The sequence below is a fragment of the Pempheris klunzingeri genome, chromosome 15 (genome assembly GCF_042242105.1).
Source record: "Pempheris klunzingeri isolate RE-2024b chromosome 15, fPemKlu1.hap1, whole genome shotgun sequence".
Lineage (NCBI taxonomy): Eukaryota > Metazoa > Chordata > Actinopteri > Acropomatiformes > Pempheridae > Pempheris > Pempheris klunzingeri.
The window spans coordinates 23,789,731-23,861,819 of record NC_092026.1 but is presented as its reverse complement, the minus strand read 5'-3'; the positions used below and the strand labels follow the sequence as shown (position 1 = coordinate 23,861,819).

At 42.4% G+C, this 72,089-nt stretch overlaps 3 protein-coding genes across 6 annotated transcripts in view; 1 reads left to right on the top strand and 2 right to left on the bottom strand.

Moving 5' to 3' along the window:
- The window catches only part of atg10 (ATG10 autophagy related 10 homolog (S. cerevisiae)), a 4,270-nt gene extending 1,109 nt beyond the window's left edge, over positions 1 to 3,161 (bottom strand). For 3 of the 4 annotated variants that reach the window (XR_011585465.1, XR_011585466.1, XR_011585464.1), the window contains exons 1-6: positions 2,838 to 3,160; positions 2,615 to 2,749; positions 2,302 to 2,479; positions 1,557 to 1,654; positions 1,364 to 1,461; positions 855 to 1,070 (exon numbers count right to left, since the gene is read on the bottom strand). Coding sequence is in view for 1 of the 4 variants with exons in the window: in XM_070845444.1 (XP_070701545.1) it covers positions 947 to 1,070; positions 1,364 to 1,461; positions 1,557 to 1,654; positions 2,302 to 2,479; positions 2,615 to 2,749; positions 2,838 to 2,942 (738 nt within the window). In the remaining 3 variants the exon portion in view is untranslated. Of the gene's footprint in view, positions 1 to 175; positions 1,071 to 1,363; positions 1,462 to 1,556; positions 1,655 to 2,301; positions 2,480 to 2,614; positions 2,750 to 2,837 lie in introns of those variants that run through there. The other variant, XM_070845444.1, reaches the window with a different exon arrangement.
- A 7,936-nt stretch (positions 3,162 to 11,097) lies between these two features.
- On the bottom strand, positions 11,098 to 16,325 carry fam110b (family with sequence similarity 110 member B). Its single transcript, XM_070845734.1, has 3 exons — positions 16,203 to 16,325; positions 13,618 to 14,030; positions 11,098 to 11,992 (listed from the first exon to the last, which is right to left on the bottom strand). Exons 1-3 carry the CDS (start codon positions 16,323 to 16,325, stop codon positions 11,098 to 11,100), a joined length of 1,431 nt encoding a protein of 476 aa, XP_070701835.1.
- Positions 16,326 to 56,458: 40,133 nt separating this feature from the next.
- On the top strand, positions 56,459 to 68,064 carry LOC139214699 (tissue factor-like). The gene is made up of 7 exons (XM_070845610.1): positions 56,459 to 56,595; positions 57,855 to 57,969; positions 60,361 to 60,447; positions 62,436 to 62,542; positions 63,914 to 64,092; positions 65,521 to 65,677; positions 67,819 to 68,064. Exons 1-7 carry the CDS (start codon positions 56,529 to 56,531, stop codon positions 67,962 to 67,964), a joined length of 858 nt encoding a protein of 285 aa, XP_070701711.1. The 5' UTR covers positions 56,459 to 56,528; the 3' UTR covers positions 67,965 to 68,064.
- Positions 68,065 to 72,089: the final 4,025 nt, after the last annotated feature.

Here is a 72,089-nt window from a genome sequence, read left to right as displayed (position 1 = left end):
GTTTACAATGAAATAAAATGAGTTTATTACTGAAAGATCAGAGCTGATAGAAGAACAATGAACAATAAATATTTGAAATAAAGTCTATTTGTGTGTGAGCATGTTTTCAGGCTCAGGATGAATATTACATGTCTGATAAGTATAACTTAGAGAAAAAACATAGAAAAGAGGAAGAAAGAGTGAAGAAAACATGTTTTCCTGATTCAGATTCTGTTTCAGCTAAATGAATTAACCTGCTGTACAGAGGTGCCTTTGGTGATGTCACTCTGCAGGTAGGTCACCTGTTCCATCGAGCACTCAACAAAAAGGTTCAGATGGAAGGGTCGGACATCACCTAAGCTGTGGCTTTATGATGAAACGATCAGTGAGACTGAGGAGCTGCTTTGGTTGTTTTCTGTGAGGTAACGGGGGCTGGAAGTGTTAGCATTAGCCCCTCCCACTGGTTTGCTGTTCCAGTTTAGTACAAACGGATTATACAGGTGTTGTAAAAATCATTTACTGTCAGATGTTTTCAGTTTATATTACATAAATATCGATCCAGGACGTACTCATGCTAACATTTCTTATTGTCCTTGATGTGGCTCTTACTGAAAACTGACTGGAGCACCATCCGGCCCTATTTTTGCTTTAAGACACTTACTTGGTGAGAACTTCCTGTATAATATTCCTGCATAATATCAAAACAAATATTAAGTATCAAAGCAAAGTGTCAGCATGGAGAGTCCACGACAAAGCCTCCATATCAGGTCAAATGCACACAGCAACCCAAGGCCTTCATCACTATTTCAGTCCTTATTGTGTTTTAGCATTTTGTTCAACAACTTTGCATTTAACACAAAATAATTCCCACACACTTTCAGGGGCTGTGAGGGTGCAGGGCGCCGGGACAGCTGCCCTCTGCGCCTGGGTGACAGTCCTGCCTCCACAGTGCCGAGCAGGTGCACTCTCAGTCCGGCTTGGCGCTGCTGGGTGAGGCTGCAGGATGGAGCTGGGTGCTGTACTTCAAGGGGACCTCCAGACCCACCACAGGACCCACCACACTGAGCCACAGCAGCACATAGTTCACTGACCTGCACACACACACACACACACACACACACACACACACACACAATAAGCACTGTGAACATGACAGATATGTGACAATACAGATGATCCCTGATTTACAGCAGTGAGATGTGAAGCCAGCTGATGCTGAGATGATGTAATGCTGCAGCTGCTGCATGAACCTACTTACAAATCTAACAACTACAACTGATACTAAAGGTTTTAGAAGGAGACAGTTAAGCTGCATGACACAGCTCGGTGCCTAACAGCAGGCTTCCGTTGTGTTTGTGGAGAAGCCAATCCAACAGTGACCTACCTGTGTTGGTCCTGAGCAGCCTGCAGCACGGGCCTCATAAACTCCTCTGTTCTGCAGGGGTGGAGCATAAAGAAAGACTGACCCAGCAGGGGATGCTCCTAACACAGCGTCAGAGAGGAAAGACCTCAGTGGAGCATCGGGGAGGAAAATGATGGTGGTGATGATGATAAATGTGGATCTTTCCTGGTTTTACCTGCAGAGTGATTGTACTCAAAGGACTGTTGTGAAGTCGAGCCCTGAAGTGTGGATGAACACAGCTCCACGCCTCCTCTAACGACAGGCTCCTCCCATCTTCACGAGTCACGAGAAGAAAAACCAAAACATCACACAGGGCGTCCTTAGAAACACTGACATGGTTGGAATACGTGATGACGTACAGGCCCTCTCTTACTGCATGTGACATGTTTATCAGAAGGAACAAATGGTACCGGAGTCTATTAACATTCATTCAAAGCCTTTAAGTGTTGGTTTTCCAATAAAAAGCAAACTGTTCTCCCTCCACTTGTCTAGAGCTGCTTTGACTAGTGACAGAATTAAGAATGCCTATTGACTGCTCTGACAAAATCAGGGAGGGACCTCCTAAACTCACTAAAACCTAAAGGTTAAAGCTGAAGTCAGGGGAGTGGACATGGTGTTCTGAGAGATGATGGAGGAAGGTGAGTCCTCTTCATGAACCTCAGATATCTGGACACCCTGTTTTATGTTGTCACACTCACCTAACAACCTGCTGTAGCCTGAGCATCACAAAGGACACACGAACTTAAGTAAAAAGTATGTCTGCAGGGCAGTGTGTGTGTGTGTGTGTGTGTGTGTGTGTGTGTGTGTGTGTGTGTGTGTGTGTGTGTGTGTGTGTGTGTGTGTGTGTGTGTGTGTGTGTGTGTGTGTGTGTGTGTGTGTGTGTGTGTGTGTGTGTGTGTGTGTGTGTGTGTGAGACTAACCCAGAGTGAAGGCTCTGAAATAGAGCACAGGAGTGCTGTAGCTGCAGGAGTACAGGATGTGATACTCGTACTGAAGCACCTGGCTGTTGCCTTTGGACGCCGTACAGACCACATCGTCTTCGTCATCATCTTTATCATCATCATCACTTTCTCCTTTGATGCTGTCAGCAAGACCAGACTGTGGAGATCATGTAGTTATTAGAATACAAGTGAACAATGAGGGGTGCTGACTAATTCCTGCCATTCAGCGATGTTCACTGAAGGTACAGATGAAGAGAAGCACACAACATTAGGTGAGCGGTAAGTTTCTCACCTGCTGATCAGGACGGGTGTGACAGGAGGTGTGCGGCTCCGACTCTGACCTCGCTCCTTCCTGGTCCCACACTGGACTTGAGTCAATGACGACCGACCTGAGAGCGGTCTTCCTCAGGTAGCCCTCCTCTGAACCCTGCGTCCAGATCACAAACGATCACCAACACACTCACAGTCACAGACCACGGCAGGCTTGCAGGTTGTGTCTGCACGGACCCCCTCACCTGGACCGCCTCCCAGCTCCAGCCGTCGCCCAGCTGCTCTGACCGCTGCAGGAGGAGCTGACAGCACGAGGCGAACGTCTGCTCGTCCAGCACACACGAGCTCATCTCTGCAGAGGAGCGTGGAGGAGGATGACGGTGGGATGGAGTCAGTGATCACGTCTTTTTAACGTGACTAGTGTGAAGCTCCAGCTAATGTACAGACGGTGTGACACAGCAGTAAAGTGTCTGTGATTATTAGAAGTACAACACTGATCCTGAACATGGGGAGGGCTTCAAACTTTAACTAACTAATTAGCCAAGAGAATCATTTTTCATTAGTATTTATAGTTGATATGGTTGCTGGTAGGTAACCACCTGATCACAGTAGGTCCACTAAAAGAGCTTGTTTGATCCACTGACAGGCTCAGAGTGTTATTCTAAGTGTGTGACAGCATCATGGAAAGGATCCCTACAGAGAGAGACCTGGAAGATCCTTTTGGTTTAACCACAAACAGCACACACACCAGACTCCATTCACTAAAACAGGGATTTTAGAGAACAGGACGTGAAGCGGCTGTTCTGTCGCTGCCTCCGCTGGTTAACAACCACTGAGCCTTTAAGACACCACAGATCTACAGCACCACTTCTGTCAGACATGCTGAACCCAAACATGTCGCCATAAACATTTAGCTACCGGTGAACCTTAACACCACACAGTCGTAGCGTCCAAACAAAAACCACTCATACTTTTCACAAACGAGACAACAGTCCCCCAGAACACCTGCTGGATCTCTTATGACGATGTCTTGACTTAAACATTCACGTGAACGGCCGGACGCTGACTTCAGGTTCCTCCTTACTGCTGCAGCACGGCGGAGCCACTGTTTCTCTTCCGGGTTGTCAGGCCACGTGACCACCAGCGTCACCATTTCAAATCATTTGGTCATCATTTAATCATTTAAATTAGATTAAATTAATTTGTTCAGTCCCAAAGACGTTCAAACGGCTCAAGTCCTCTCGTGCCAACGAAGCTGGTTCTGTTGGACTTAAAACTTAAATTAAACTATAAAGTCTGTCCGTTTGTCTTCGAGAGGTCCCTGAGGTGGTGTTTCTGTTTACCGCCGCTAGAGGGCAGCACACACACACACACACACACACACACACACACACACACACACACACACACACACACTCACACACACACACACACACACACACACACACACACACACACACACACACACACACACACACACACACACACACACACACACTATTTGGCTATTTGACTCTAGACTGTGATCACATGATATAAACACAACATAATAACAGCTACAGTGAGCCGTGTGACATTCTCCCTCATTTATTCCCACATTGGCTCATAACCTGCTCGTAATGACACTTTAGTTTCAGTGTCCCAAAGACCTCTCTGTGATTCACCGTGCTTCCATTCTAAGGGTCAAACAAAACACAGAACTTGATCCTCTGGTCTCTCTCCAGCTGTAGAACTTCCACTGGGCACAGAGATGCTGCTGTCCTCACCTGATGACCGGCATTATTTCTGAGCTTTTCCACTTTTGCCACTCTACCACGTGATCCTTGAGCCTCTGCCAGAGCTGAGAGGTCATTCCCAACAGAGCATAACAACCAGTCCTGATCACATCAATAATTAAACTGTAACACTATCATTTGGAATATTAGTTTGTTACACTATAATAATCCCATGTTATGGCAAACTGGACTGTCTAACAGTGCAGATAACCAGATGAGTTTTGGTTGAATACTGTATTGATACACTACAATCAGACAACCTCGTGTGTTATAAACACATAATAAAACACTAATATTACTATTTCAACAGTAGCATAAGCAGCTGATCCCAGAGCTGCGCAGGAAGACTTCATCTGACACTAAACAAGCTGAGATGTGGCCCACTGCCTTCTGTCCTGCTGCTCTGAGCCCACATTTCTTATTAGTTATTTAGATAATAATGAAACTACTATAAAAATAATGAGAAGCTCATCTGATGTCAGGAGCATTGCAATAACATCCCCAGACCCCTGGGTCGTGTTCATGTCAAATAACAGAGGCCATAGAATTGAACTGACACCACGCAGTCAGTAATGAAATAACAAGCTGCTTGTATAGCTGTTGTATGAGTGTGAATTAGGTTGTTTGTGATATCCAGATAAACTGGCTTCACAACGCTCCTTTTTCATATAATTGTGTATAAGGTCGAAGGTCCTTTGGGCCAGTGATCCTGTTCAGACACACCAGCGCTTCCTCACAGTCCAGCACTCTTCCTGGGGGCTTGTATGAGTTCCAGTTTTACTTGGTCAATCAGGTCAATGATGATGTCACCACATAAAGTGAGGCTGAATATGACTTGTTCCTGGGAAGTGTTTAGGTCTGTCACAATCCACAATCTGTACATTTGAATTCAATATTAATATAGGCCATACAAGATATCTACTTTTTTTCTCATGGGGGTTGGTAATGCACATTCAGGATACGCACATGCTGAATAATTTGGATAATCTTAGTCCATCTGCAGTATGAAGTATGAAGCTTAGTTCAGAATGTGTTTAAATAGCTGAGGTACAATGACTGTCTGTTAAAGCTACTACATGTTGCACCAGAACCTGCACATACGACGCTTAAGTTCTCAGTATGTCAACATCAATCTTTGATTAGCTGCAGGTTCAAAAATGTCATTGAATCCTCACTGAAACACTTGAAGTCTCTTCGTGCATTTCATCCCCTGAACACACTGTGGTGCACTTGACTACAGAGGTTTTACATTTGAATTCCACCTGACTCAGAAGAATCTTTGGAAATGAGAGGGGTGCTTGGAGGGTGCAGACTCCAGCCCCAGCCAATGAGCCAGTCCTCCATGATATGCAGACCTGCCAGCCGAACCACTGAGTAGGTCTGGTTCAGTGTTTCCCTGCACCGCACCATTCCCTTCGTCATATCATTTGGTCAGTATTATTGCTTGTTAGTGAGTCTGATCTGGATTTGCTCAACAATGGAGTGTGTTCTTACTTGGTCCGCTTTGCACCAAGAAACACCAAGACTTCATAAAAATGGAGCTAGATGTTTCCTGTAACTGTTCACGAGCCTCCTTGGTGAACATCATCGGGGCAAATTCAGCGTGCACCAGCAAGAACTGGACAGTTGGAAAACATAAGTGGCAAGAGATGGCAAAATAAGCCATTTATTGAAATAACCAAAAGAAACTAAACATGAACACGTTTTTTTTTTTTCAATCAAGCAAAATGTAACAGTTTCCACGTCGAAAAACAGTCAACATTAAGTCTCTGGAACAGACGTGCCCAGTTTGATGGGGCAGTTCTGCACTGAGGGGAAAGAACAAAACAGCAGTTTTTTTTGTTCAGAATCTTTTGTAACACATAAAACCTCCAGACAGAGAAAAACTGAAATCCAACACGTAGTTTTTTTTCCTTTTAAATCAAATATATACATTTTTTCTTACAGCATTTACACATAGAAGAAAAATAAAACAAAGCATGTACCACAGAAGAACTCTATCTGTCAATCCAAAGATTAAAACAAAAACACACCATGTAGACAGAGCTGAAACTCGAGCATGATGATGCTGCCAGAACAGGACAGTATTGTCTTTGCTAATGCTGACAGTGAGAAGCAGCAGGGTCTCCTGGGTTCCAGAGGTGAGGGGGGGGGGAGCGCGGCGTCACTGGGAAGACACGTGTGAATGACAGATCAGGGTATTAGACAGGGACATGCTAGTGTTGGGGGAGGGTCGTCATCCCAGCTGGGGTCACTTCACTTAAATAATCCTTTGTTTCTTAATGTAGAAACAAAGGATGCATTGAAAATACTGAGACATGTCGAGGCTTCATTTCAGCTATTCTTCTGTTATCCATGCTGAGACTATTTTTCTGGGTAGAAGGTGACATTAAACCCAAGTTGCAGGTACTCTGGGGGTGGGGGGTCAGTTGTGACTCCCTTATGGCTTCAGAGTGATGTTCAGCTGTCCTGTTGTGTAATCTTCTATGTCACTTCCCTTCTGATGAGTGATACAGCAGCGGGACAAAGGTATCCTGCACCTCCCGCTGAAAACATGGGGCATACGCTGCTAACTTTCACCTCTGTTTTTGTTCCTCTTTTTGACTTTGAAGACAAAGCTAATCATTTTGACAATGAAATCTAGTTACAAACCCATAAGTGAGAACACTTTAAGAGGAGCCAGTCTCGGCTGACAACGGTTCGTGTCATGGAGACGCATCGACATACTTTAGCTTAAACAATATTTCTTAAATAAAAATGAGATTATCTGACAGTATAATGGCCACATTCTGTATGTGAAGTAGCTGTAGCATCCATTTGGTTGTATGACGAGGGACTACAACCACATTACCCCTCCTGGCTCCTCACCCCGCCCTGTGGATCAGGACTCTGGAAACATTCGTACTAAAATGCTCTAAAATGCATCCTGAACCTACAGTTGCCTCAGATGGCCCACATCCAGCCGCTGTGTGTTGTGTGATGGAGTGTACTGTGCAGGGGGGTGAAGTGAGCCCAGCTGAGCTGCAGCTGTAGCTGGACACACAGAAGCACATGTGCACAGACAGACACACTGACGGTCGGTAGACGCTGACTTGAGGCGCTGCATTCACACCGATATGGCTTCAGGCCTTGAGACACGCAAGCGACGTGCAGACATGTAGGCAGATGGCAAGGGAGAGGGTGGAAGTGCATCCTCAGGGAACACACCGGGGGAGCGACGGGTTCCTTCCCGTTCCTGCTTTGAGGACAGACCAAGAGGCGGAGAGACGAGATGAAGGCATCGACAAGGTGTTCATCATGAACACAAACTGAAGTGTCCTTTGACATAACGCAGAAGCACTGCTGGAGATCCTCCTGTGTGTGGTTGCGGGATACAAACTACAGCAGAAGCAGCTATACACACCCCAAACTGTACGTGGCATTTGGAGAAAAAGCTGACATGTAAAATTACCACAACCCCCCCCCCCCTCCCCACCTTCCTATGCCACGCTGCCTTGTAACAGTGACAGCTCCATTAGTATTGCTTTCAGGGTAGGTTTATAGCGCCTGGTGGTCTACATTATCACACATCTTTACTAACATCGCTTGAAAGGGAGAGTTTTGGTGTCCTGCAGGGAACTACTTGAGGCGTTGTTCATTTTATCCCAGATTACCAATAATCACGTCAGAGACATTTCACTGAGTAACAAGAGAAGAAGAGCTGGTATATATACTGTGTAAAGGTTTGGCTGTTTAGGTCACTTCAACACCTTTCAACGTTTACTTCATTTGGTTCACACTTAAGATAAAAAGTGATGCATTGTGGTCTTTTAGTTGCAGTCTGTTTCCTGTTCATGCTGACTTATCACAAATGACTAGTTAACCTATGAACTAGGTCATCCTGGATCTTACTGGACTACATTTGTGTATTCAATTGATGATAAGCACTATGTCATGTCATGGACAGGTAGACATGGGGGGGGGGGGTATTCTCTGAAGGATTAGGGAACATCCCCACACTCCTGTGCTGACACTGAGATGACCTTAACTACCTGCTTCTGTGAGTTTGGACAGTCTGGTCATCTACCATCGCCACAAGCAAAGACACTCTGAAAATGACTTCTTAATGCAGAAACACTCACACCCTGCTGAGTGTTGTGTTTTAAAAGAATGACACTGACAAGAGAACCATACAGACACAATACAGACACCAGCACACAGAGTCCACTGACCAGATGACACACCAGAGTGTCATTCAGTAGAATGAATATTCCTTACTTAGTGCGGACCAGACCTGTCGGCTATCCATATCTTATCGGTGGAACAACTGACGGTTACTATGTTTGCTACATCGTGATTGATACAGTAAATACAGTTGCTTAACCTTAATGGAAGTAATGGAACGTCTGGTGGGAAGGACTACGCTCACTGACTTCCACTTTCCTCGTGGAATACAAACAGCATGTTGGCTTTTCCCACATGTTGCGTGTGTGAAGTGAGTCACATCAGAGCACTTATGGTAGACAGCTAATGTAACATGGACCTGTTCAACTGAATTCATGATAAAACCACATATTCTACAGTAAACTTGTGGCTGGTCTGATGTGACAAAGGACCACACGCGTTTGGTAGAAAGCTTCGAGACCACCTGGGCCACCTGTTCTTTGGCCTGCAGTTGGTCCAAGTCTGAATGACAAAATGGACCAAACTAAACAGACAAATGCACCAGAGTTCATTTGAACTGAACCAAAAAGGTTGGGTGTAAAGGCACCCTATCACCCAGTAGGCCTTATACAGTATTTAGTATGTTTAAGTATTTGATCAATTTTTAATGCAAAAAAATACTCCACATTACATGGACTCATTTTTGATTTCTAAATGTCAGAGATGTTGTCGGTGTGGAACAGCCTCAGGATACCCACATCCCATCACAGGACACTAAAACTCTCTCTTGTTGGTTGACAAAAACAGGTTGATGACAGATTTGTTAATCAGCATGATGATATAATAGTGTAACCTTAATGCTGATAAGTATGCATGAGATATTATATTTTATATTATGTGTGTATCTGTCCAAATCACTCAGGGTCATTATCCTCAGTTTCCTTCATCACACATCACAAGGCCTTCATTTAGCAATATTACAAAATGGAGCTTAACAAGAGTTAAAGCTTAGTGAAAGCTAGCTGACCACCATTTGCGTTTGAGTTTCTCACCATTTCTCAACACAGCGACATAGTTAACACTTTAATGCATTAATAACTTCATCTTTGTGACCCATCAACCTAGTGCTAGATTGATCAACTGTTCCTGTTGTAACAGTCACCTATGACAAATATCAAGTAACTTCACTGAGCCGTCTTCATGAGCCGCACAGTGTACCAGCATCACTCACTTTCCAAAGTGACAGATAGAGTTCAGCATCTGATTTGCAAAGATGTCAGGACCTTTTTTAAAGTTTGTTCGGACTGAGACATCAACACTGTGACATGGGCCTTTCTCACTGCGGACATTCTGACTTTGACTTGTCATTGCAGGAAATAACGTCAATGGTGGTTGTGTTCCATACTTGTGAACATGGCCTGTGAGCCAGCACGGAAAAGCCTGGAAATGGTACACTTAAAAATTCTGATACATAGGAGCTATGGTACCAGCTGTTCTAAGGAGTTAATGTAAAGTTGATTAGGGTCGTCATTTTTTATTTGGAATTCAGCCACAGGAAACAAATTAAATATTTAATATGACTTCAAAACCAAACCGTCTGAGAAGTAATGTGACAAAGAATTTTGGATGTAGAAGTTGTGGATAAAAGTAAAGGTGTTTGCTGACTGCCTAACGGTAACATGACCACAATAAATCTGAAGTCACATCACTCAGTGAAGCAGTGAAGGCACTGCGAGTGAACTAAATCCAGCCAATTCTACAAGAAATGAATTCAAACTAACTGCATGTTAGTTCTTAATTGTCTGAACACTATTTTTTGACAAAGTGACAGGAACTGTCAGAGGATAGCTGCCTCTGAGGACCGAGGGCGGAGGAACAAAGGTTGGAGATGGTGTGGACTGAACAGACAGTAGGACTTGTGTGCTGCTCATGTCTAGCTTTTAATATGGATTCCCAGTCCGAGTTATTATTTGTGCATCCCGCTTACATGTAGTCAACTGTTTATCCTACAGGAAACACCTGTGGATGAGCACATCACACCTGTCTGAATCGTTCAACAAATCAGAGACATGGGCAAAGGTTCAGTACCAGGCTGTTTGTTTGACAAGCCAAAATGTTCCCTGTGAGAAAGGCCTATAACCCTTAGTAGTGAGGCAGTCACTTTATGGATTCTTGGACAATCGTAGTGCATTTTACTTTTGTTCAAACAAAATTGACAGACTTTGCCTGTCACAATTATACAGTGTCCATAGAGAAACTTTGAATTAACTAGTTAGTTTTCATGTATATCCCACAACTGAACAGTTTGTTCATGACTGTCCAGTATCCATTCCTTTCTGTTCTTAAGTGTTCATGTAGTTTTAAACTTGGGAGGATTGGAATCCTTCTTCCTTCTCTTGGAATCTCTTCATTCATTTCTTATTCATTATTCTTATTCTTCATTCATCCACCAGTAACTTTTGACAAATTTTCAGTCTCGGTGCAAGATCACAGTCTCTAAATCTGTGAGGAATTCTGGTCCATCTTTCACTTCTGAAACATGTTTGTCTATAGTTTACAGTTCATCCTTTCCACTGTAGTGCTTGTCCTAAACATGTGAGACCTTTTGCGTCTCTCTTGCCTGTTTGATGCTGTACAGCCACTTAATGACTCTTGCATTTCGCTCCACAGCTGAGATGCCATATGGAACACGTTCCCCGGTGTCCTCTTCTTCGTCCTCATCGCCATCTGACAGTCCATCGTTGGAGGATCTCCGCGACCGGTCGCAGTCAGAGGAGATCATGGAGGCTGATCTGAAGTTCAGACTAACGATATCCGAGTTGGCTCGCGCAAAGTTCTCTGGACCGACTGCTTCCAGCTCCTCTGGATCAAGGCCGCAGTAGTTAAAAAAGCGTTCCACGTCGGCTCCAGCCCTGGCGTACCGGTCTGACAGGTCTGATTTAGATCTGTGTAGCGAAGAGCGCCGAGCCACGGATGAGCCGAGCTCCAGGCTGGGATCCACTGAAGTATTGGAAGGATCTCCGAAATCACAAGGTAATGACTGAGGGGTACTGTTGTCACAGGGTAAGGGGGATGGAGTTGGACGAGGGGGAGGCAGCGACAAGGACAGTGCAGGAGGAGGGAGGGAAGCGGGGTTGGGTTTAGGAGGGAGGGGTGGAGCTGAGGAGCTGCTGGATCGTGCTGCGCGCAGTGGTTTCCCATTGCACAGTCGCAAGAGGTCAGACGAAGAGTGGGAGGTGAGCAGAGGTGGTAGTGGGGAGCGAGATCGATCAATAACTCCTCCACCTCCTCTCTCGTCCAGGACCCGTCTGCTGAGGTTGAGGTTTCCTCCCTGTTGTGGGCTGCGACGTCCCCCGCTGTTAATTGGGGGGACCTTCAGGGAATGGGAGAAGGACCGCAGGGAGTGTGAGGTGCTTGGACTGGGAGCTGAGTCTGGTGGCTGCTCATTAAGTGTCATTGTGGATCGGTAGGTTAACGGCATCCTAGGAGGAGAAAACAGAAAGATAAATACATGCAATGTAGTAGAATAGGTAAGTGTTGGGTGATGGCTGATTCAATGAGTGTCCACAAACAAAATATACAGGCTGCAGTGGAATACCGTCCCTCCATGCACCTGTACACTTGTGGACATAAAGAGCATCTTAACAGCCAAGAAGCTTGGACATGCCTCCTACATGATTGTTGTTTCAGCTATTGTAATGCCTAGGTAACACACCAAGGATCATCCAGATTTCATAGATTCAAGTTCCATACTTAAACACATCCATACTCCATACAAGCGGACACTGAAAGCAGTCACAATCACTGGGTCCCCACCCTCAAGTCTATACTTCTGATCATGCTTCCCTTAATGTCCCAGATCATGGTTAAAAGCCACACTTATATGAAGTGTGCTAGAATGTTAGGTTGTCATTCGATACATAGAGATTCAATCTTAGCACCTGTCTGTGTAGTATTCATGTCTCAGCCTGGTGTCCGTGGGTCTGGAATGTTGACAGCAGTGATAGATTTTGTTACTGGTCAGCAAAATACCCCCACATACCAGAAACCAACTGTTGTACAAGGAAGCTTCTATATAGTGGGGACTTGTTCTCTTGTACTTTCATGCTACTAAAGAACCTGAGCTGTCATAAAAGGGCCTTGATCTTCATTTGGTGTCGTCTCTTCATTCGAAAAGCAGCACTACAAACTGCTAGCACAGTTTAGCACGGTGTCAGTCTGCGGCAGAGGCAGAACAGGGTGTGTGAATGAGTGTGAATTTGCCCCCAAAACTGTGACACTTGAACAAGACTGTCCTTGAAACTCCGATACAAGGTAACTTCTCTAGAAAAAGGCAAAGAACTACTCCTGCAATTTATTACTCTTAACTTTTTGTTAATTGTGACTCCTAAATGTAAATGTAGTATCAAAGCTGGAGTGTGGGGCTTTTACATATAAATGGATGACCATTCAAGCCCTTACTGAACAAATTCGCAAAATGCTGATGAAGCCAATCACCACCATGTAGAATCTCTGTATTTTGCAGTGTACCAGGGTTTTTAAGCCTGGTGTCTGTGGTGACCTACAGCACTGGGTACCGGTAGTGATACATCCACAAGCAGAGATTGGTCAGCCAGAGCTAAATGCAACTGTAGTGATGGAACAGGCTACAGCAACTAGGAGTATGGTGGAAAAAGTTTCTGATGTTCCAGAAAAAAAAAGAATCACGTTCTACATTACAGGTTTAAATTACTCTTTAGATAGTGTGCGTTTGATCATTATGCTACTGTACTAAAACTAATATTACATTATGTATTGTATCTTTGATTTATGACTAAAAATCACAGTTTTCCTGGAAGATCTGAAGCCCTAACTGTGATAATTTGATATCTTGAGTTCAGCTTTGATTCCACTGAATACAACCCTGTGGCTATGTAGTTAAGATAGTTCTACAGTACAGAATGTTATTCAGCTTACTAACCTCTATGATCCATGAATTCCACAACACTTACTGGATAGAAAAACGCAAGCCAATAATTATTTGCAGGAAAAGTGCTAAACACCTGAAGCTTTTAAATCTAACAGACATATATACCTAATAAGACATGTGCATAGCATATTAGTTTACCCTGATGGTGTCCAACTCCTGGCCATTCCCCCTGATGACCTCATCAGCACAGCACTCTTAGCTCCACCTCCTAGTCCCTCAGATCCAGCTCCTGAAGAGGACGATGAGTTTAGCAGATTTTTTAGGATCTCCAGGTTTAAATTCTCCCGTTTGCCGCTGCTGCTGCTTGTTGCACATGTGTCTGACTTGGCGTTGTTGTTGGATGCTTTGAAAGGTATCCCTCCTCCATTTCCTCCCCCACCAATGCCAGAGCCTCTTTTGGACAGGAGGGCGTGACTGACGGGAGGCTTGGCCAGCACGGGCGGTTTGATTGGCTCCTGCTTGGTGTTAATAACTTCCTGACTCTTGACATACTTGGCCTTGTCAGCTTCTAGTCTCTCAACAGCACTGAGGCGCTTTGGATTAGGTTCCACCTGAGACACAGATTAAACATTATATAGGTTAATACAACATCCCAACATTTTCTATATATGCATATCCTGTGTGCTCATCCCTGCGTATAGGTAGAGCAAACCCAACATCAAGAGAGAAGAACAGGGTGCCCAGAACAGGATGCAAACCTGCAGTATCATGGCTAAAACTTGTAGGCCAACCATTGACACTGAAATCCGTTCAACGGTCTCACATAAACCGGCAAGTCTTTGGACAGTGCATCATGGGGACATCAGAAGAGCAAGCATTGACTTAGCAGGTCAGCTAGGGTTCAAACCCCAAGGACCTCCCCATTTCGAGACAACACTACCACTGTGTCCCCAAATAGAATGTAGTCTCTGTGTTCATCTACTCTGGTGTTCTGGACAGCTTTCTAACAGGGGGCCTTCACCAGCTGGCCGTAGAGAGGTGTACCCTGGGATCTGCACTCCCACCTCTGCAGGACTTAAACACCACAAGGTGGCTGTGAACTGCCGTGAGCAGTCAAGCCATGCTGGCACACAAGTGTTTCTCCACCGCATCACATAACAAGGTAACCCTGTGATGCCATTCAATCTCAAACTTGTGAAAGACAGATTTTAAAACAAAAGATTCAAAGTTGAGGCATCAGAGGCAGAGATACTCTGATTTTCAGTCCCGACTCCACAAACACTGGACCCTACAGTTCCCATAATGCAACATCTTTTGTCAGACTCTCTCAAACTTGTTAATGTCCACATCCTTCAAACTCAATGACCCCAGTTTGATAATCTGCAGACGCTGCACTTCAAACAAGACCAAACTTTTCCGTGGAGGGCAGTTTTTGAGCCACGATAAAGGCCAAAATGTGGCCTGACAGAAAGGCTTGATTTCAGCCTTGGTAAATCAGCCTGGTGCTCTATGATGTCAAACTGAAGCAGCTGTTGATGACCTGTGGCCCCGGTTAAGAGGAGAGAGGAGTGAACTGTCAGTGAATGTACAAATCAGTCAATAAAACAGGTTTTTCACAACTTGTGAATCACCACAACCATGAGGTCTTTCAGCAAACAGGCAGAAAATACCAGGCTGATTGGTATAGTAGTTTGAAATATTAGTTGCAAACAGACGCACGCACACACACACACACACACACACACACACACACACACACACACACACACAACCATTGTAAAGACAGTACGGTCAGTCCATCTGGGCATCCCATTTGTTGAATCATGCTCGTTCAAAATAAATATGCAAATCAGAACATGTTTTATGGATGTATTACTGAAATAAAATAATATCTGACTTTTCTAAAAAAGCTGCATTCCTAATCAAACAACTTGCCAAATTTCTCAAGTTTGATTAAAATGCTTACTCTTGGTCTAGATTAAAACTAAAAACAAGACTAAAAGTGCTCGACTAAAATGTTCACAACATTTTTGTTAACTCATCTTTTGATGAAAATGTCACTTAGAACTCTGGATTTGCCCCCCAGGGCTGTGTGTTCAGCCCCCTCCTGTTCTCGCTGTATATCCATGACTGCAACCCCCATCATGGAGAGAATTCTGTTGTGAAGTTTGTGAAGTGGGAGGAAATCAACAAGCTTGGTGCACAGAGAACCACCTACTGCTGAACATCAGCAAAACCAAGGAGCTGATCATTGATTTTAGGAGAAGAGGCACACACACACCCCTGTCTACATCAGTGGAGCTGAGGTGCAGCAGGGTTATAGTTTTAAGTTCCTGAGCATGAGCATCACAGGGAACCTGTCATGGACATCTTACATCTCAGCCCTGGTGAAGGAACCTCTGAAACGTGTTTCAAGGTATTTCTTAAAGAAACTTAAGATGGCAAAACTCCTGTACAGAGTTCTTGTCAACTTTTACAAGCAGCAAGAGAGAGCATCGTGACTAGAAGCATTACACACTCGCATGGAATGAGCACGGCCCCGTAAAGGAGGGAGAAATAGAGCTAAAACTAACATGGACTTTTGATCTCGGGGCTGAAACTAATCCTACAAATAGTCAATAAAATGAACTCTAGACACCACCATAGTATCTTTGGATACAGCCTTAGTTCACTTCAGTACAGTACATAAATTGTAACACACACACACACACACACACACACACACACAAACACACACACACACTCACACACTCAGCTGATTCCACACAGTAACGTAACAGTACCTGTCTCCTGAAGTAGTCAGGGCCCTTATTGAGGATGCGGAGGGGTACTGTGGAACTGAAGGTTGTCGCCGGGCCAGCGGCCTTGCTATCTTGCAGGGTTGGAGCCAGTGTCTCTGTCGGCATGGCAACGAGGCGACTGGGGCGGCCGGCCGTGGTGGCAGCGGGTACGGGGGGGTTGACAGAGGGCGGGGGCACCAGAGAACCCCCAAAACATGAAGACACAAGGTGTAGAAGAAAAAGTCTAGAAAGAGATGAGCCCCCTGGCCCTCGTCATCGCCTGTTGGGACCGTGCGGGACTGAGCCAGACTCTGGGCTAGGGGGCTCGAGAAGTACTGTCTCAAAATCTATTATTGCATCGCCTGAGAAGGATGATCTCTTTTAGCAGCTCTGCAGTCTGAACGGCTGATTTCGCTGGTCTCTACTGAGGTCTACTGGTTTGCGGGGCCTATGCTCCACTGACCTATTCATCAAGCTAAATGGACAGATAGATGGATAGGCAGAGAAAGAACGAGTGCAGTGAGGAAAAAGAGTGATGAGCGTGTTTCGGTGCAGTGGTGTGGATGAGTGCTTCCAAAGGAAAAGCAGAGGATGGTGGGAAAAGAAAGTCCCGCCGCCTCTCCACCCTCGCTTCAGCTCTCCCTTCAGCTCGCTACACTACCTGAAATAGGCAGAAAAAAAAAGAGAGACAAAGAATCAGCCAATGGGGTTAGAGTTAGGCTGTGACATCATGTACCTAGCAACAATAGCAGGAATAGCTATGACATACAGATACACTCAGATCATACTATGTATGCAGACAAGGGCACATATATACACACTACACGCATCCCCCCCCACCACCACCACCAGAAAGATATTTCTGATGACATGAAATGTTTCTTGAAACTTTGAATTCACATTGTTTACTCATGCAACATAAATGACAGAACACTAGGTTGTGTTCCAAAGACGACCTCCTTCCGACTGGGAGCTGCCTACTGACCAGCTCCACTGGGGCAGTTGGGGCTTCAGGGCACCTTAGTGCTGACAGTTGTTGAGGACACCTGACTGGATGTAGACATACAACTCTCTCTGGTCTCAACTCAGCTGCATTTGTGCCAATTAGCAAATATTAGCTGATGTTAGCTCATAGCTCAAAGCACACTTCTCTCAGAACTGGAAAAGCATGAAACTAATGAACTAAACACCTCACTATGGACAGAACACATGACAGTGGAAAAACAGACCTCTACTGACATCTATTAACCACAAAACATATCAGTTCCAGAAAGCATTAAAGCCAATTCTCACAGCATGACTTCCTGAATGATACACACCTGCCAAACACTTCTCTTTAATACACACACACTTTTCTCTCACCATTGCGGATGGCAGGGATTGTAGTGGCAGTAAAGTGTCCCTGTGTTGAAAATTGCATGTTACAAAGTAATCTAGCAAGAATCTGTGCTTGCGTACTGGATTGGTCAGTGCAGCACATTGCTGGAGGATTTCTCGTCGTGTGGCAGCAAAATTTGAGCAACCAACTTTATCAGTTTGGGGTGTAGACTCTTTCAAAATTAGGGACTGTGTGCGGCGTCCAGACATCCTCTTCATTTTACACTTTTCCAGACTTTCTACAATATGAATCAGAAGTCACAGAACAAACCAGAAGCTTGAAATCAAGTGATGGGTTTCAAACATAACAACACTAGACATTCTACAAAAATAAAGAAACAAACAAATGAATAATCAGAATAAAAGTACATAATATAGATAAAGTGTTTAGCGGCTGACAGAATGGCTACAGACTGATCTATCATCTTCCAGCTACACTCCTGTATCCCTTGCTCCACTGGCTATCTGTGTTTTGACATGTGTGCTTTGTAGATGATGCTATTACTACTTACTATTCTTGCTGCAGTTATGTCATCCGCTATGTCATATGCTGTTAGTGTTTAACAGTGGGTGTGCCACGCTCGGAATGATGCAGCCTGATCTTCTCAAAGTACAGAAATCTACATGGTTGATAGGCTCAAGTTTGGCAAAATACCTTCATCAAATGTCATAATAAGAATCTCATGATAAAACTTTCGTATATATTTTAGGAGGCCCAGGTTTATAGTTCTGAAGGCCAATGTTTGGAGCAGACAGCTGGTGAAAACTCAGTAGGTTACAGCTATTATTTCAGTGTGACAGATACATAGTGACTGTACGTATCATTTCATTGCCATGGTGGAGCTACAGGATGACTAACAGTGATTACAGACTTCATCTGCCAATCTTTGTGTTTCAGTTTTTCAACTCCTGTTGCCTACACATGTTGAAAGCTATGCTAAAGCTATGCTACATTGATTCAGTACGGGACTTGAATGGACTTTGATAGAATGAGCACATTTGCCTCTGTATTCAGAGTTGATGAATTGGTTTTGAACCTTCATGATTAATGATTTTAATTGGAAACAAATAAATGACTGAAGAATTTGTTTAATTTTGTGTTTAGACTGCTAAAATACCATTTTGTTAGCTCATCGTCACTCTTTGGTAACATGTACAGTATGATTTACAATATTGATATCAGTTGCTGAGTTATCATGTCATGTATTTAACTAGTCAGTAATTTAACCAGCTGACACATGTCACAGTCCAAGTCAGAGTTTTGGACTGGAGGCAAGAGTTAGGGTTAAAGTAGCAGTTTACTCTGTTACAAGCCGTGTTTCCATATAAAGTCAAGCCACAACAGAAATGTGATGTCTTTAATGTGTTGGCAAAGACACCCAGTGGAAACAGCTGATTGGTCATGTGGGGTAAACATTAGCTACCTCAGAACTGATTTGACAAAGATGGGCATCAACTCTTTTTCGAAAAACACCACCTCAATCTAGCGTAAAAACTGTTTTGAGAAAGAAAGCCTGTTTTTTTCCAAATAGGGCCATTCCTTTCAACCTTTCCGAATGCAACACAATGCTAACCAGACCTCTTTAGAGCAGAAAGCTCTGTTTATGGGGCACCAGCAGCAATCCTAAGGTGAAGAATAATTTGTGGTGAGTGCTGACTACTTGTGACTTGAGGGCTCTGGGTTGATGTTGACTGCTGGTGGTCCTGCTGAGTCAGCAGTATCTGTCCTGGAGTTAAGTCAGGGGAGGATTTTCATTTCCCACTGTGTGTACCCAATGGCCCTGAGCTCCCCACAGTCCTGCTGCCTCTCTATCCCTCTCCGCACTGAGGTACTGGATGTTTTTTACTCACTATGGTTGTAGGACATGAACACGGGAGTGTGGGACTGACAGGTTACCATCCTTTATCTGTTCACTGAATGCCACTACTGTAAAGCCTTTATGGACTTTTCTTCTTGCTTTTCCATTTCATATCATGCTGGGGAAAACAGATTTGTCCTGTTGTCCTTAGAGAGTTTCAAACCAGATTAGTTGAATATTAAATGTGTTCTTCAATAATGGCACAAAGTAGTTCCCCACATACACACACACAACAAGGATTATGTATAGTCTTGTCTAATCTAGGAATATGAAGCCCTGATAGTGGATTGAAAAATCTGTATGGAATATTAATTATGAATATGAAAACGGATGGTGGTCTGCCTGTCTGTCGCACTGATTAAGACCTTTTAATCTGACAAAACCATCCCCTGCAGAGATGGTTCACACACACACACAGGCAGTATTTCATTAACAAAGAGTGTGTATTACTGAAGGGATCACAACATACACGTACACACCCTCTAATAGCTGATGGACCTTCCTGTGCCAGTAGCAGGCAGTCTTTGTGGCCTCTGGATCTGCCCTGAATCATCAACTATTGAAGATGGAGTATGGAAGTACTGAAGCACTGAAAGAGTTTAAGATATAAGAAATAGTTTGCTTTTGATTGGTTGTTTGCATCTTCCTTTCCTGGTCTTAATTTGAGTGTGTTGCGTATAGCGCTGTAATTGTGAATATAATGTTTAGTATTTAATGTCTGGATACACTTATTTTAGTTCTGCTAGTTTGTTGTTGCATACCTCCTTTGGTTTATGACTTCACGATACCAATGTGGACTTAATTATCTGGAGATCTTTGGTGGGTATAGGAAGAATTTTGTAACCACAGAGGGCTTGGACACAGGGTTTTATCTGCATGTTTTAGCAATGATTGAAGACAACCATCAGTTATTTTGTTCTCCTGGCCTGAGGTAGCTGAGGTTTTACAAAGAGCTGCAGTGCATGATGGGCGGTAGTGTCCGAGTTCAGTGGACCACCTTGCTAACATTAATCTTGAGGTGATCATGTTGTGTCCTCACTGAAGATGAACTGGACGATAACTCTGGTGTCTGTGTGTGGTAACCTGTTCAGAAGAATCACGTTGTTTTTGTCGATCCGTTTTCTCACCTGTCCTGTACGTGAAGTATATGGTGGGCAGCACTGAGAACAATTTAGGGATCTGTGAGAGTAATGTATTATGTGATTACTCTCTGGTTCCAGTACTGAACAAGACCATATGTTTCTAGTTTACCATGAACACACCACTCAGATAAACACACACACACACACACACACACTCTTACGGACTGATTTCATTTGGATTAGGAACATCTGTCTGTTCATTTCCTGCAAAACACAGAATCAGACAGAGAAAGGAGAGAAAGACAGAGACATGGTGGAGAGACAGAAAATGTGTGTGGGATATTGCAAGGAGACAAGAGATTTGCCGTTTCTTCTTCCTATTTAACTGTAAGCTGCACCTTCATACACTGAACTCATTTTGAACATGCCATGCTCCAGCAGAAGGGAAAAACAGAGCAGTGACTAATCTACGCTTCTCTTGCTTTCAAAAATCAAAGCACAAAAGGACGCACACACACACTCACTCTAAACACATGATAGTCATGAGAGAGAGAGAGAGAGAGAGAGAGAGAGAGAGAGAGAGAGAGAGTGGGCTCCCCTCTGCCTGCAGGCCTATTCTTTCCCAGAGAACACTTAGCTGTTGTGCATTTGTGGCTTTATGAACTGTAATGTCTTATTCTGCTTACAAAAATCAGATGTGGGCTGCAGGATAGCTGGGATGGGCACACAAAGTACTGACATTTGGTGGATTCTGATCGCATGTTTGAAACCTGAAAAACCCTGGATTCATTTTAGCATATAGAATTTTCTGTCGACAACGAAAAACGAATGCAGTGTGTTTGTTGCTGCTGGTCCATTTTTCTCAGTGATCCTGAGTCAGATCCTTGGGGGGTTAGATGGTGTCCAAGGAAATTATTAACTGAGGTCCAGTGGCAGCCGTGGAGGTTGTACAGAAATATGTTTTCACTTCCCTGCAGGCAAGTAGCAGTAGCTTGCATCATCTACTCTTCTTAAATGCATACTTACTGATTCTCCTCCTTGACCTCTTCACTCATATGATCTGCCACACTTGAGAGTAGCCGTCAGTGAGATTCCACTGACCATATTTACAGCTTACAGATGGCTATAACACACATTTAGCCCACAGAATGCATTGATGAATGGAACATCAGTCTCAGTGTGGTTTATAGTAAGTGGTTGGGATTATACTGTCTACTGACATGACCTGATTTATCCTCAAATCACCATCTAGACATTGCAACACCTTTAGGTGTCTCTCACATGTATCACCTCTGGCCATACAGCCAAGAAATACATGGAAAACACACAAACACACACACACACACACACACACACACACACAGACCTTTTAACTCTTCCTCTTTCCTGTGTTAGCAGCATGCTGTGCAGAGGCAGCAGAGTACTGCTGGGAAACCAACATGCTCTCAGCAGCAATGCGCTTCACATTCCCACCAGTATTCATCATACTTCAGAGCTCCCTTTCAAAGGTTGAGTTTTCCATTTATAAAGACCTGACGCCTGGACAGGATGCCATACTATCACCAATAGACAGGTAAGATAAACATCAACTAAATGGTTTACTTCATTCCCCTGAGTCATGTGGTCTCTTCCATAATGAATATTTACAGCATTCTGGTTATAGGCCTTTTCTCAACATACATTTAGTCTTATCATAGAAGGAAAAGCACAGGTGTTACTAATAACATTAGTGAAGCTCTGTTCCATTAAAGTGCACTAATGAGTCATTAAAATCAGTCCGTTTAAATGGTGCTTGGATCCTGAAACTGACTCACCTGAATGGAATGCAGCCATTAATGGTGTTATTTGTTAGACCCTTTGTTTTTCTGCATGGACAAGTCAAAACGTCGGCAACAGAGAAGGTTGATGTGTAAATACTTCTCACAGATATGTAATGATATGGATCAGTGTCACATATGACACATGTCAGCCAATAACTGACAAGAAATGTCAGTTTAGAATGATCAAGGAAAGAGCTGCTTCCATCTCATGGTGTCATCCTGTGTTTTATATATTGACGGTTCAATATTTCTGTATCATTCTATCAAAGATATGTTTGAGGTCATTTAGAAACAGTGTTTGTCCACTAGAGAGTGCTGACATGCAGATTTCTGCATATAGAGATCACAGTTTGTTTTTTTAATTCTTAAAAAATTAAAAACAAATACTGACTTTATGATTTTTGTTTTTTAACTCTCAAACGTCAGTCATCAGCTGCAGCCTAAAAAAAACAGACTCAGACTAAACCAGACTAGAACACTTCTTCACATATCAACAAGATATGTTAATGACAAGTGTAGAACAACAGACGGTAAACGGTCTGTATCTGAACAGAACCTTTCTAGTCATTTACTACTCAAAGAGCTTTTCCATCACATCCTCATTCACACATCATTCATTCAGGAGGAATCTAAGCTGGAGGAGACTGTTCTTTCACACACATTCACACAGCAAGGTCTGCGTCTTGCACAAAGACTCTTTGACACACTCATAGGAGCCGCAGATCGAACCAGTGACCTTCTGATTGATGGACCCACTCTACCACTGATATGGTACCACTCACATGACATCGTGTAAAAGTGCCCTCCCCACCTCAGTGTTGCTGACTGGTCAAACGCAAGCCTCAAGGATGCTACAACTTCTCGACAGCATTCATCATCAAAGCAAGCAAGCACTGTTTCCATCATGTCAATATTAGGAGCAGGGGAAGCAGTTCCTTGTACTTTGGACCTTTTGAACCCTTGCAGGGGTTTAACTCCCTTTTTTAACAGGCTTATAGAAGAGTCACGTTTTAGCTGACCGTTATTTAAAGAGGTCAGGTTAGAATAAATGCCGTTAGTTGGAGCTTCAGTGGTAACACGACTGGGACGGTTTAATTAAAACTAGAATATGCAATCTAAAATTATTATTATGTAGACTCTAGAGTGATATTGATATTTGGAGACAACTATGTATCAGCCACTAGTTTGTTGAACAAACACATAATCTTGATGGGGATCCCTTAAATTATCTTCTAATGTGGCAGATGCATATAGATCTACATACTGAACAGTACATTTTACAGTATGCAAGTAAAAAAAAGTCCTACCAGTGCGGAGCTGTCCTATTGGCTACTTCTATGTTTCAAGCTTTTGCTCTTGGTTGTTGGAACTGGGTGCCTCCCCCTTCTCCTCCAGGTCCTGCAGGTTGTCAGCAGGTCTAACAGCTGTGAAAAGAAGCACATTGAGAAAACATTAAGAACAAATCATCCAGAGCTACAGCCTCCGTGTAAAGATCAGTCAAATTATTGACAGTAGTAAATAATGGTGCTGTCAAGATGTGGCAGTGTCCCTGGTTATATACTACCAAACTAAAAAGAAAACGAGAGACGCGAACAGAGAGCATAGGGCGGTGAAAGCCATGTGGCAGCAGGACAATACAGGCACACAATGCAGCTTAACATATGATTGTGATTGTGTCCAGCTCTCCCTGGTGTCTGACTGAATATGTGTCCTAGACAAAAACACAATAAACATCACATTTGTGATGGGCTTAGATTTTCTGGAGTGGGTACAGTGTATCTGTGTGGATGGGGACAAGAAGCCCTGGTGACATGAGAGAGTGACACTGACACTGCAACATGCTTTTTGTGGTGTGGACACCTTGTTGGATGAACCATTGCACTTTTTAGCTGTGTAACTGTACATGATGCAGAATGTAAACTTTACAAAATGGCCAAACTACAAGACTAACTGAAACAGAGAAGGCTGATGGAAAGGGAGGGAAGTGTGGTCCAGCGCGGCGCCAGAATGTTTCCGTTGGCTGTGCGACGCCCTCTGCTCCAGTGCTGAATGCAGCAAAATCGGCCAAACTCCTTTTCAACCAAACGCTGATCCAAGCTCTCCGCTAATATTCAGTGTGTTTGACTACAGCTGATAGAGCTGTCAGCAGCCGGGCAGGACAGACGCTCTGTGATGCATTGGGAGTTTAGAACTGAACACTGTTTATTTCTCCGGCTTACATCACAGAGACTTAAGGTGTAACAGGCATAACATGATGCATTTGCAGGAAGCGTTACAGGAGTTTAGTGTGGCAATGCTCCTCTGCAGGTGGCAGAGGCCATGAATAATGCATGTATCATAACTCTGGGTAAGGAGCATTGAAGAGAAAACATGAATGATTAATTTGACTTTTTAGGAAAGTGAAAAATATCTACAGATGATAATAAAAGCTTGGTAAAATTAAGAGCAATATGAGAAACCCAGGCCATTTAGGACCAGTTGTTCAATTAAGGTCTTGGTTAAAGGTTGCTCAGAGCTCAAATACTATGTGTGAACTTTGTGTCTAGTTCTTCTGTTCCTTATAGTGACTGTCTGGTGTACCCACTGCAGAGCTTTTCCCTGCTCTAAGCTTCATCAAATCCACTTCTTTTCCTTGCTGACATCATCACTTGGCCCTGCTCTGATTGGTTTTACATTAGTGACTCATTGTCATGCCTGTGTACGCAGGAGCTCAGTAGTCCAGATGGTCACTCAGTGGGAGCGGGAGTCCCACCAAATGACCTGTGAGCTGTACTACAGATACACAGCGCAAACACACACACAGCATGTGTCCGCTTCTGTATATTCATTACTAGAAAAAAGAACGGCACACCCTCAATGTCAGCAACGCTCTGTGCCTGGCATTCTCTCGTCTTCAGCAGATTTCCTCCTGATTGCAAACCACTAGTTTTTTCTCTCTCGGTGCACCATTGCACATGTTCACTGTATACCATGGACAGGGCAGTGGCTATGGTGTTGGGGTGCACCATGTTGTATCATTCCTGTCAATAATGGTGATAAAAAATAAAATCATATCATGCTAATGGTATGTGGTTATATACCCATTATTATAAAAGTGTAGTGCATCTTAATCTAGGCAATGGTAGTGCTGGAACAACAAGCAACAACGGTCCAGATAATGATAACAAATGAAATAGACAACTGTAAAACAAATTGCACATCCATGTTCTGCAGATACAATTTTACCTTTGCAGAATTATGGTTTTCACTATGATTTTTGGCCCATTACACTCAATGAGCAGTGGTCTTTGAAGCAAAAGTGTTTCATGCATCCGTCAATGGTCCAAATCATTTTAAAAGCATCTGTCCATCACTGACCCTTGTTCGCCCGGCTCAGCTGGTATGAAAGCCACCAAGACATGAGGAAAAAAGCATGCATGTGAGTGTGACAGGAGCTTTTCCAGCTCAGTGATCATGGAGGGCCAGCTCCTCCAGCCTGACTCAGCAGAATTAAACACACACATTACATCACTAGTGTGTAGCTGCTCCTATAGAACAAAGTGTTCTGGACTAGCTTGTAGCTGCTGTTATTCCACCTCCTGTTCGGTTTGGGCTTCCTTTGGATTCTTCTATTCACAGCTTTCTTAGTTCTCCTTCTCTTTCCATCCCCTCCCTGTCCCGTTTCTTTCACCATCTTTAAAGACACACTAAATGACTTCCAACTGTGCAACTGTTTCTTACTGTTATGACAAGATATTGGACTATATGGGTTAAGGTGAGGTGAAGGTGGGCTAATCCTACCATGGGACAGAGGACTTGTGAAAGCCTGAGAAGAAAGAGACTCTCTACAAGGTTCTGTCTGTTTCATACCATCAACAGGAAAGCTGAGTTCCTTGTCACTGTGAGGAAATTCATGACTGTATACCAAATGGCATCTTGTATTAAGTCCAGTCCAGTCAAAGTTTATTGTGGCCCAAGTTCACAAGGTATGTCTCAAAGGATGTTCATAAAATAAATGTAATAATGAGACATATAAAAAGGGAATGAGAGTGGAGCAGACAGCACAATGAACACTACAGACAAAATGTTGTTAAAGAAATACAATAAAACAACAACACAGAAACAGAGGTGAGGTGTAGATATGGATAAAAGCACACATATGCAGAGAACCTGGACAACCATGATTTGGTACATAGGACGGACTAAATGAGGTCAAAGGTTGATGCCAATAGATCATCAGAGTTTTGTTTTGAATGAGTCAGCTGAGCTAGCGTCTCGAATTAAATATGAAGATGACTCGAGAAAAGGGGTTTGGTAAGAACAAGCCCTGCCACCTACTGATGATTATTTTAGTATAGAAACTTAGTTTAGTATTCGTATAGACACTTTTGTCCACAGCAACTACAGCTATATTGTCGAAAACATGCATCTCAGTGGATCTCTTGCAAATAAACTAGAGTGACGAGGCAGCCAATGATCCAGAGTCATATAGAGTTTAGGGTTTGACCGTGGCTTTGAGGTGGCAAAGAGCTCTTCCCACCAGAAAACTGTAGCCCAACCCCAGAGTTCTGAAATGGATGAAGGAGTGGAGGCAGGCAGCAGCATCCTGCATTTGCTGTGGAAATAGCTAATGGAGTCACCATAAGAAATGAGGAAGTTGCAGGTGAGGTACCTTGACGAGCACCCGAACAGCCTCCCTAGTGTGCAAGGTGTGAATCATCCATTGCACACCAGGATTTTACCACCACTGGAAGGAAGTGATGTGTGCCTCCAACAGTGTCAGATGGTGGGAATGAAAAGAATCTGGCCATCTAGTATAGGTTTTTAGATATGATACCAGTTTGACAGTCAGTATACCTAAAAAAGGTCACCCCTGGTGAACGAGGCTTGTGCAGAGGACAGCTAACCAGTAATGGAGTGAAACCTGCAAGATGTTAAGACAGCGTCACATCATCAAGGTGAGCAGGTGATGACAGCTGCACACAGCACAGTTCATCTGAAAACACAAAAACACCTGCTATTATTGCCAATTACACACGTCTTATTGGTGATTAACTGTGAATACCTCTACAGCTCCAAACACACGCAGAAGAGCTAATGGATTTTTATGATTAATGAACAACTGAGCAAAGTCATCATCGCCTCGTCTCTCTCGTCCTTCCTCTCCCCAACCTTTCTATCCCTTCTTACCCTCCCGTCAACTCACCTCAGTCTGTTCCTCAGCTAATCTGTCCCTCCTCCCCCTCTCCTCCCACACATTCTCAGCAGGCACTGATGTGGACAGGCTGCTACAGAGCAGGAGCCTACAGCGAGGGCCCCACCAGCAGGGTTTAACCCATCTGATCGATAGCAATACTGATATTTCTCCCAAATTCTTTGTAATCTAGCTGAACATGCAGCAACATCATCACGAGGTACCTAAGTGTGCCACGAGAGTGTCACAGGCTTTCAACAATACAACCCACTGGTCCAACCTGCCTTACGAATACGCACAGCACTCCTGGGTCTATATATATATATGGACACGTGTGTGTGTGTGTGTGTGTGTGAGTGAGTGAAATGCTATGACCACCTGGTGTAGCAGAGCGAAGTTTAGAGCTACTAATGCTAAACCTATCAAGGCCAAATGAAAACAACAACACGTTTATAGTCATTTGCAGAGAGAGGAAACCAGAAATAGATTCAATAACAGAAAATAGTGCATCACACCATCATATTGATAAAACACACACACACACACACACACACCCTCATCTTCTCACTCCACTCAAACAGCATGCACCCCTGCATTTTCTGAGCGCATGTGGCTTTAAAATGTACATACAGCTTGACCAAAGTTGTGTGACTTTGTATCTACTCTTCATCTGTCAGACACTGAAAATACTCCTCTGCAGTTCATGATTAGTTCAAGCCAGAGTGTGTTATTCTGAATGAAGCGCATTGGATGACATTACAGTGCTAGTTTTCAGCAACTCAGTATCAAAATGCATAAGAATCATTCTGTTCAGAGGGTCTGAATCATTAAGTCCTACTGCTGTAGGCTTAAACACTTTCATCACAAGTACTTTGGACAAACTGCACATTATGATATTTTCTGATTATTAGGTTGTAAAGTGGCAATGCGTCATTTTCTATTCAGTGTCAATGTGAGTCCTAATTTGTAGTCCTATTTCCTATAGCACATGATTGTTTTAATACTTTGAAAGAGCACAATACCAAGGCTGCCATCCATGCCACCATCTTGCAGTACAGTCAGAGCAACAAGCTGCTGCAAAAGCTCAAAACCATGGAGATAACACTTCATCAGGAGCCCCCCAAAACTAGTCCCATCACAACACTCAACAGCATGGAGTCTGCTGTGGTAACCTTTAAGTTTATGGATTTCTGCCTATCCCAGGGTCGGCTTACAGTGGGTCACCAAAATTGATCTTGTCATCTAAAAAGGCCCAGCAGAGAATGTGCTTCTCTGCACCAGCTCAGTAAGTTCAACATGCCTCAGGAGCTGCTGATCCAGTTCTACACCACAATAGATCCTGTTCTCTGCAAGACCCTCACTGTCTGGTTTCGACTGGCCACTAAACTGGAAGGCTACAGACCACAGCAGTCTGTAGCCTTCCTGTAGCCTTCCAGTCAGGACTGTAGAAAAAGTCATCATTGGTGCCAAGCGGCCCTCCATTCATTCCTTCACAAAAATCTAGCATCTTTCTTACTATCCAACTACAAAACGTTGCAAAGTTGTGATGGAAGCATAGAGGAGTGTTGTTAAGAGAGGGCACTGTGGTCTAGTTTCTGTTGGCTGCTGTGATGCTCCAGTGCAGTAAAGTCCGCTAAACCCCTTTAGCCAGGACAAACACTGTGGCTGCCTTCCAAAACCCATACCTCCATACTATCTAGTGTGCCAGAAAAAGATTTAGTATGTCCAAATACATAGTACGTCAAACGCAGTGTAGCAAAAACACCAGCATGCTTTTCTGGCTATTCTGACCCACAATCCTCTGCACAGTGGAAGATGCGTCACATCCACTCAGCTGGCAAGAGCACAGACAGATGACTGACCTTCTTGCCCATACACCCTTTGCAGTCCGTATTCTGTCCCAAATGCACGGTGCTGCACGCTAAAGTACGTGCTTTCTAAGGGTAGCTGCAGTGTGCACTAGGAGTAAAAAGAGAAGGGATGCAGTTTGGAAAGCAAGGCATTTATTTCTATGTGTGGAAATGTGATCTGGATTGTGAGTCAGCAGAGGAGTGAGCAACATATTCCTCACAACTGTAGGTGAGGCGGGGAACAAATTAAAAACATAACTCGACCAAATTGTGAATATGAATCTTGCATAAGACTTATGATGCAACAGGAGCAGCAGCCCCTCACACAGAATTGAAATGAACTAATTCATTCATTTAGGTCTGAATTCTCTGGTCTGTCCAACATCCTTTCTAAAAAAAACCAGACCCACCGTCCTCTGAAAACAGGCTAAAGATGAAGACTGAAAAGCTACTGAACTACGACTGGATATGAGTTCTAATACTTTATTAGTAATGTTGACTGTGTTTCTGAGTGTCTGCCCACTGCTCTTAGCCGTTCTGTTTACTTCTTTAGTCTCCATCTGCTGAGGTTCATTGGATTGGCTGACAGGAGACACACGTGGCTCATCTTTCTCTAAGACATTACTATTAGCCAGAGGAAGATCACAGAAATGTCATATCAAACATACAATATGTGTCTACACACACACAAACAGGGTCAAAGTGGAAACTCACACATCTGGTTGTCCAGCAGCTTCAAGTAATTATTCAAAGCAAAGCGTGGGATGACACAAACAACATCAACTTCTCAAGCGGTTTTAAAACAAAGTAAAGTATGTGCTGGAAAGAATACCATTTACTGTCCAATTTGTCAGCTTGGGACTAGTTTTTCTAACAGGTGGACTCACCACAAGAGCAACTCCTGGAATTCCACACGGTTATCAAGCATTTGATAACTTGGCGAATGAGGAAGCACAAAATCACGGTACACATTGTTGCCCATGGCAACAGTAGGTCCTCCTTGTCTCGTATTAAGCTAAAAGTTAGACCACCATCGACATCCCATCATGTGCTCATCATTTACTGAACGTGTCAGCATGCAGGGCTGCTAAGACCGGTGTCAAGAAACGACACCAGTCGTGCATCGAGATAAACTAAAGAATGTAACCATCAAGCAGCACTGGAGCACTGACGAAGCTCCGGTTAAGGTAAGAACACAAGAGCAAAGCTGTGGTTTGCTCAAGCTAATGAGTTTACCACAGAGCTGCAGATCACACCTGACCAACAGATTTAGTCCACTGTCTTAATCACCATACTAGTCAAGGACAGTGTTTTATTCACCAGCCCACCTTGTGAAACTCCGTTAAATAAAACCACTTTTTAGAAACAAAAATGTCTCAGAAACCATTTTCAAGGAATTTGGAAAGATTGTCTCCTCCATGTATCTTGTTTGGGATTAGTTTCTGATCTGACATTGACGCTACTTCCTCTTTTGAACCAGGAAAGACAGATTCTGACATCCCTAGAAAAACAGATGAAGAAGACAGAAGAGTAGGCCTGAAGAAGCAGCTTGGTATTTAGGTCTCTTCCCTGCTGCAGGATGCTGGCTCGAATACCAGAGGAAGCTGTGCCACCATCAGTTCACATATTAAGCCCTATGAGAAGCAAACATTGAAGAGACTGCTGTCAAAATATTTCTAAAAGGGTTTCAATCAAGCCCACAAAGCTTACTTTTATCTGAAATCTCCTTTTTTAAAAGTAAAAAAGGGTCTTTGGAGGGTTTTCCCTGAAGGAGGCATTATGCTTTTCCTATGAAAAACCACTGGAGTCCGATCAATGGCCAGGTGCAAACTGTTCTAGCCCTCACTAGCCTGGCTAAGGCTGCAAGAAACTGCCATTAGTCTGACACATCATTGTATCCACTGTCACAACGAGTGTGAGCTACACAGCAGAATCCATGTCCAAGTCAACTACCAGGAATGTGCCCTTACATGTGTTTGTCTGGTCGTCACATCAGCGTGCCGGATGATGTTTAATTGCTTTACAGGAGAAGATAACGACCCGTTTTGTTTGCTGGGTCTCTCTGTGCCACCACACCTGCTGTTCCAATACAGTGGTCTCAATGAATATGAATATGAATTTAAACAGCCAAACTTCAACAACTTTTCCTCATTAAAATAAATAGAATTTTAAATAATTTTTTTCTTTTTTGTACTATCCTGATGTTTTGTCTCATAGCGTCGTCTTATTTACGTATTTATATTTATTTAATATTCTTTAATTATGGCCACATCAGCTCCACAAACAAGACACACAGGTTCACCTCCGATATCGACAAACAGGTAAAACTCCACCCCCCACCTGCTTTGAAAGTCTCTGTTTCCACTTTTCGTTTAGCCATTTATTTTGGGGGGGGGGGCTAGCTGAAGTATCACTATAACAGTGCTGATCGATGCATTGATCCACTGATCGGTGTGTCATTATACCTGCTGCACGGGTCCTGACTAGCGGGGCAGCTGTTCACTGCATTGTGGGATTTGTAGTATTAGAGGTGGGAGTGCTGTTTACCGACGGGCCGTTCTTAATAGTCACATGAAATTATCTCGCGGGCCGTATATAATTGTATCGCGGGCCACATCCGGCCCACGGGCCTTGAGTTTGACATGTATGCTCTAGTGTGATACTAGGAGACCAGGAGATCAACTACACAACTGTATCCTTTGACATAAAATACTAATGTGTGTAGCAAAGACACATTTACAAAAACTGTATGCATAATAATAATAATAATAATAAACATCCTCATTTTGGGAGGTTTTTGTTGTTTATTCCTGAGGTCTGCTTTGGGATCGGTGGCCATGGTAGCTGCACTGCAGCATAAGTACTGCTAGCCAGATGGGTGACACAAAGGTTAATCCAGGCCAGGTTTTGAGTGCCACAGTTAGTCTGCTGAACTCTGTGGCTTTGTTGGTCTGGAGTCCGGTCGCACACACGCACACGTAAATACTTTCTATTGACTGGACTATATCCCCAGTGCTTATACAATATTTTGTGACTCAAATCAACTGTAACAATGGAGATCAGGGGCGAACTAATTCAGAGTGAGGGACACCCTGTCAGTGGAAACACAGTAGCAGCAGCCACTGCACACTAATCTGACTAAAACCCATCCACACATACTGTACCATCACAGATGTGCAGGCCAGATTGAATATGATCTGAATTGGAAATATCCGTTGGTTATAACTACAGGAGAACAACATCATTCCACAGTGTATAATTCAATACAACAAACTGTGCTGGAGTCCACGTGAAGAAAAGAGTAAGTGGGCAGTTGACTGTCTTGACATTAGACTCACCATTAACTGTAGTTTGGCAGGCTAAAATGAATATTATGGTAGATAGGGATTAGGTTATGTTCTGGATTATCCTAAAAGAGGTAAAACCCCACAGCAATATGTCCATTATAGTCTGCCCCACTTTGTGTCAGTTTATTTAGTCTGATGAATAACTTCGTACATTAAGAGTTGTGCTTTCAAAGGTTAGCACGGCCATAATACAGAACCTCTGGGCAACAGGCAGCACAAAGACCGAGTGCTTTAAACCAGAACCTGAAAACACTGACCGGTGTCCTGGCATCAGTTCAGTGTTAATTAGAAGAGCATGTTTTACAGCAGTCCGTTCCTCCTTAAACCCAGTCTCCTGGAAACATCCCTGACTAAGTGCAGCTGCTTAAATAAACTATGACAGATCAGTACCCTTACAGTACAGCAGATGTTACTGAAAAAACACGCTCTTATGTAACGTTATTAACTCACCACATGAATGGCACTAACGCTCTGCTGAACACATACATTCCAGTGATCCCTGTCTAGTCACAGCTTGTGGATGATCGAGCAGCATCCGTCTCCACCAAGACCAGCCATGTTTAGGTGGATCAACACGCAGAGGTTAACTTATAGCAAAAAATGCCACACCTCTTCTTTTCTCTTTGTAGCTATATTTATGTGCTACTGCTATTGCTAACTCCCACATACCATCCATGTCAATTAAAAAAAATTTGGTGAGAATTATGTCATTGTGCTCCTCTAATTTTCACACTAAGCATTGATGTGTGGGGGGGGAAAGAAACTTGCCACCTACAGACTTGAGACTTGACTTGAACTTGGTTCAGGGAGACATACAAACAGCTCTGGTTCCTCTAATTCCTATTCATAATCAGCCCATCAGCTATGAGGTGGCTTGACCAACACACAGGTCTCCAGAGGAGCCCTGCTGTGCTTGCTTCTTATTTCACCCTTGAGATGAACCCATTAACTGCTCAAACGCAGTGGAACAGTAGCACACGTTTTTTCTTGATAGCACAACACAGACTGTACTGAACCCACTGTGTTATATTTCCTATAAAATCATCAATTCAACTTATCAAACTTAATGCCAAAACCACCACACAACCAGAGCTGTTGTTGACCTACTGAAGGCCAGAAGACTGGGGGAGTGGGGGGACAGCTTTCCTTGCCCCTCAACAATGACTATTTGCAGCATTTGCTCGTTAATTAATCTCAAGGCAGAATTACTGCGACCGTTTGGTGTTCTACTTCAGTGCTGTGTAGATCAGAATGATGGGAACACTCGCCTTTGTTTTCAGAGGTGGTAAAGTAGAAAGGTTTAACATCTCTAATCTGTTTGGGGCAGCCATCTGGAAGACCCCAACCCCCTCTCCACACACACACACACCCACACACCCACACACCCCACCCCTGCATCCGTCCTCACCCATTCACCCTAATGTGACCCATCATCTCCTACAAAATAACGAAAAATTAACATCTTCAAAACTCACCGTGTGTGTTTATTAAAAGGTGATTTAAAAAAAGCCCTGATCTGATCACACGTCATTCCAAATGAGCCCTGACAGCAAAGGCGCCATCACCTTTATGTTTAATTCTGGTCCTTTGAACAGCGAGAAGAGAGGCATATGAGGATCCCAGGGAGCTACAAGGGGACATATGGTACTAAAAGGTCAGACAAAGAACTTGGGAAGAGGCCCCTCAGTGCCTTCAAAGTACTCAGTAACATTTTGTAAGCTGTTCAATGAACTATTCCTGCACATACGACGGAGATGTTTTGAGCTGGAAGTTACAATGCTCAGGTCAACACATGATCGGAACCAGAATCTGCATCCACTGTTGGTTGCATGTTGTACCCCTCTCCCCCATTTCCTATCTGTCTCCCACTGTCTCTATGTCCTTTGTATAATGCCATCAATTTTAACATACACTCTACATACTAAAAGTGAATTAGAATGTTCACGAGTGCTAGTTTACAAGTGGAACAGTGCTACAGACTGTGGTCAAGCACTGTGGTCAGCAGTTTGGTGCACGCTCGACTTTTGTTAGACTAACTCTTCTTCTTTCCTGTCTCTATCTTCCTTTCACTTTATCCAGTGATGACAAAAATATCAAAAAAATACTAATTTAAAAGCAGCAGCAGCAGCAGCAGCAGAGAGAGTTGCTAAAGGCTATCCACGTGCGGTTAGCAAGGTTCTTAAAACTACACACATTGATAAGCCACTGGGGCCAGATGGCATGGCTGCTGTTCCTTTAATAATCTTTGCCGAAGAGCCCACACAGGTCTGGCATCGACTCTTTCCTCTCTCCATAGACACACCCATGGTGCCAGAGCTCCTGAAAAGAAACATAACTCCAGGTCCCAAAAAGTCTGATTCTCTGGAAAATAATGATTAGGCCTATAAGCCAGTGGCTTTAACTTTCAAGGTTATGAAATCTTTGGAGAGGATCATGGCAGAGGAGCTATGTAGGGAGGTGGAGCCGTCCCCAGATCACTATCAAGTTGCTTACAAACGTTAAGAAATCGCAGCCATTTCCACAATATTGCACTTTGTCTTGAAGCATCTAAAAAGCCCTGTTGCCTGTGCCAGACTGCCTCTGCTGTTAGCACCATCCATCCACACGTCCTGCTCCAAAACAGTTCAGATAAAGGTGAACTTCACATTAAGTGAAATGTTCAGTGCATGTGAAGCATGACTAAAGTCCTCCTCCTCCTCCTTTAGTCCCTAGTATGTGTCTACGCTGGATTGTAAAATTCCCATTATGTAACTTGATAGCACCTAATGTTGATTAATACTACAATAAAATGAAATCTACAATAAATAAATTCACTGAATAAATTCAGTGATACAAGAAACAGCATCATATTTCTGACAACACAGAAAGACTGGCCCTGACAGTATGTTTCAGCAACAGCATGTCTGATCCATACATCGATGGGCGGACCAGTTATTCAGCACTCCAAGAACAACTTGACCAACACCAGTACGCAATCATCAGTTCTTGGACTCTTTAAAAAAAAAAAACTGTTCAGGGAGTTGTTCAGGGTTGAGCTTCGTCTCACCAATGTAGCTAGCACAAACATCCATCCATCCATTCCTCTATTCATTTATCCATCCATACTTTATTTAGACTGCTGGCTCTGCTAGGTAATGTGCTTCAGTGTGACTCAAGTCACACACTTGGAATTAATTTGGGTTCACTAATGTATGTATTATATGAAGTGGATACTGAGGGCAAAGATTGTCCAATGAAAATTGCTCACCTGTCACATGTGGCTACCAGGTTATGCAGCCCTGTGAATATGCACAGTAGCATTGATCCCATCATGCCTTGGGTGCAGCCACACTGTGATTGTAATAATAGACCATGGTCATAACTGGAGGTGTGGTAGCTGCAAGTGGCAACTGAAAAAAACTAGAAGCGAGGCTGAGCATTACAAATACATTCATGGGTCACCCACCCAAGAAATTTTTCTTTCTCTTTCTTCCCCTTTTATTTTTTGCAAAGATCTCTATGGAAACAGTCAGTCAGCATGAATATGCTGTCAAACTGGGTCTCCTTACGAAATGTCAAAACTATGTATGGTCACCTAGTACAGACACAATGGTCACCCAACTGTAGTCAACAAATCCAATGTGCAAACCCAAACCAATAATGTGTTGGTCCATCTCTCAGTACTCTCTGACTTCCAAACCATCTGTGGCTCTGTGCTCCAAGCCCAGTGGTTCCTACTGAAGATGTAGATCTATCAAAAACACCTCACCAATATACAGTCTCATTTAGAAAAAGGCTGAGAACTGTCCTTTAACATAGTGTGTCTGTGGTGTTTCTTCTCTGAGAGAATGTTGTGTTTTGAGTTGAGTTGAGTTTTGCCTCATGTATTTGAGTCTGTCCTCTCTCCAGGTCTCCTTGGTGGAGAGGTCAGGTCAGTTTGGTGGAAGCTGCTCCTCCCAGATCCAGTCTTCATGCATGTTTACATCTTGTCTGTGATTGTGTCATCTTAACTGTCTGTACTGTTATTCTGTACACAAGATACCTATTGAATGTCTGTCCATCCTGGAAAAGAGATCATGTGGTTTCTTTCACATTTTTCCCTGTTAAAGGGTTTTTGGGGGGAATGTTTTCTAATCTGATTCAAGAGTTTAAGGACGGAGGGTGTGATATGCTGATTGTAAAGTCCCTTGAAGCAAATGTCTTATTTGGGATAGGCCTATTGGCCTATATGAATAAAATGTACTTGACCTTGTATGGTACTATTTTCAGTGGTGGATTAATCCATAATTGGTGCTCCAGTGAGCATGTGGGGCAGCAGGATGGTATATGTGGGATTGAGCAGTAATGAAGGAACATTTCACCAGTGCAACAGTGTGGCTCATTGGTTAGTTTTTAATAGTTTTTGGACAACAATCGGGCTCTAAAGCACAGAGGAAGAACTCTGAATACACACACAACACTTACACAATGCATTTGATATTTTGACAAAAAAATCTAGAACATTACCAGACTATGATTTGCTGATCTTTACCCCAAATGTAATAACATAGCTGCCAATTCCTGAATTTCCCCCAGGGATAAATAAAGTATTTCTGATTCTGAAACTAGCCAGGCCACTTCAACCAATCCAAAAAAAACCAGAACACAGACTGTGTGTGTGTGTGTGTGTGTGTGTGTGTGTGTGTGTGTGTGTGTGGTGGAGGGGGAGGTCCCAATACTAATCCTGCATCACCAGTAGCATGTCTGACATCACAGTGTAAATCAGGGGGCTAACTGAGTAAATGGCTGAGCTGTTCAATGGGATTTAATGCAGTCTATATTAGGGTTAAACTCTGAAGGGCTACGGCCACAGACTGTATGTAAGAGTGGATGGATCTTCTGGGTCTGAAAAAGCATAACAATGTGAAGTAGGGATGTGCATTCCATCCAGAAATACCAGTGGATATGAATAGTGTTCATGTGAATGAACAGAATTCAACCAGCTGAAGTGCCTTGCTCATCAGCCTGAAACCTGCTTGTTCCTGCTTGTGGCTTTAATTCTTAAATGAGATTCCCAACAGTGGCTACAGCACAAATGTATTCACCGGTAGAGATATGGCAACACTGTTTCCACCACGGTAGCTGTTCTTGTGTTATCTCACAATTCTGGCATGACCTTGCGGTACCCATGTGATCTCTCTAACCGGCTACCTGACAAGGTGGACGGACATGGAGGAGCAGTGTGGAAGTCTAAAAACAGAGCAGGAGGCATTTCATCGTGTTTATTTGCAGTTTCATGTGTAACTAATGCTAACTCAATTACTCACTTATCCCAACAGTCAGTGGAGAGGAAGCAACAATCTTGATGACTGGCTAATTCATTGTTGTTTATGAAGGGAAAAACATTGTTTCCAGCTTAAATATGAACATTTGCTGCTTTCTTCAGGCTTTAACTTGGAGTTTCGGACTGCAGATCAGACTAAATAACGTTTGTAGACGTCCCCTGTTACTTCAGGAAACATTTTCATTGTTTTCTGACATTTAATGGATTAATCGTACAAGTAAAGAAAACAGTTGCCGGCCCATGAGCAGCTTGCCTTGTTCTGTGAAATTAGTTTAAAAATGTAAATCTTCTAACAGGGCAGAATAACAAATCATTGCAATAGGAAAGGATTTGATTGTTCATGTTGGTCATATTGTTCATTGTTCAACAAAAAGGCAGAGCGAGCTGACTTATGTAAACCCCAAAAGATTAGTTTGTGGTGGATGACTGCACAGACAGCATGTTGATGGTCTCTTTCAGCAGACCACCCAAACAAACAGTGTGCTCTACTACCCAGTCAACAGCAACAATTTCAACCCTCAACATTACAAAGATGGGATCTAATCCTTCTCAACTGTTGCTGGGCCTAATGCTGAGGCTCCAGTCAGAGCCAGGAAACATTCTGGCTGTTTGTGGTAGCACAGACTAAATTATCCAGCATTACTCATCAGGACTGCAGACAGGAGAAGTGCACTGTCAGCCACGCTCTCATTGTGGCCCCGTTGTAAAATTCCATAACTTTTCCTCGACTTGATAACTAGATCGAAAAGGCTTCAATAACCGAAAGAACCCTGCAGATCAGAACGTATGCGAGCTGATGTCCCTCCATCTGAAGTGGATGAATAAACTGAAAAACGGTGCTTTTTGTGCCATCGACCGCTCAGACAGATGAACAAAGAACTCACTTAACATGAGTTTTTTTAGAGACGGTCACACTTACTACAATCAGTTCGATCTCATTATTCTTCCATACTTGTGCTTAAATGAATGTTGTCTCACTGCCTGTCGCAGCAGCTGAGTGTAGGCCAACGCCAGAATTAGTTTGATTACAGTGTTGGACTTAGTTAGACTACAGCTTAGTAAAAAATGTGCTGCGTCATCCAAGTTAGTTCCAACAGAGAGTTCAGACAGACCACCTCCACAAGCATTCGGTCAGGCAGCTGGGAAGTACCAGCATCACCTATGACAGAATACATCCTTCCATGTTTCTACTGACACGGACGTGAGCGCTGCACACACCAGTGTTCACCCAACGTTTCACACCGACACCTTGTTTGATTGTAAAAGAAATGTAGGTGTTGGATTCCTCAGATAAACGTAATGGAGCAGTAAAAAACTAGAGAACAATTATAATATTAGCAGAAGTATAAGCTAGCAGCAGATAGACACACCTGAGTACAGTACAGGTACCTCAGATTTGTTCTTTTGAAACCATGTACCACTGATGCAGTACTGTGGTTTCTGAGGTATAATGTCTGACCAGGTGTCCATTACCAGGGATTAATGGAATGTATGGTAATCTTAGGTTCATTTATTAGTTAATATATAATTATGTTAATCATATAGCAACCAATTATTGTTAAGGACTTCATTCTTAAGAGTTCAGAAGGTTAGACTTCTGGAGCATTTCTGGCTTATTGCCAGTTGTGTTGTTTGAAGAATCATGACAAGTGTCGCTTAAACTGTTCATAATACATGAAAACTACTCTGACTCTGCTGCTGACTTTAAACCCTACCACAGCCCCAGCGGTGCCAAACTGGACTTAATGCACCTTTGTTCAGGTATAAAGGCTGCAGGGACTTGGAGGAGGAAGGTCTCATGTTGAGACCCAGGTATTAAAGTGGGGAGCATCTGAAATGATGCCACAGCCGAACACTTCACAGGGATGTAGAGTGGGACGTGCAGAGGAAACCCGATCAGAGCGGACAGAGCCCCCACACTCACCTGCAGCTCCTGCAGCGGTGACAGCCCCCACAGAGCCCCACAGAGCCCCCACACTCACCTGCAGCTCCTGCAGCGGTGTCAGCCCCCACAGAGCCCCACAGTGTGCAGGGTCACTGTGTCAGGAGCTGCTCACACAAACACCAGCTACACCTGCGTGCCTGCGCGTGCGCGTGGTGGTGGTGGTGGTGCAATGCAATCCCAAACCCCCAGCGACACAGCCATGGCTGTGTGTGTGTGTGTGTGTGTGTGTGTGTGTGTGTGTGTGTGTGTGTGCCCGGGCTGGGAGCTAGCTCCGTCCGCCTCACCGACCCCCGGTCAGCCGGCTCCAGCACCACCACCGCGTCCACGACACGTTCAGCCGAGACGACAAACGCTGCGTTCAACCGATTCTCGGTGCCGTTAGCTGCTGCTTGTATGACAGCCCGCCGAACAATAGCCATTTTTCGACATGACTGAGAATGAAGAGGAAAAAAACAGGTCACGCGTACCGTCGGCTGCTCGGTAACGCTCCGGCCGTTGAGGGTAACGGCACGCGGCCGGGACAGCGCCACAAGTAGGCTAGTTAGCCGCGCTTACCTGGACAGGCTGCCACGGGAAACAAAGGATGCTGCTGCGGTTTGTCTCCGTTAGGTCGGTGCGTCTGCTCGGCCTGACAGCATCCTGTTCGCAGCCAGCAGCGCCACTGACACACCGCACGGCACCGGAACGAGCGCTTCCGTTCACCACTTTCACAATAAAGGCTGGATTCTGTATGGTTAAATCTGGCTTTTAACTGTGACCACGTTTGTGTGTGGAACTGTAAAGATGTGACATAATAAAAAGAAAGATTGATATTGTTCTTCCCTTTGTAGAACAAAAAAAGGGAAAAGAGAGGTTAACTTCAACCAAATAGAATCATCAATGGATCTTGAGTTATACAGCGATGATATACATGCGATCTTAAGGCCCATTTCATGTTCAGCAGGTTTAGAGCAAACTGTTTAGTTAAGAGTGAAGGTCACCACCTGCAGCATTATTATCAAAAATGATCAGTCACAACGTTTGCTGTTTCAATGTTTATTTCAACATCCAAATAATACAAAATACATGCATGGTGAACACATAAAAATAGAAGAATTAAGGTCTAAGAGTGGTAGAGAAGCAAAGGAGCAAGGAGTTAGTCTTTGCAGAGAATAAAAATGTAGAGTATAAAGGTATGGATGGATCGTGCTTTTGTTTTGAAGGTTAAAATCGGCCTTTTTCCGGTTAACGTCCTATGAATGTGGATGAACTTGACGCAGCTGCTGGCAGCTCAGTCTCTGCAATGAGACAGACAGATGCAGCTGAACGGGAGAGCTTACTGGGCCGGACTGCTCCTTTACTGCACCTCACACCCACTATCAGCACTTACACTCTGATATCTTGCTTTTGACAGCGACGTCCTTCAGTACATCCCCACGACTCTTTGTATTTTTGTGAAGTTTGAGTAAATCCATTTTTTAATGGTCCAGTTCTCCCCTATGAATATGAATGGAGCGGTCCAGTCATTAAAGGGCCAGTGCATGTCTTGTCTTTGACGTCTCTCCAGATCACGTTGACAGCTTCCCAGTTATCATATCTAAGGAGGGCAAATCTTTCCACTCTGGTTACTGGCTGAGAAAATGCATGATATTTCTACTTTTACCTGTACCTTTTTGTCGTTTACCTTTTCATGTCATAATTTAGGTGTTAAAAGGACAAGGAATAATGTGGAAATAGAAAATTATACTAAATATGGTCAAAGTTTATGGTCAAGGTTTGCATGCAGGTCAAGCGGTGCGTTTGGGGTTCTCGAGGTGTACTGTATCCACCTCCACAAAATAGGTGGACCTGAAAGATCAATCAATCAATCAATCAATCTTTATTTATAGAGCACCAATTCACAACAGAGTTATCTCAAGACTCTTTCCATAAAGAGCAGGTCTAGACCAAACTCTTTAATTAGAGAGAGACCCAACGATTCAGGAATTCAACATTAAGGATTCAAGAATCCCCACATGAGCAGCATCAGATATTATATTGAGCAACAGTGGAGGAAGAACTCCCCTTTAACAGGAAGAAACCTGGAACAGACCCAGGCTCAGAGGTGGACGGCTTCTGTCAGGGTCCACGTTGGGTGGAGGCTGGACAGAGAGAGAGAGAGAGAGAGACAGAGAGACAGAGAGGGAGAGAGACAACACAAACAGCAACCAACGTACGTATGATATTATTGAAAAACATGACAAGTGGCCAATGATCCGGAGCAGTGATTCATGAACCAGAGAACCAGAACTTTACGTCTTTAAATGGGTCAAGCTTCGGGGAAAAAAGCTGGATCCTACAGTTGCCATGATGGAGTTGATTGTCTTATGTCAGTAGACCCTCCCTGCCTTTGAGCGTTACAGTTAGTTACAACCCAACACCACTCTTTGACCTTGTGGGTAGCTTTGGGCTGTCAGTGGATGATGTCCTCAGTCTGTACTGTCATGGAACATCTGGACACCCAGTGGATGTTATGGCAAGGTTCCATTTGGTTATTTCCCCTGCACATCAACAGTCTTTTCCCTGGACATGCTCTGAAGCAATTTCAACAAGAACGAAGAACTACAGCTGCATTTGTTGGAAGACGTTTAGCTCCAGTTTGTGAAAGAAAACGGCACCCTTAACACCTAGACTGGTCAGGGTGATTTCCACAGTTGGAGAGGAGGAAAGAGAGGAGGAAACGTGTCGAGAGTATGTAAGTGTCTGCCTGCTTCACTGAAAGACGGCACTGTTTCTCTGCCATGACACACACACATACACACCCTTACACAGCTTCTGTGGATCCATGTTGTTATGTGGGCAAACCCCCACACTGTTACCTAGCAACGGTGGAAAACCAGGCTACAGAGACAGCATCCGTGTCATCGTAGACTCTCACACAAAACCAGGCCGACGGTTGTTGTGGAAACAAAGTGGAGAAGCCATGTGAGGCTGCTGTGGATGAGGCTCCAGACAGACACACCTGCTGTTACTACAGGCCACATCGGGAAAGGGGGACAGGATGAAAAGATGTTTCACGATGAGTAAAGAAGTATTTCACCTGGATTTAAAGCTGCCAGCTCTGTGATGCACAGTAACTAAATCTGTGTGTTTATTTTGCACAGTCACAGTCACTTTTGAACGGTCAGCACCCTGATGACCCGTTGACCTCACAAGCTCAGAGAGTTCACACAGTAAAAGACAGGCAGAAATATATTTTGGTTCTAAGCCACTGAGCAATGATAGACAAGAGACAAGAGTACTGCTGCTTGTGTAGAGAAACAAAAGCTTTCACTTAGTAGCAGAAGAGCATTGATTCTTCTTTCACACTGTGGAAAAACCAATATTCATGTTGGCCGAATGTGTTACGTAATATCAAATGATGGTAATAATGCACACACACTTGAGGCCAAATGACTTGCTCGAATATTCAGGGAGCTCAGTATGAGCTAATGGAATTATATGGATGACTGGAGCTGGTTCTGGGTCAATGATCCTAACACACACACACACACACACTCACACACACTCACTCAGGGACAGTGATAGGTTCCATTACATATATAGTTTTGTTGCTAATGGGTCATTGACTGTTCAGTACAGCCTGCCTATTCAGATGCTGCCAGCTCTCTGACGAGCACAGTAACAACAAGGTTAAACAGAGACTACTACTGACGAAACACAAGCACTGTCATCTGTGCTGCAAACCAACACCATAAATATATTTGACTTCATGATGCTGCTCATGCATAAGCAGACTATATATTAACATTATGTTACATTTATTCAGCTGACACCCCACGTTTACAAGATTCACGCAAATACTTCATCAAATATGCTGAACTGCTTCAAGCACTTTATTTGGAAACAATACAAGATAAAGAAGCAGCTCCAAATGTATGTGGTGACAGGGTTTTATGGTAGCCATGGAAACCAAGGGCCACCTGCACACTTACCCAGTGAAGAGGACTGTGTGTGTGTGTGTGAATCAATCAATCAATCAATCAATCTTTATTTATAAAGCAAGGTATGTGTGTGTGTGTGTGTGTGTGTGTGTGTGTGTGTGTGCATGGTGAAGAGAGGTTGTAAGCTGAAATATAAATTTGAGTCATAAAGAAGCATGAACCTTAGAGTGTTCTAGAGGCTTAGAGGTATTTGTGGTAAATACATGTTATTAGTATCTGAACCACCCATTCCAGAGAAATTCTAAGTTATATCATAAAGAGCATTTATCATTTTATACATGAGTCTGATTAAATGTAGTCTGTAGGTTGCAAAGGTCTTGGATTAGATAATAGAGGGTATAATAACAGGGAAATGTATAACAATGAAACAAGACTGTACAGAAGTAAAGGATCACAATATGAGTAAAGCAAAATACAACAAAGTGGTTTGGCATGTTGGACACTGCTTTAGGTCTGTGACCAGCTGGGTGATTCTGTGTGATTTGAATACTACTTCAATGAGCAGCCACACGAGTGCAGCAAACACACAGAAAGCGTATCTGACAGGCTGTCACTCCTCAGCTGGTGGTCCCCCTGCTCAGAGGACCACAGTCCATGTGATCCACCAGCGCCATCACATTCTGTACCTATGATGCCTGTCAGTAATGTCTTGTGGATATTCAACTTCATATTGTACAGTGTTATAGATTAGATGAACCTTTTTACCTTGTGATTCCCGACCCATGTTAGTCATGAAGTTGTTCTTCAGGCCTCTATCTGTGTGCAAAGCTTTCTCTTTTCCATCTTTTTACGGATATTGTTGCACCAGTGTCTCACCACCTGCATGATTCAGTTTGGAATCATTATCTAACTTTTTTCTGACTTTTTCAGGTGAACTCTGATAAATGCCCTTAGAGCACACTTAAATGTAATCAACAGTAATGAGGAAAGAGGCTCTGTGTGAACAGGTTTATACACCATGTGTTTTAGTCCGACAGTGAGGAATGCGCTTTATAATGGTTATTGCGTAAATGAACGGATGAAGTGTAACATAGTCTGAAGGAATGTGAGGATGCTTACCCACCCTTCTCACACACATTTTTCAGTGCCATAGTAATAACACATTATGTTATTCTTAGGTTGTAGAGCAGATGTCTGGTGTTGAAGTTGGAATGAAATATTGTTTGGATGAGCTGAGCTTTCATAACATCCTGACTGCCTTGGGAGTCGGTGACAATTGGAACATCCAAGAACAGCATTTCTAGTTTGGTTTATTTCCTCAGGACAAGTAAAGAGTTAACAGTAAGGGAGACCAAAGTTAACATCTTACCTTTTTCCGTTGACCGTCTTCATTCAAGAGTCAAAATGTCGACATGTGCGCAGCTTGAATAAGTGAAAACTTTCGTAACATCGTAAAGTGAGTATAAACACCACCCCCATGGGAATGTGCAACGCAGTGACGAAGGAGCTCTTCCAGAAAATGACGAGGAACAAAGTTAGTCAGTTAGTCGAAGTAGTTCATTAATAGAAGGAAAGTATTTCTTAGGAAAACACATTTAAATCTGCTCTTAATACATTCAAAGAGAAAGAGTCTGAGAGGAGGACAACATACAGGACAGGCAGAACTGAATCCATTTGTGACAGATCTGATGACTGACCGTCCTGTGTGGTTCTCTTTCTTACAGCAGGACCATGGAGTCTTGTGGGTGGATGCCTGTCAGTCCTGCTGCTTGAGAGAGTCTGATTCTTCAGGCTCCTTTGGACTGCCATTGCGGTTGTAAATCTGTTTCTGCCTGAATCTGCTGTCTCTAAGTCTTGCATCACTTAGTGTCCATTAAATCAGTGATTAGATGCATTAAAAGCCCTTTTCTTTAAACTGCGATGAGTTATTATAATGCTCACCATACCCCATAATGACATTATCTCCATCTTATTGCATTGCTGTGCACAAAGCCCTAGGCCCGAGGTGTCATCTCTCTGGATATATGCTTTTATCCATGTGGATACAACCCCAACTGTGCAAGAATCATGTAAATACTTCATCAAATATGCTGAACTGCTTCAAGCACCTTATCTAGAAACAGTAAGAGATAATAAAAAAAGCAGCCAGACGTTAGGAGAAGGGGCTCAGCTCACTTTAGTCTCCTCTCAATATTTTATTGAGACCTGTTCAGGGTTTCCAGGAAATGTTCCAGCTTGATGGCACAATGGCTCTTCCTAGACCCATGACACACACACTGGTTTCTTATTTCTCTCTCTCTCAGACACAAACACAATCAGATCTGTTGCCATGGCTCATTTCTGGTAAAGACATCCAGTTGATGTTGCTGGTGTGTTTATGTGATGGCCGTGAGTCTGAATCATTTAATACAGCAAAAGATGCTCACATGCTTGTTGAGTAACACGTGTGGGCTGATGTCAGGCACCAAATTACTACAGCGACCTCCAGCAGTTAGTGTTAAAGTAGTGATATTATTTACAATAATTATAATTAATAGTAATTGAAAATGATAATTAATAATTATATTGATCAGTGGAACGAGGCAAAAGATAGCCAATTCAACTGATTCAGTCTCATATAATACTAAACTATCAATTTGGTATAATGATTAATAATTAACTTAATAACTAAAACCAAAATGACCACATTGACAGCTAGTTGAAGTATTTGGGAGTTCTTGACAGAGAAGAGGTTGGCAGTGTTCACTCTTGAACAATATTAAAGAAGACAGCATGTGGATTAGAACATTTATTAAACTGAATCTGTCTTTCTGCTCCAGAGGGGCATGGATGCTTCATCTGTCCACATTGGGTTGTAGACTCTGAACGTCATCACCATTCACCAACATTACGTTTGGATCATGTCAAAGGTCTGCTTTGCTTTCCAGCATAATGTTGAGTTAAGTGACCCTTTAAAGCCTTTACAGTCCTGAGTCCTGAGTAGCCCCAGTAGTCTCATGTATTAGCATACATCCGGCCATGGGGGGAAACCATCTGTGGTTTTATTTGCAGTTCAGGAAATGGGTTTAAAATCTTGTTCATCATGTAAGTCTTTGGGGATTGTGGAAGTACAGTCAGAATGGTGACAAGTGTTTTTAAAGGACCTGGGTTTTTCAGACATCGCTGGTTAATTATGTTTTAGAGAAACCAATGGTTACCTTTATGACCTGAGTGTATGCTGATACACGTAAGGCACAAACTGAAGTTTTGAGTAAATGTAGCTGTCCTTTTTGTGTATACTTGCTTCATGTTAGTGGTCTCAATGTCGGGATATGAGAACTGGCCATTGAAACTCTCCCAGCTGATGCACCAGTGACATGAGCTGAGCAGGAGGACTACACTGGGGAGGGAGGGTTACTATTTTCCCTTCCATCAGCGCTTTGGTTTGATTCCATTCAAAACACTCTGGGTTCTGTGCAGGCTATGATCTGGGTTTAGCACTGACAATGGCAACAGGAAAGAACATTGGGAAAACAGGAGAAATTTTCCATCACACTTAAGTGAGAACTCGCTTATTAGTCACACTCCTATTGTCAGTGCTATAGCCGCTGTCAGTATCTTGGTTGCTGTTTGTTTTGTCTCTCTCTCTCTCTCTGTCCAACCTCCACCCAACACGGACCCTGACAGAAAGCCCCCCCCCTCTGAGCCTGGGTCTGTTCGAGGTTTCTTCCCGTTAAAGGGGAGTTCTTCCTCCACTGTTGCTCAATATAATATCTGATGCTGCTCATGTGGGGATTCCTGAATCGTTGGGTCTCTCTCTTAATTAAAGAGTTTGATCTAGACCTGCTCTTTATGGAAAGCGTCTTGAGATAACACAATTGGTGCTTTATAAATACAGATTGATTGATTGTCTGATTGAAGATGTAAACAAGCTAATAAGTTTATGAAAATGCTCATGAAATAAAATGAAATTCATTTTCATACTAAAATACAATCTAACTTGGTTCAATTAATCAAGCTCTGTGATGATGCCAAAGGAAGCCATGAATCACTGGCAAACTTACTATTGCCTGAAAATGAACTGGAAAAGCAAAATCAGTGGTTTCAACAAAAATGTACACTTTTAATGAGTTTACACAAGATGTAAAGGTGTGAGGTTGGAGGTTCAAATGCCTCAAAAACTTAAATCACACACAAATTCAGTTCTCCATCACACGCATCTTCAACATCCTCTGCTCACATTAAAGCTCAGGCAGAAAATGCTGCTCTCATGGAACGTGTTGCTGCTCTGAAGAAAAAAGCAGGAGCTTGAGGCACAAGAAGAGGAATTGAAAAGAAAGAAGGAACAACTAAAACTAGAGACTGACCTGACAGTAGCCAATGTAAAAATCAATGTACTTGATGCAATGGGATCAAGAAGCAGCTCTAGAGTATCTGATGAGATGATGCTCAAAAGGAAAGATCAGTTTGTCTGAAACATCAGACAGAATGTGTTGATGCTAACTGAATCTTCCTCCCAGCAACAAGTTTTAAAACCAAACAAAAAATAATGGAACAAAAAACATCTCATGGGTCATCTGAGGAAACTGCAACATCACTGATGAGAACGGCTGCCCTGATGCTGCTGTTAATCGAATATCCATTGTAAATCTAGAGGAACTACTGGCCAAACAATACAATCATGACTTTAATGAAGGAACCAGTAAGGAAACAGAGGAGATGTTGTACTGGGAAATTATGATAAGATATCCTAGCGTGCCAAATAACCGTTGCATTGCAGAGCAGCACATGCCGGAGCCTGAAATGCAAGTTTCGCAAGAATGAAATGTTCCATGAAGTAGATTTTTTAGCACAGAGATGATTGACATAATGATAAGAAAAGAGTTACAGCTTAAATTTAAACAAACCACATTCTGGACCGATAGCACAGCAGTGCCTAATCAAAAATGAAACCAGATGTTTCAAAACCTTTGTCGCGAACAGGATCTCCTTTGTGAAGGATGTCACTGATATATTGCAATGATGAAGAGAGATGAAGCCTCCAGAGGACTAACAACAGGCCACATCTTAAGCTGTGACTTGAATTCTCAACACTCTAAGACAAGACAACACACTAACTCAGAAGAGGGAAGAGATTCAGACTGCTGTAAGTAGCTTTGCTAAAAAAACTTGGCAAAGTAAAGGAAAAGATTGAAAAAGAGATGCAAGTCTTTAAATCAGTGCTGTGAAGATCTTGTTCAAGCAGAAAGTGCAGTCATCTCTTTCACTCAAAGACAAATGTTCAGAGAGGAACGATCTGGACTAGAAGCCGATAAAAATGGTGTCAAAAGAAACAGTTATCTGTACAATCCAGTGCTGGATGATGGACCTCTCAGAGTTAGTGGTCATCTGAGTAGACTAGCAATGCCTGAGGTGACCGAACATCTCATTCTCTTGAAAGACCTTCACATATCCACACTGTTGTTAAGACATATTCGTGAACAGCTTGGACATGGGGGAAGAAATCATATTCTGTCTGGTAAAAAAATACTAGATTATCAAAGCTAACTCAGCAGCAAGAAAGATCATAACATAGCTAGGTGGAAGCAGGACCGGGGTGGGGACCAGAGAGGACAACCAGGTGGGAACAGGGAGCAGGAGCGGGACGGAGACCGGGCAAGACAGGCTGGGGGGAACAGGGAGCAGGATCTGGACGGAGACCTGGGAGAACAGACGAGGGAGGGAGACAAAAACCGGAACCAGGACAAAAGAGCAAACACGAGCGAAATAACAACAAGTCTTGGAGAAAGGAGCCTGAAGTGGACCAAGTACAACAAACAATCGGGCAGAGAGTGATGATCTGGGCTGGGCTTATGTAGGCAGGGAAGGAGGGGGTGGCTTGATTGGAGATTGGTGTCAGGTGTGTGTGAATTGCAGGTGTGTGGGCGGAGTGACGTGGAGTGACCTCTGCTCAGGTGGCAGGTAGAGGGAGACAGCACAGGAGGGAGAAAGGGCAGGGGAGACAGAAACCAGGATCCTAACAATCAGACTCACCCCTGAAGAGGATTCTACCAGACAAGCCCCCATTTACAGATGTAGGAGTGGATTACTTCAGTCCTACAGAGATCAATAGAGGACCAAGTCTTCACCAAGATATGGTGTAATCTTCACCTGCATGGCAAGCAGGGCAGTACTTCTTGAAGTTGCACATACACTAGAGCAACATCCTGGAAACACCAATAACAAAAATAACAAGAAGCAAGAAGCTTAGATCCAGGCACAGCAAGGACTGGCAACCCTAGAAAAACATTTGGGGTGATTTTGTACCCCTGTTTAAGGTTGTGATGCTCGCATCTCAAGTTACCAAGCAGTTGCTCAGTAACAAAATAAGACAAAACATTGTAATAAACTAACTTTCCTTTAAATTCCATGAGTAGATTTTTTAAAATTCTTCTATATTAAGTCAGCTGGGATGTAGATATTCCAGCTGTGGCTCACAGCCATAAATGACTATAAGGTCACAGCATCCAAATCCCACTGAGCTGTGACTGGGAAGAAGACAGTACATGTACTGGCAAGAGCTTACTGAAAATTATTATGGTGGGAATATTATGGTGGGATAATAGGCTAATGCTGGGACCTATAGTTATTCAGAGCATCTGAAAGCATCAGTGACTGGGTGTGTTAGCTATTTTCATTTTATATGTGAGTTTATGAGCCAACATGCTTAGCTTTCCCCATACAGCACACTTCCAGGAAACTGGCATTCCTTACATGATTTCTTGGAATCTGCTACACTTAATCTAATGGGAGAGACTGGGGCGCTGTGTAAATACCACAGGAGTACACTTGGTCTTGTACACAACACACTTCTGAACATTTTGTCGTGTACTGCTTCAGGGTCTCATCGGGTACATGTTTGATTATTTTCAAATGTAACTTATTAAACATGGAATCCACCCATGTTCCTTTCTGGAAAGCCCATTCAACCATGGTTGATGTTACAGCACTCATGCCCTTTTTCTCCCTCAACCCCATACACAGTCGCACACACAATTCGCTCACAGAGGGAACTGTGGATCTATTATGGTGGGAATATTATGGTGGGATCTATCATACAGGAGGAGGAAGCTTTGCATTTATGAAGAGAATCACAGTGCTGCGTGCTTCTGCATCCCTGTGGAAGGCTGATGAGCGATAGCAATATAGTTAAAACGAAAAAGAAGCTATGGGAGAGGGGAGAACAAAGTAACTGGAAGGGAAGCACAATACCACAATGTCTGATGGCTAGATAGCTAATTTGGAAGAGAAGAAGTGGCAGGCTGCAGGGGTTTATATGTGGCAATGTCATCATGCCGAAACCTACGTCAGATCATGTGGGAAGCAGCTTGGAAAATGGTATATTGACATTACAACATACATACTTCAGATTTTGGGGATTTGAATACATGTGGAAAACTGTAGGATCTAGAAACTCCTTGCTTACAAAGAGTCCAGGCCAAGCATACAGAGTGTGGGGGTCCAAAAACTGAGGATGTGTGTTTGGTGGCATTAATGGTAGAAAAGATTACAGCTCTAGTATAGTAAGTAAGTATACTGCATGGACATAATAATCTGGTAACTCACTGGACACCTTACATAAGGAATGATATTCCTGTGGTATATTGAAATCACTGACGATGAGTCACTGGGCTGTAAGAGTTGGCCCTTTTTGCCTTGTTGTTTTTGCTAAATGTTCAAGAGCAATGGGCACTGGACTCACAGTATTACTTTGCTTATGTTTGTTTGTGTTCTTTGTCTCAGTGATCAATTAATCAATCTTTATTTATGTAGCGCAATTCACAACAGTGCTCAGTAACAAGACTCTTTCCATAAAGAGCAGGTCTAGACCAAACTCTTTAATGAAGAGAGAGAGACCCACCTTTAACGGGAAAAACTCCCCTTGAACGGGCAGAAACCTGGAACAGAACCAGGCTCAGAGCTGGGGAGCTTTCTGTCGGGGTCCGTGTTGGGTGGAGGTTGGACAGAGAGAGAGATATTAGTAAAAAAAAAAAGTGTCGACCAGGATCCACAGGAACCAGAGAGAGTGATCAAACAAACAACAACAAAATTCAAAATAATTTCAGTAATAAGTGCTTCGGGTGTGAGTATCCTCATGAGAATTAAGCGTGTCCATTTGACTCCATATCAACATGAGGATAACATGAGGATGACATGAGGATAACATGAGGATAACATGAGGATGACATGAGGATAACATGAGGATAACATGAGGATAACATGAGGATAACATGAGGATAACATGAGGATTGGTCATTGTGCACTACACAGAATGCAGCCTTACCCAGGTGAATTGGTATTTTTCAGAGGAGCACTGAGGCTATTTGCTCAGCTGTGCTGGTTTGGTATGGATTTATGGTGAAGTTCCTGTTTCATTTTCTGTATCATTCTGTGTATTGGATACTGACACAGTCAATGTCTCCTTGACCTCCACATTTTCAATCATAATACAAGTAGAAGTGTGATGAGCCACATGATGTGAGATGATGGTATTTAACCACAGATGGTTAGTGTACAGATGATCCTGATGACACTATCACGCACAGAAAAACATCCAAAAACCTGAATCCAATTTCAAAATAGTCACCATCTGCTCTTAGCAAGATTTTTGAATTGCTGAGAAACTTTTCATGTCTCAAAGTTTCTGAAATTTGTCTTGCTAATTCTGAAGCCAAAACTAGCTTCATAAATTGAGGATAATTTCCAAATAACCTTAATGCCCAAGTATTTGAAACCAGAGGAAGATAAATTAAAGGGCCTATCCCTTTGCTGTATCTTTAAAGACAGGATATTGATGGGAAAACATCTTAAACTTCAACGTAAAGCAACAGAAAGAAACTATGTTTGAGAAATCTGCATGACTTTTCTACAGAAACTTACTATCATCTAAGATTCAAACTGTCGGTGTGCCACGACAAGGAGATCACTGTGCTTACAGGGGATGTATGTGAGTGACAGATGAATGTATGATGACATATTCTTTCTCATATCACCCCATATATGGGTTACTAAAATGATGGCGTCTTTCTGTGAGTCTTTCTGTGTGCAGTTTGCATGTTCTCCCCGTGTTTGCGTGGGTTCTTTCCGGGTACTCTGGCTTGTTTGTTTGTCGTGAGTGTTTGTCTGTCCCTATGTGTTTTCCCTGCGGTTGGCTGGTGACCAACCCCGCCTCTCATCCGAAGTCAGCTGGGATTGGCTCCAGCCCAGTGTCATGTTACTGATGCTCTATATTTTCCAGAGCAAAGTGTTCATCATTACCTTAAATGTTTGCCTTGAGGAAGGGCTTCATGGCTGGCAATAAATCTGATTCCTCACTGATCTGGAGTAGCTGTCACTCCTGATTGATTACAGTAATGCAATGGATACATATATCCATATTCATTTTATTTATTTTTAAATGTAATTCTTGTCAGACTGGGGATGTCTCTTATACAGCATGTGAATACGCAGGGATACTAATGCTCTCCATAAGGGAAGGTGGGGGCACTTTCATTCCATGTTTTACAGATTTCTGAATAAAGACCTCCCACACTGCGCTGGAATGATGAATGATGTGTAATGCAGAGAGCCCTGCCTCTCCTCTCCACAGAGTGCTCACAGACCACAGAAACATGTCTCGACAGTGTGACTGGCTTCTTTTCACACAACCATGGCATGTTTGGTGGTCACATAATGGATGAGGTGATCATGAAAAAGCCTTAACGGAATGTAAACAATAGAAGTCAGGTAGAATCTCCACTGCTCTTGTTACCACCTTCACGTTCTTCATCATTAAATCAGTTGTTGCAGAAAATGTTGAGTTGTATAGATCAGTCTGTGGAACATTGGTGGCGCTTATCATGAGCTTGTACTGTTTGTAAAATGTCCCATCTTGGGCTTAAGTCCAAAACCATCTCCACTGTCTTTACAGTGTTGAGCTCCAAGTCATTCTGTCGACACAAGGTCACCAGATGGTCCTTCTATCTGTAGGTGGAATCATTCCCACCGGAGATTAGGCCAATAAGGGTGGTGTCGCAATGTGACACGGTGACTATGAGCTTTTGGTGGAGGAGTTAGTCTGGGAGACAGAGATGTGTTTCATGAGATGAGATGTGACCACATTTATACATGCATTCGGTTCTTGTTGAAGGGGTCCTGTCTTTTGAACACCATGCTAACATCATCTAACATCACAGTCAACACTGTGGCAGGGGAGGAGGGGACCTCTGAGGTCAGGGTTTAAGCAGTGGCCCCAATGGACTCCTTCCATGGAGATGATGGAAGGAGTGACAGACTGTCCCTTTGTCTTTCAAATTAACAGTAGAACTCATTGAGGTGGTTGGCCAGGTGCAAATCGTTTGTAGTTGGGGATCTGTCTCAGGCCCTTCGAAGCCGAACCACAACTGCTGTTGTAGTGTCACATGATACAGCTGTTTAGCTCCTCTCATGGCCTTTAAACCCTGCCCCCACTCCTAAAAACGTCTTCCTTCTCCAACCTTAGCTGTCTGAGCATATTCATTGAATATTTTTGTGTTTGTTGAATATACAATGAAGATTACTGTCTTTTAACCATAAACATAACCATTTAAAAGGTTATGATGATTTAGTTGCAAGCACAAATAGAATACTTTATTCATCCCCAAGGGGAAATTCAGGAATGCTGACAGTGAAAGCAAGTAAGTTGTATATTGGTGATATATTTCAGGAGATAGTGTCAAGTAAGAGAAGAAGTATTTAAAACAAATTATTATATTAGTGCGTCTCCTTGCGTACTGACTTACATTTCAGACCAAACACCAGATAACTGATGATGGGGCTAGTGGTTATGATTAGTCTCCAGGAAATGTCTTGCCTAAGGACACGTCGACACATTGACCCATAGGATCGAACCCCCGACCTTCTGATTGAAGGACGACTCACTCTACCACTGAGCCACAGCCGCTCCTCCAAGTGTATTGAGGCGATGTCCAGAAGTCACATGGTTTCTAATTGCTAACAGGAGGTTCCCCCAAGTGACACACATGTTGCAATACTCCCACACAGTTGCCCAATGATGTTACAGCATTACCCTACATAGATGAAATTACTGGCATCAGTGATTCCCACAAGAATTCAAAATACCCACTACTTTAGCTGTGATCTTTGCAAATATCTGCTTTTCTTCATTCCCACATTCCTTGGATTCATTCCCTGCTCTCCTGCCCAGGGGAATAATAGAGAGCAGAGAGAAGTGGTTTCATTAACAACTGTCCAAAGATATTTAGCCGTCTCTGTTAAATGTTATGTTAATTCAATTTGAAAATGTTGTTGTGGACCAGTCGGTCAATATTTTTGTAGATTGGATACTGAACTTACTGTAATGTAACACTGAGGCAACTTTAACAAACCAAACGGGCCGTTGTCATTGTTGCATGACAACCATTACGGCGTGTTTAAAGGTGCATTCAGTTATCTTTTTGGTTGAGTAAGCTTCAAACACATAGACATGGCATCACCTAGAAACACACCTGATGATTGTAAGTCCCATTTTCACTCTTGTTTTAGCTCTGCTTTTGTCTCCACCAACTCCGCTTGTGCAGAACATACAGTGTTCAGAGGAGCTTTGTCACTGAAAACAGCTCCCTGCAACAGCTGGAAACCAGGCTGAGTCCTAAGTTTGTGGGAAAACCAAAACAAAGAGTTGAACGAGGCTAGCTCAGAGAGTGGGGGGGGGGGGCGCAGTTTGTTATAATTATCTGAGGGCAACCCTTTTCATATTATACAAGTTTATTGAATCCATTGTCACAGTAACAGATTCCACGGTGCTAAGATGCACTCTGATTGTTATCCTTACTGCACAGTACGGTGGTGATCATATTTAACTAACCATAAGGAAAGGAAATGCACAGTTCATCAAGAGAACCTGTTAAACACATTAAGATGAAATCATAGAAGATTTGAAGTCAATGTTTGTCAATGTTTCTTTTCATACCAGCCTCTTAAAACTGGCTTATGGGTTTATCTAGAAGTTATTTCCTAAAACACTTGCTCACTGCAGTGTTTAGTAAACACAGACTTTTCCGTCTGTTCATGTTCGTTTATCTTTCTCTCTGCTGTACTTAAATCTATCTTGTCTTGTGTTTTAAAGAGGGATGAATACATTTCCTGGTTAACTAAAAGCCTGTGCAGAACTTGAACTGGGCAGCTTGTTGTCAAGGTGACAGAGCATCAAGCAGCTTGCTTTTCACAGAGGCCCACTTGAGTACATGAGCAGCATGGTGCTGAGAAACTCCTTCCAACAAAGAAAGAAAGCAACTATTTGGGTCATTTCAGGATGGGTGTACCTGCTGCCAAGTAATTACTCATGTTTTTCTCTAATCCCGTGAGTTTCCACACTGGACAGTTACAGATGTTTCATGATGTAAATGGGTGTTGTATGTCAGCTCAAGGCATTCTTGTATCTATCTGTGCTTTGGTAGAAGGAGGAGCTCAGACTGAGCAAACTTTTGCAGAGTCCTCCATCTGCGGGCAGGCATGTGGGAGGGATCAGCAGGCGGAACGAGGCGGAACCCTGAACGGTGCCCCAGTTCCCCCAGTAGAGCTCCCACACTCCCCGTCCTGTTGACCAGAAACAACAGGCAGTCTGAGCAGCTTCAGAGAGATTTAACGGGACTAAAGGATTACGGTTGTACTAACATGGCATCTCTGAAAACTGTGATTTATCTGGAAGTCTGTCTGTCTGCCTGGATCCTCTGTACTGTAGGTAAGAGCATAGATAGATAGATAGATAGATAGAGGTTTTTATCAGTGTTTTTAGTGTTAATGTAGTGTTTTACATTTTATGTTTATGTAACATGTGTTCAACCCTCCAATCTCATTATAGACTTTTAACACTGGTAGATTGAAGTTTGATGTATATTTTCTGGGGTGACCTCGCTGAAACCTGGACTCACTTCCGTCTCAGACATTGGTGTTTGGTAGACTTTTTCTCTGCAGCATGGTGCTGTAGAGGTTGGAGGAAGATGTTTGCTTCAGGCCAGATGTTTGGACACCAGAATGATGGGTGATGTTGCAGTACTTCAGCCCATGTCAGGTGAAAGGTGCCTCCACTGTATTTATTCATAGGTCACAATGTGCAGAGTTCTCATAGGGCCACCACAAGTCACCCCTTGGGTCTGCCATCCCATAGAAGTAGTTTGGCTCATCAAATGTGGCTAACTGTGACAGAGAAAGATTGTGTTTCAGTATGATGTTTCACAGCTGAGCTCCACTGTGTCTGGACAGAGAGGAGCTCTACATCTTAAAAGATGGAAATCATTTTGGAATTATATGTAAAGCTTCTGAATTTAGATCTTAAATGAAAAATCGATAAAATGCTCTTGGTACAGAATCAGACGGATGCACACTGTAGATAAGAGTACATGCTAGATGTGTATTTGTATTGGAGGTTAAGGTAATGTTCTGAATAATGGAAATGTTCATAAAGTGTGTTCAGACAGTGAGGATCTTTATGAGGGGCAGCACGGTGGTTAGCACTGGGGTCTTTCTCTGTGGGCTTCCTCCCACAGTCCAAAGACATGCAGGTGAGGTTATTTGGTGACTCAAAATTGCCCGTAGGTGTGAGTGGTTGTCTGCATGTCAGCCCTGTGACTGACTGGTGAGCAGTACCCTGCCTCTCGCCCAAAGTCAGCTGGGATTGCGGAATACATAAGGATGGATGGCTCTTTATGAGGCTAATGGAACGAGAACTTTGCACAGTTGTAACATTGTCTGAAATAGCATTCTCTAGTTGTTTCGAGGAGGTATTTTAAACATGCAGGAGTAATCAGTAGATTTTCCATGATGGTTCTTACCCAACGATGACGCATGTAGGATTTCTTAATGCTACTAATGTACCAAACAAAATGTTGAACAACATTTTTTTTTTAGAAGTGACAAGAAATGAATGCAATGAGAACTTACTGAAATGTTACCAGAATTTTCCCAGACTGAGCGGAGAGTAAGGTTGCATTTTATCCACAGGTGACAGCTTTGCGCCCAAAGCAGAGAACGTACACTGGGTGTCTCTGGACTTTAAGACCATTCTTACCTGGACGAACAAAGCATCTGACTACAAGTACACTGTCCAGTACTCTAGGTTAGCACACACACACACACACACACAATAAGAAGGAATTATATTTTCAACAGTGGAAGTTTTTAAATTTCAGTACTTTGTTGTGCCCTGTAGCTGACTGATGGCCAGTCCAGGGTGTACTGCACCTCTTGTCCAACGTCAGCTCCATTGTCCATTACTGCCATTTTAGTGTTTGTGTGTTGCTACATAGGGTGATGAAACCAGAAAGTTTGAGTTTGATAGCTCGTCACACACAAAGACACTGCAGTGTTTTCATCATTTTTCTGTGTGGTCTAGACCAGTTCTTAAACCTTTCTAAACAAAGTCACCAGTCATTACTTTTTTCATGTCCACCACAAACAGACAAGGAATGAAAATTAGGTAGAGAAATTGGTTAAATGCATTCATTTCATTCTGTTACAAGAAAATCAAGTTTACAATTAGGGTTTTTTCAGGGAAATGCATGCACACATGATGCTGTGCATTGATTTTGTTGTCATGTAACCTTTTAGATGCTGTATATCAGTGTTATTGTGCATTTTTCTGTTCTGATTTCTTGAAAACATAAAACTGTAGTTAATGTAAATCTTGCCTCATTTTGTTGTGTAGTTAAACACTATTAAAAAGAAAGGAGGGTCAGGCAGTAGATCTCAGTAGTGGAAAGGAGGACCACGAACAAACTGTTGACGATCCTGACCACCCACTGCTGGACAGACAGCGGAGCAGCTTCTCCAACAGGCTGGTTCAGCTCCGCTGTCACAAGGACAGATACAGGAAATCTTTTCTGCCAGCTGCCAGAACACTTTTTAACAAGTCTACTCTGGCTGGCAGAGAGCACTCAGCACCCTCTGCTAGTCAACATGAACATATTACTACTGGACTTTCAAATTTGCACTACTGTTTTTATTTAACTTGCACATCACATTTGGTACACTTGGTACTGTTTATAGTGTATTACACTCCGTATTCATTTACCTGCTACACACAACATTTTTATTTTGCTTATATTCATGGTGGTGATCACTTTAACTTCTATACTATTGTAACACCAGAATTTCCCCCCAGGGATCAATAAAGTATTACTACCTACCTACCTGTCACAACCTGGGGCCAACAAGACAAGAGAAACCCATTTGCATGACTCAAAGTAACAAATAAACACTTTATTAATTAAGGGCAAGGCAAAAATAAGAACAATGGCAAAACACTAAGGCTAATCTAACATAAGGCGACTCTGAATAAACAGGAGCGGAAAAAGGCAAACCAAAACACAAAACCTTAGAAACTGAAAATCTCAGACAAAAGAAAAGACAATCAAAAACTAGAACATGCTAGAAAGTATACAACGGAAAGGTCTAGACTAAACTATTAACAAAGTGAACAACAAAAGATGCAAGACAGAGCTTGGAAACAAAGTGAACAACAAAAATCTAAACCTCAAGATCAGAACACTGACAATGAAACCCAAGAGAAAGTGAACGCTGGTTGACATGACAAACTGGAACAGGACAAAGGGAGACACAGACACTAAATACAGGAGGTAATGGGGAACAGGTGGAAACAATCAGGGAGGGGCTGGACAATCACAGAGGCAGGACACAGGAAGTAAACACATCTGAAACAGGGTACTTCAAAATAAAACCAGAAATGACAGGACAACATGAGACGAGACAAAAAAGTATAAAGTTAACCAAATACAGGATTATGACACTGTCTGTCTATCTATCTATCTATCTATCTATCTATCTATCTATCTATCTATCTATCTATCTATCTATCTATCTATCTATTTGTGCCACCCAGGTTTGGAACTGCTGGTCTAGACGATGCTAATGTCGTCCATTCATTGCTGCAGTATTCATGCTTGCACACATTTGATGGCTGATGCAGTGGAATGCTAGGAATAGTTCATCATTTACTTGACATCCCTTCTGAGGCATCAGAATCATTGAAATAAATTGCTCTGTTTTTTATAGTGAGAGCTTCTCAAGTGTGGTCCTGCAGTGTGGACTGTTAAATGATGATCCTGTGGAATGCTGACATGTTAATAAGTTAGGGTCATACACCACTTATGAAAGTCTGAAACAGTGGTAATGAAAGCAATGCAAAAGATCAAATCTTTTCATAATATATTAGATTTTCTCTTGACAATTTACTCCTAGAGATTTTTATTTTCATTTCTATTTTTTATTTTTTTTTTTTGCTCCAGTTGTGATATACAGTATATCACACTGTGTTTCTTTGTCTCCAGTGAGAAATGGACATTTAATCTGTATCTTTAAAACTGTGTATTTAGCTTGAAGTGCTGGTATATCTATATATAATATGTCAATGACAATAAGGGTTTTTTTGTTTGTTTTTCTAATTTAAGGGATTTATTCTCCTACTCTGTGTCTTTTGTTTGATCATCAGGGATGGTAATGACTGGACGGATACTGAATGTATCCGACTGTCAGAATCAGAATGTGATCTGACCGAAGACCTTATGTTCTCCGACAGGTAGGAACAAGACTTTCATCACTTCAAGTCCTCTATAATACTTTTTAAACATTAGAATAGGGCTTAGATATCTGTTAGGATTAGTTACTAGTGAGCTTAACATATGCGACTTGTTTCTAATTCCACTCATATTCAAATCATTCCTACAGATATTTACATATCTGTGATCAGTATTATATTTATGCCCAATAACTTTACCCCATTTTTTTTACCACAGATTTTTGAAGTGGGGTTATATGAAATATTTATGCATGGTCAGTGTATTACCTACAGTAGATGGTGGTTGGCACACACAAAGTTTGAAGAAGCGAGCAGATGTACTGCTGTGGATGGGGGCAGTAGAAAAACATGTTCAGTATAAGTTACTTTAAATGTTTATGTTTGGTGCGTAACAATCAGAGCCTTCCACCCCGCAACCCATAGTCGAATGGAGGCAGACCTCTCGTTTACCGGAGAGAATTCCAACACAGTGGCACTCAGCCAGAGACTCGTGAACTTCTGGCTCCACTTCATATTCTCTATTTGGAATATTTTCACTGCCTTTCTTTGTATCAGACAGCCCTTACAAGTGAGGAATTGAAGCTATTCCCTTTCTTTGTTCTCCTCAAAGTCACCAGACTATTGTCAAAAATAGTAATTTTCCCTCAAAGAACACAGGAGTGGAGTGAAGCCAGAGAAAGAGAGAACGGCTTCACCAACTCATTGGAGAGGCCTGTTTTATGACAATGTAAAGCTGTGAAAATAGTTTTAATATAACTGATGTTGATTTTAATTAGGTGGGTTTAGGCTAAAATCCATTGTCCTGTAGCCCCCGTTCACAGCAGAACATCACTTAGCATCCGTGCTAAGACTCCTGCCTGCTTCTTCAATCTGGGGTGTGCCGACTGCCATGTACTGCAGATGATACACTGACTATGGATAAAGTCAGATGCGTTGACCTATCCATCAACCCTGACCTTTTGCTCTTTAATGACATCACCTGATGTCCAGTGCTCTCATCATAATTCCTATTATATAGGACATTGTCACTTCAGCATAAACAGATGTAGTTTCGGGGCACTGGCTGAAAGGACTGATGCCGTTGTTCAACTAAACATTTCAGCTAAACTAAACCATCATCAAGCCAGGTCAACATTTGTTGATGCCATTTTTTTTAAATGCAGCCATCAGCTTGGCCAGGCAGTGGGTCTCCTCATTTTCATGTGTCCTTGTGCAGTACTAGTACAAATAATCCCTGTGAGATTTCATACTGATCCATTGACACCAGCATCAAGACCACTGTCATGTTTTGAAGACATTTTTATATATTGGTGTCTGCACTAACCTCAGTGAGAACTACATTGTGTTTCCTGTGACTGCTTCACAATAAAAGCCAGTGGAAGTGTTTTAATGTAGCAGATGTTTGTTAGCAGTTAGCAGTAATTTAGTCCCACTCTGATACGACTGGAGGAGAGATGGTGAGGCTGCATCATTTCTACTCAATCCCTCATGCACATAATGGCAATTTAATTCCAGAACAGCAATAGTGGTCACAAAGAGAGCCGTTATATAAGAGAGGTCACTACAGAATGTAAATACAATAAATGAAAATGATATTACATGTGGCCAAAAAGAGGGATTCATTGCATGAAAATCTTAGGGATTATAATTTTAAAGATCTCCCATTGAAATATCTTTGTAGGTTCTCATAACATGCAACAAACTGCACAGTTGTCTTAGGTTCTGTTGTGTTGTATGTTGTATTCATTTTCTTTTTGAGAGATATGGTCCTCTGATGTCATAAATGTTGCTCAGTCTTAGTTTCAGCAAACTTTTAAATGTATTGTAAATTGTATTGTTTCCTGGCTCCTTATGGCAAATACTCTTACTCCTGTTTTTCTTTTTTATATAGTAAATCCCCAAATTTACATGTTCAAAATCCAGACATGGTGCACACTGAATGCATATCACATAACTCCAACCCCTATTGATGTATTAATGTTTGACAGGTCTTACTCTGCTGACATCCAAACAAAGCCTCCAACGTTAGACTTTGACTATGATTTTGACGAGTTCCCTCACACTTATTCCACACATTTCAACCCCTATAAAGAAAGTAAGTATCATACACATGCACACACACACACACACACACACACACACCTTACATTTGCTAGTGAGAAATAAAATGAGATATAAATGTCTTCAGCTTTATGATTCACTCCTGTGCTTCTCCCCATGTGACATTTCACCAGGTTTTGACAAACAAAAGAGTGCATGGTGTAAGAAAGATGATATATTTGGTGCTGATGCGTTTTCACAACTGTCCCTCATGACTGAAGGTTGAATCGGTGGAGGACTCAAAAGACATGAGCTTGACCAGAACAAAATAGTGAATTCTAGTAACATAAAAAAATGAGGAGGCAATACAGTTAAAATCATTTTTTAGAAAAGAGATTGTGAATCTTATTTCCCCAGGCAGCTGGTTCAAGAGGCAGCACCAGGGCGGGCTTACGGTGCTTCAAGCCTTCAAATGTCCACAGCAAAGCTCCAGATCGACACTGTTCATCAAGAGTGGCATTACATTTGTAACTAAACTCAAATCGTAGCAGTGACTGAACCAAAACAGACAGAATGGTCAAAGCATGGTGCTCGAGCCTCCTGTCTTACCATACATGTGTTTACATCAGCTACACCCAGTGTGCTCAGCCGCAGTAATAGCATTTCATTTAGTATTTATTTTGTCATATCATACAGAGTGGCTGGAATATTTGTTTAAAAGTGGAGGAAGCATTTTGTTACGTTTGACATAAAGCTGCTAATTTTACTACTATATTACTGTACACCTGATTGGCTGTTGCATCCAGTCCAGGCGTGATCTGGTAGCCATGATTCTGATCACATGTGTGCCGGTGTGTCTTGACCAACAGAGAATGTTCAGAGTCATCGTGTTCACATGCAACAATATCCTGGCTTCTTCTCAAGATAGTGTATTCAGTTTTCTGAAAGCAGGATGTGGTGTTTATATGCACTTAACTGCAACATCTGATGATAACCAACAGACAAGTGTGTGTAGACATATTTAATAAAGGGAAATAAGATGGCGACTGTCAGATTTTCAGGTAAGGATGAGATGCTAGTTGTTTGTAATGTTCCCATTAGCCGTTTCATTTGTTTGAGAAAAAAGCTGTTAGCTGTGTTTGTCTTTAAATAATGATTTATCTATATGGCATTTATTGATATAGCACTTTACCCCCAGAGGAGCATTAAAAGGAATCAATAATAGTGGAGGAAGAAGTCCTGCATTCACAATCCTACTTATCATTAGCAAAATACACTCAAAAATATAAGTACCTCTTCTCCAGAAAAAAGGGCCTTCATTATATTATATAACAATAATAGATCAAATACAGATTTATCCGTTCGTAAGCATCTGAACAAACAAATGAAAAAAGTGCCAGTGTAACAGGTCTGGTCTTCTTCACAGGTAACATCAGTGCTGTGACATTCTCTGTGAAAGCTGTGGATGAGCACACAGTGATTATCAACATCACAGATCCTCTGACCGGCATCCATCAGGGTGACAAGCAGCTCACCATAAGAGACGTTCTCAAAAAGGACCTCAAGTATAAGATCAGCTACTACAAGTCTGGAAGGACGGGCAAGGTAAAGTACTGAGCTGCCAACACTGACACTGATGTGAAGCTCAGTGAAAGAAACAGTTTCACCAAAGTCCTGACAAACAAGTGTTTGACTCCCTCAACAACCAATATGAGCATTCTCAGCTCCCTCTGAGGCTTACCACAAACAGGCACATAACTCCGGGATGTAGTTTGGCTAGGTTTAGGCATCCAAGCCATTTGGTTAGGTTTAGGAAAAGAGTATGCTTTGTATGTAGGAGCGCTTCCGCAGGTCATTCTGCTGCACCAATCACAAGCACAACCACCACCTGTGCACTTTATTACTATTATTATTACAGAAACTGTGCAATAATTCACATCCCAGTCCACCTCACCCTGTTGTTGTTTTTTTGTAATTATTGTGTATATAGGTTTTTCCTCTGTATATATTATGTTAGTGTTATTTAATTTTCTGTTTCTTTAACTGTGTGCTTTTGTCTGTCCTCTTGAGCTGCTGTAACAGCAAACTTTCCCCACAGAGGGATCAATAAACAATATCTAATCTAATGTAAGAAGTGTTACATAAGGAACAGAGGTGGCAGAAGATGTAAGTTACATCATTCATACATGTGTCACTTAAAAGAAGTCAGTTTAAGTCAGTCACATTTGACTTTTTGTTTTACATTGGATACTAACAACAGTCTCCTCAGTGAAAGTCCTGTGTTTCACACAAACACAGTGTGCTCTGTGGGTTAGGATGTGCTGGTAACTCCATCAGAACTGAACATCTTTCCCAAAATATTGTGCACTACTTCCAAAACTTTCCTGACTATCTCAGATTGAGTGTCATGGTATCTGAGGTCATTTCTGGTTTCTTAATAATCAATCAATCAATCAATCAATCAATCCATTAGTCATGTGACTTATGAATACACAATTAGATTTAAAATATGTTTTATAGGACACAATATTTTCCTAACACAAACACCAGCAACTCCTATGTTCTGCAAGGTCAAAAGTTTTGTTTCTGGGATCCTTTCCAACAGTCAGTGGCTAAAACAAACTCTTCTAGTGTATCTACTTTGATGATTTGAGTTGTCCCAAAGGATCACATAGCAGCCATTGCAGCCCGTTTCTTGATCTACTGGACCGGTTCCAAAAGGTTTTGTACCCATGAGTAGAATATGTACAAATAGGGCCCGAGTTTAAAAATACTAAAGTTTCCATGTCACACGCTACATTTTGTTGTTTTGCTCTTGTTGTTTGTTAGTCGCCCCAAAGATAGAATAAAGATAAGAAGACACAAACGTTTAAAGGTTCACATTGAATTGATTTGATATTCGAAATGTACTTACAATACAGAGGTCAATTTTAATTTGAGGTTTTATATGTAAATGTAGCAGAATTATTAGAATCAAGAATTACTCCTTGTCTGAATAAAATGAGCATAACATTTCCTATTCTTATCTGATAGAGAGACAACATCTCTGACACCAGTGTGGCAGAGGTTTCAGGGCTGGATGCAGGAGAACAGTATTGCTTCATGGTGGCAGCTTTCATCCCGTCCAGACCCAAAGCCACTCAGCAGGGGGCCTGGAGCATGCAGTCGTGTATAGAAGGATATGTTGAAGGTGCACACACTCTGTATACACTACACAACACTACACTGCACAACACTACACTGCACAACACTACACTACACTACACTACACTACACTACACTACACTACACTACACAACACTACACTACACTGCACTACACTACACTGCACTACACTACACTGCACTACACTACACTATGCTACACTGCACTACACTACACTGCACAACACTACACTGCACAACACAACACTACACTGCACAACACTACACTATGCTACACTGCACTACACTACACTGCACAACACTACACTGCACTACACTACACTACACTGCACAACACTACACTACACTGCACTACACTACACTGCACAACACTACACTACACTACACAACACTACACTACACTACACTGCACTACACTACACTGCACAACACTACACTACACTGCACAACACTACACTACACTACACTGCACTACACTACACTGCACAACACAACACTACACTGCACAACACTACACTACACTACACTGCACTACACTACACTGCACAACACTACACTATGCTACACTGCACTACACTACACTGCACAACACTACACTGCACTACACTACACTGCACAACACAACACTACACTGCACAACACTACACTATGCTACACTGCACTACACTACACTGCACAACACTACACTGCACTACACTACACTACACTGCACAACACTACACTACACTACACTGCACTACACTACACTGCACAACACTACACTACACTACACAACACTACACTACACTACACTGCACTACACTACACTGCACAACACTACACTACACTGCACAACACTACACTACACTACACTGCACTACACTACACTGCACAACACAACACTACACTGCACAACACTACACTACACTACACTGCACTACACTACACTGCACAACACTACACTGCACAACACTACACTATGCTACACTGCACTACACTACACTGCACAACACTACACAACACTACACTACACTACACTGCACTACACTACACTACACTGCACTACACTACACTGCACAACACTACACTACACTACACTACACTACACTACACTACACAACACTACACTACACTACACTACACAGCACTGCACTGCACTGCACAACACTACACTATGCTACACTGCACTACACTATAAAGTTATGGTCATTGAAAGCTCTGGAGAGTAACATCGGCATCATCGGGCCGGTACATCCTATACCACATGGTAATGAAGGGAAATGTCAGTGATCCCTGTGATGAATCTTTGTACATCAGCACTCATGTGATGGCTGCATCTGACTACAAAGACTCACATTTTAGCAAAGATCAACTGGGTGTTAAGAAATACCAAAGCCATGAGTTCTGCCTGTGGCTTTTATGGTGTGTGGCTTTTAAGCCTGTGGCTTTTATGGTTAAGACGTTCTTTTGTCTGGTGTGCTTAGAACAATGGCCACAAAGGATGCCAACTGGAAAAGAGCCTGTGGGAAGTTATGGAGCTTATGAACAAACACATGGTTTTGTTTACTGTCGCACCCTAACACACCAAGAGCATCTTCAAGCCTGACAAACAGTAAACATCTGCTAAGCTGAAGTGTTTATATCTGAAAAACAGTGTGATGGTAGGAGCAGCTCCAAACATGGGCTTTATGTGCATGTTGAATGGAACGTGTAACAGAACATGTGTACAAGAACATTTCCTCATGTGCTGGTATCTTATTCTGTTCTGCTCTATACTTCTGCTCCCTGTACTTCTTTTACTACACTACACTTCTCTGACCTTTTTAGTTAATGTTTTACTTTGTGGAGAAATGTTTTATATTCAAAACATGATCAGTTCTAAAATATTTAACTATCATCAGTACTTCAAGTTGTTAAACTTAGCTCAACTTTTGAGATAAAGTGAAATAATGGATGTTCTATTATTACCATTGTTATCATTATTATTATTATTAGTGTCAGAATTTAATGAAAACACAAGTTAATCATTTCTCATTTGGCTAAACTCCAAGAGAACACAGTGAGGAGCAGAAGGCTGTCGGTAGTGTGAGGTCACTGTCTTCAGACAAAAGAAGGATGAAAACGTTGCGTGTGTTTGTTCAAAACGATGATGTGGATCTTTTAACTGTGACTCTCACTGTCCCTCCAGAGTGGAGTCTTGGAGCTTGGGTTGGTGTAGCCATCATCGTGCTCACCATCCTCATCACCATCATCACAGTGACGATCCTCTGCTACAGATGCTGCAGACAAAGGAACAGAACCCTCCACACGTCTCAGTCATCTGCGCCTGTTTAGTGTGTGTGTGTGTGTGTGTGTGTGTGTGTGTGTGTGTGTGTGTGTGTTCTCTCTCCTCTCTGTTTCTAAGAAAGCATTAAACTGCTTTGGTCTTTGTTTACAGTCTGTCATGGTCATCATTTCTCATTTCATATTTTCACTTACATTAAAGGTGAACATGTGAAGCGTACTCTCCTGTAAAATAATACAATCTGCATTTCAAGCACCACATGTGCTTTCCTGGCATCTATCCCATGTGCTGGATTGAAATAAGTGACCTCCCGCTCATTAGAACATCAACAATCTTGTACAGTTTGGTTTAGAATATCAAATGCAAGCTACAGCAGCAGTTCTAACCACAAGAACTTTGTCGGAGAACAATTAAGAAGAATGATTTGTGCACTTGTTGCATGAGACACTACAAGTACAGTGAATGAGGCTCTTTGGTGGCATCTAGTGGTTGGTCAGCAAAACTACAGCTGCACCAGCCAAATCATTCCTACAAATCCATATTCAGCTGGACCTCATGAAACTATTCTATTATTCTTTGTGTCACATGAGCAGCTTATGTCGATCAAAAGTGATGAAAAGCAGTAAAACAATAAAATGTCAATGGTCTCTAGCTACTGTTATTTTACTGTACAGTCATGTTCCTCGGTGATGAGCATCACTGAACCGCGCTTTATTTCAATGAGCGGTTACATTTCTGAATGTTTGATCCGAGCTGAGAAAACAAATCCTCAGAGTGTGAGTGTGCAGCGCCGATTAGCCGGAGCAGTCCAGCATCTTTTAGCTCTGCCCCACAGACTCCACTCTCATAAGCCACAGCAAAGCTGATGAACACGGCGGAGCACTTTAAGTGGCACGTTGTGTTTTTTTACAGACCTAGTTTGTTGATTTAAAAACACTGCCCACTGACATGATCTGACAAACTGCTAAACTGCCGTTGTCCTGTTTCTGGACAGACATCACGAGCTACACAAAGCGACCAGGTGTGTTCCACTGTGACAGCGGTCTCTTAAAGACAAACCAGATAACATGCTGGAATTAAAGATAACCTTTATTTCTTCATTTTTCCAACACAGAACCTCACATCTGGACGACAACACATACAACACCACACATAGTTTTATTATCATCACAAGGAACCATGGCTTCACCAAGGCAAAACACAGGACTTCTGAATGTTGTTTCACTCAACCATGGTTTTTAAAGTGCATCCATCTGTATCATAGAAAACACACACGCTGCTTCTCCTTTTTATCGGCCAATAACATTCTGTCCATGTCTTGATCATGGAACAGCAGATGTTATAAGCAGTCAGGAAATAACGCAATCTAAAGAAAAGATAGATAAATAAATAAATACATGAATGAATGAATAAATAAATAAATACAAACAGATAATTAAATAAACACACACATACATAAATGAATGTCAGCAACAAATAATTGAACTTCCATCTGTAAAAATACAATAGCTTGCTAACCTTGTCATTTTTACAGTGCACTAAAGAGATGTTTGTTGTGCCATGTGTGCCTATGTACAGTTATGCTTCTCTTTTTTTAAACATTTCTTAAAGTAAAGAAACAGATACGACCAGTGGAAACAGCTTGTTTTAGAGGAAGAGAGCGGAAGGTTGATTAACTAAACTACACTGGTATGTTCCACTCTTACTTGAGAAAGAAAGAAACTGCAGGTAGAGAACAGGGAACATCCTTGGTACGTACAGTAGATCTGATCACATGCTTCTTATACCAAAGTCAGTATTCATCTGCATTATTGTCACATAAATGTCATTTGGATCTGTGTCAGCAAAAACATGTTCGGGGCCAAACCAGAAACTGGGTCGAACAGGAAGATGCACTGGATGTTTCTGGTTTGATAGACTGATGATGAACAATGGGAAGCAGAAACCTAATCACAGATGAGCCAAAGGGAAAGACTTGACAGCACTGAAAACAAACATTTCTTGTTGAGTGATATTTGGTCATCATCATGGACAGAAGTGGAATAGAAATACAGGAACAGAACATTAGAAGACACAGAACCTTTGAGGGGGTTCCAAATGGCAGCACAAACTGCAAACACATTTGTCCTCTGGAGTGAGGACAGCCCAGGCTCACTACTTTATACTTCTGATTATGGATTTATCATTAGTATTGTACACAAGAACAGTACTGTATCATTAGAAGCTGTGTCACAATCATATTATACAAACGACTGTAAATTCTTATTAATCTTGTGGACCCCAGTAAGTAAGTCAGGATTATCAGTCATGGAGGGGCGACACTCTGACAAAGTGAAAACTGCGATCATGTTCTGCTTCTTCGGCAAAACAAGATGAAAAACTCTGAACTCTGGCTTTGAACACAAATCTGGACAGAGTTCAAAAATGATGGAAAATTGCCAAACATGCTTTTGACTTTCGAAAGCAAACCGTTGTTTAATAAAGGTGGCTGATATGGTGGCATGTTCGAACAGCGTCAGAGACGTTGCCGTGTTAATGCCATAGTAGTTATCTGAGTAGTTATCTTAATATGACGCTGGTTATGATACTATAGGTGCAGAACTGGTTTCCTCTGCTGGGTGTTTCATTTGCTGGGTTACCCAAAAATAAAAATCCGGTGAGTTTATCTTTTAACAATTTCTCAATGGATTTTCCAGAAAATGTAATATATCATAGTACACATATACATATATACATATCTTGACATAAAATGAAGTTTTATCATTTAATCTTTACTGTGTTTTATATAGGACTGTGTAATATGATTACCAAGTTCCATAATCACAGAATATTAGCTTACAGGGTTCACAGTGTAATCATGCAATCATGGTAAAGAGGTACCGAGGGGGGGGACAACTGAAACTTAGTGAAACGTTCCTTCAGTGCTTGCTGATGGTCGACTGCCTGTCTGTCAAATCTGACATCAGATTCATCATATGCACTGGACACACTATTATTTTAGCATTCATTCTTCATTTTAGACCAGCATAACTCTATACATGTACAGTTCATCCATTTGTAAACTGCTTATTTAATTGGTTACATGGTATATTGATTTACCAGACCAGCAGATACAATGTACTGGTCACAGTGTATGTGCTGACTGTTTCATACAGCAAGCTGAACAAGACATACAGTAACAGTTGGTTGCTTATTTTGTTTTAGATATCTCTACATCTATTATTCCAGGCTTTTTTTGTAATTGTGCACTTCATGGAATATAAGTTCAACATGGTTTTCTTCATTCACTTAAGAATGGCTTCTCTGTTTTTGCAAATGAACTCTTCAAAATGCAGATTTGCCTTTAACTCTGCAGCACATCTGTCCACAGTGTGTGATGCCTTAAAGTAGAGAGGGAATATTGGAAGTAACAGTAGGCAAGTGTTTGCTAACAAATGCACCATATGAACTCGATCTATTCTCCTGACTGCAGAGTGTGTGGTGGGTTCAAACTAAACTCAGTAGACAATGCACTGCACAGAGGAAACGCTTTTTGCTGCTTACAGCTGAAAAACCAAAGAAATTGTGGTGGTGGTGGTGAAAGAGCTCCAAGGGACCCCAGAAAAGCAAAGCATGAAATCTTTGGTGATTTATTTGTACAGTTTCATGGCAGGACCATTCCAAAGAGCCGTGTACGATTTTCTGTTTCTATCCTGATGTATTGTTTTATTTATCTTGATTTATTGCATGTTGAAGTGTCCTTGGGCAAGACTCTGAACCCCAGCTAGCTCCTGAAGCAGCTACAGTGTGTGAATGTGTGTGAAAGAACAGTCTCCTCCAGCTCAGATTCCTCCTGAATGAATAATGTGTGAATGGATGAATGAGGATGTGATGGAAAAGCGCTTTGAGTGGTTGGAATGACCAGAAAGCCTCTGTACAGATTACCATTTACTATAGTCCATATTGATATATGAGAGTTTAAAATATGATACATAGGCCAATATTATCTTTTTACATAAATGTACAATTTAAACAAGCAAGTGGGATATGGGTCACTTATATGGTTTTCAAAGAATTCTGAACAAGATATGCAGTGTGGGACATTTTAAACTTGTTGTTTAAAGCTGTTAGTAGAGACAGCGATGTAACACATACAGTATCTACGGCCTAATGCCAGCTGGGACCCTCCAAGGACA

Excerpts from the sequence above, each read along its gene's own strand:
- fam110b (XM_070845734.1), bottom strand. The coding sequence starts at position 16,325 with ATGCCGACAGAGACACTGGCTCCAACCCTGCAAGATAGCAAGGCCGCT. Across the intron at positions 14,031-16,202 it reads CTGACTACTTCAGGAGACAG|GTGGAACCTAATCCAAAGCG; the intron begins GTACTGTTACGT and ends TCTGTGTCTCAG. Across the intron at positions 11,993-13,617 it reads AGGAGTTGGACACCATCAGG|GATGCCGTTAACCTACCGAT; the intron begins GTAAACTAATAT and ends TTCTCCTCCTAG.
- LOC139214699 (XM_070845610.1), top strand. The coding sequence starts at position 56,529 with ATGGCATCTCTGAAAACTGTGATTTATCTGGAAGTCTGTCTGTCTGCC. Across the intron at positions 56,596-57,854 it reads CTGGATCCTCTGTACTGTAG|GTGACAGCTTTGCGCCCAAA; the intron begins GTAAGAGCATAG and ends TTTTATCCACAG. Across the intron at positions 62,543-63,913 it reads TTTCAACCCCTATAAAGAAA|GTAACATCAGTGCTGTGACA; the intron begins GTAAGTATCATA and ends TCTTCTTCACAG.